General features: G+C 46.2%; 1 protein-coding gene across 1 annotated transcript; it reads right to left on the reverse strand.

The window, feature by feature from the left end:
- Positions 1-3,380: 3,380 nt before the first annotated feature.
- Positions 3,381-49,205, reverse strand: SLC25A38 (solute carrier family 25 member 38). The gene is made up of 6 exons (XM_066596178.1): positions 48,921-49,205; positions 48,754-48,835; positions 45,509-45,688; positions 29,320-29,488; positions 23,053-23,219; positions 3,381-4,349 (listed from the first exon to the last, which is right to left on the reverse strand). The coding sequence occupies exons 1-6, from the start codon at positions 49,082-49,084 to the stop codon at positions 4,227-4,229; spliced, it is 885 nt and encodes a 294-aa protein (XP_066452275.1). The 5' UTR covers positions 49,085-49,205; the 3' UTR covers positions 3,381-4,226.
- Between the last annotated feature and the right edge of the window lie 2,233 nt (positions 49,206-51,438).

A 51,438-nucleotide genomic window follows, 5' to 3' on the forward strand; every position in this document is an offset into this window, starting at 1 on the left:
GTGTTCATTTTCAAGCCGATTTCTTATAGTTTGAGTTTGTTCAATTAAAAAAAGCAGTAATTGTTTCTGCTGACCCTTTATTCCTTATAGTATAGGCTGCTTTTACATGGAACAATCTGCCGGGCAGCAGAATTACATCCTTTCCCCCCAGTCATCTACAGGAACAGCATCATAACTTAGTTTATGGTGCTGTTCCGACATGATAGGTTCCCTTTAAACAATAGTTCAGAAAATAATACTTTGGAGGCTTTTGCCTTAAGCTCACATTCTAGGTCCTCGAAATAGTTTTTAAAAAGGCATAAAACTCAAACCGACAAGTGTCCGGTGTATACAGGCAATTATTATCCAAGAATGCCTGTTTACCATGAATAAAGACGGGCAGACAGATCTCCGTTCCGCCTCCATTCACTAAGCAATCTTTGTGCGCCCAACAGATGTCTTGTGTTAAATGGTCCTTAATCAAGAAATGCACATTTATGCTGCATGTCACCAAGGAGTTAAAGTAAATTCATAATTTATCAGATTTATTTTACATAAAATTAAAAACTAAAAAATACTGTTTACATAAACAATCCTGCATTTATACAGATGAATGATATTGCTCTAACAATTAGTCTATCTATAAATAATTGAAAAAGGAAGCTTTAGGAAAGCCATGTAAAGGGCACAATCACACAAGATCATATGCTGTCAAATCCACTTTGGATCGTTTGTGCCAGGGAAAATGTCTGGCTGGCTCCTCTCAGCGAGATCAAATGTTTGCCGATGTACCAGGAGTGCGTTAAGGAGATTGCTCCAGTGGCTGCATTTGAAGGCCCGTTTAGACACACAGATGATTGCTCAAAAGATGGCTTTTGAGCGATCGTTTTGCATAATCTGCTAATTGGTACAAATGCCTATTCGTACCAATTAGCAGCGTGTGAGCTGCCAGGAGCTATATTTATTCAGAGGACCGCCCGTTGTTCTGCCGGCGGGGCTGACAGCTGAGAACAGCTGAGACAATGCAATCAGCTGTTCTCAGCAGTTCCTTGGCAAAGCACAGCCTGCGGTTTGTCTCATCAGTTCTTCTCCTGAATGACAGTTTTCAAGCCGAACTGATAAGTCGTTTCGCAGAACCCTGAAAGATGGGCACATTTAGACACACCGATTATCGCTCAAAAGATGGCTTTTGAGCGATAATCGTTGTGTCTAAATGGGCCTTAAGTGTGATTTCACACATCATATTCTAGTTGCAGATTTCACACCACAATTACGCAAGTAAGTACAGTTCACTGTTAGGCAATCGAGATTAAACAATACCATTCACTCAGTGGAAAAAATCTGTAGCGGATTTGCAGCATATTGCAGATTTTCAAATTAGCAGCATAGTCTATAAGTTTGCGGTTATGCCGCAGACATTCATTCATTTCAATGTAATGAATGAAATCCACGACTAATTTTGCTGCAAAATAATGGGTGTTTTTCACTGCGAATTCTGATGCAGAATTTTTGTGCATAAATACAGTGCAATTTTTATGCGGTGTAAGAGAGTAACCCTAAAAAGGAATTCTCAATGATGAGACAACCCATTGTAAATGTTAGAGGAAGTATGTCCAATCGACTCCTTTGGGTAGGTTATACAGGACAACTGTTTGAGTAGTCCGGGCAATAGTCACTACAGCGAGTTGTTGGTGCATGAACAACTGTTGATTGGGTGCTTTTACAGAGATTGTTGTTCACATTTGCGATTAATGAATCGCATACCTCTCTCCAAAGTTTATTGGCTATGCATTGAAAGACAAACAATTGCCTGTTTACATCAGACAATAATTATGCCTTTAGTGACAAAGCTTTTTTCATTTTTTTCCTCCCCCCTTTTAAAAAAATGTTAAATCATTTATTTATCCATCGACTAAGGTGCTTGAGGGCTTGTTTTTTGTGGGAAGAGTTGTATTTTTCAAAAAGGGACCATTTATGTACCATATAATGCACTAAGAAATGTCTAAAAAAAAATTATACGTGGAGAGGAGTGGGAAAAAAAATGAAATTCCATCATCTTTCGGTGCGTCTTGTTTCTACGGTGCACAAACTGCAACAAAAACTTTATTCTATGGGTCAATATGATTTCTATGATACCAAACTTTTTGTATTTTTTTTTTTGCTGTTCTACTTTTTTAAAAATAATTTTCTGCCGCCATCATCTGCGCACGCAATAGCTTTTTTATTTTTCCGTCGACATTGTTGCGAGGGCTCATTTTTTGCAGGACGTCTAGTAGTTTGCGTTGGTACCATTTTGGAATGCATACGACTTTTTGATCACTTTTTTTGCATCGCTCGGCATAATTTAAAGGTCGCTGTCAGAATTGGCAATAGTATTTAAAGGGTTAACGGCGCGATGAGTGATGCGGCTCATCGCAGCTGTTGCCGTGAGGTGTCGGCTGTAAGAAACAGCTGGCACCCTGGATGTATGAAGAGAGGTCGCCTTGCGATCTCTCTTCATACATAGACCGCTAATACATGCTGTCAAAAGGCATATTGGCGGTCGTTAAGAGTTAATCATCCAGTGACTATTTTTATGCAAGCTGAAACAAAGTGACTAGTTAATGAATTATCGCTCCTCACCCTGTTGGTGGCTGTATTTACACGGAACAATTTTCGCTCACATTCGCACATTAAGTGAGTATTGCAATGATGGTAGTTCCATGTAAAGCCACCCTTATGTTTAGACAGACAGATCACCACTAGCATGTGCTCATTTATCGCCAAGGCCTTGCTTAGTGCTTCACGTTCTATATAAAAACACTGAGTGGGGAGCATTTAAACGCTGCGATAAGTGAGCAAACCAGCGATGATTTATGCTGGTTAAAAGTGAGCGACCAGTGAACAGTAAACAAATTCAGCACGACTTTGCATTTAGATGTAATGATTATCGAATATTCTGATTCAAACAAATTTTGCGCAATTATTCCCCCAGGTAGATGGCCTTTTAGTGTAGGTGCACTCATAGAAATTTTGTGTGTAAATCTATACCACAATCCGCAATGCAATTCACACAAATTCACTCATTGAAGTGAATGAAATACATGGTGAAAATCCAATATCTGACTAGATGGCACTGCACGTTCCTTCTACTGTCAGTGAATCTGTGTTTTGGGGGCTTTTTTTTGGAGGGCAAGCTTTAGTTTCAGTTGGAACCATTTTTGGTAATATATGAGTGTTTAATCACTTTTTTCAATTTTTTTTTCTTGGAGACAGGATGACCAAAAAGCACAATTTTGATATTGTGATAAAAAAAAAAAAAAATCTGATGGCCTACTACTGTGCAGGTTCAATAAAGCAATATTTTAATTTAGTTGACTTTTATGAACATGCAGATATCATTTATGTTTATTTTCTTTTATTCCAGAAGAATGAGCAGAAAAAAAAAAATGTTTTATTTAATCTTGTAATTTTTTTTAATAATAATTAAAAAATAAACTAACTTATTCTTACTTTTCTTTTTAGTCCCCCTAGGGGATTTGAACTTGCAATCATTGGACTGCTTATGAAGTATTGGAGTATACTGTACTTAGAACTTATACTTTGTACGTTTATTTAAAATCGGCAGTGCTGAATAGGCTAAAATCCATGACCAGCCTTGGGAGACTTGATTAGATCCCAGGCTGTCACGGAAACTGAACAGCACCATGTGATCTTGTCATGCGAGCTCCAATCATGGAATAGAGTCACCTTTCGCTGTCCAAACATTTAAATGCCATGCTCCGTGCTGACCATGGCATCTAAGTGGTTAAACAGCTGGAATCAGAGTTCTCTAATCTTGGCTGGTGCCCTATTTTACAGCTGTGAATAGAGCGAGTTCAGCTCCTGAGCTCTCTCCATCTTCTGACGCCCTACATCTGTCATTGGGAAGAGTTAAAATTTCATCTCCATTGCTCCTACTGTAATACGCTGCAGATTTTGTGGCCACAATTCTGGTGAAAAAAATAGTTCACAGTAGTGTGATAATACTCTAAAGCATAACATTTGTGCCAGAACTCCATTGCTTAGTTTATGTGCAGATATCAAAACAGCAGTTTTTATAGGAGTTCAGAAGCATTTTCATAGGTCACATTTTATTGCAATGACTGCTGCAAACCACCCCCATTTGCCAGCCTATATTCACGTCCTTCATACGGGTGGTCGTGTTGTGATCCAGGATGTTCAGTTAATTGCATTCCCTGTCGGCTACTACCAGTCACAGTGCTTGTTCAAGACTTAAGTCCCATTTTATCCATCATTTGTTCATATACGGTCCATGCCATTGCTGCCATTAGAGTTCTGCGTAAGGCGCGAGGTACGCCTCCATGAAAAAAGCCAATCAATCCATGATTCTAGAATAGAACATTAAAAATAATACATATTATGGTATGAACACAAACAAAACTTTCTTTTTAGGTCAATACATGTGGCAGATTGCTGGAGACTTATGGGTGATAAAATAGTTCTACACACAAACTCCTTATAGCCTATTAGAAGACTGGAAACTAAGGCTTCAGAAATGTTAAAGGGGTTGTCCCGCGCCGAAACGGGTTTTTTTTTTTTTTCACCCCCCCCCCCCCCCCCCCCCGTTCGGCGCGAGACAACCCCGATGCAGGGGTTAAAAAAAGAACACCGGACAGCGCTTACCTGAATCCCCGCGCTCCGGTGACTTCTTACTTACCTGCTGAAGATGGCCGCCGGCATCTTCTCCCTCGGTGGACCGCAGGGCTTCTGTGCGGTCCATTGCCGATTCCAGCCTCCTGATTGGCTGGAATCGGCACGTGACGGGGCGGAGCTACACGGAGCCCCATTGAGAAAAGCAGAAGACCCGGACTGCGCAAGCGCGTCTAATTTGGCCATTAGACGGCGAAAATTAGACGGCAACCATGGAGACGAGGACGCCAGCAACGGAACAGGTAAGTGAATAACTTTTGATAACTTCTGTATGGCTCATAATTAATGCACAATGTACATTACAAAGTGCATTAATATGGCCATACAGAAGTGTATAGACCCACTTGCTTTCGCGGGACAACCCCTTTAAATTATGTCAAATCTGTATAAATGGGACCGGTCTTTGGTGGCCTTCCCGATATATCTGCATGCATGTCAAAAATGACAAGGTTTTCCCATGATTATGCCAGACATCTAGTATCTGAGACAATCCCGATCATTTAACCCCTGTGATGTCAAGTTCAACATCAGTGGACTATAAATGGCTTACAGAGTGAGGTAGCGCCCTCTAGATCTCATCAGCTCCTTGCACATAAGTTGATATAGCAACCACAGGCCTATCACTGCCCTCCAGGTCTGCCATGACGGAAGCCTATTAGGCCATACCAGTGGCAGAGCCTAAAAAGAAACCTATGCAAACAGGGAATACAATGTATTGGCAATACAGATAGGCATACACTGTAATAAAAACTACACATAGCAAAAATATAAATGCAAAAAAGTTGATTAACCCTTCAGCGGCAGGTTTAGGTAGTCTTCAGAACATTTCAATACAGATTTTTAGGAGATTTTCCGGGCATGCCACTAAAGGGGTTAAAAGGCTTGATTATGTAAAAAACAAAAAAAATACACATACTTTGTGCTCAAATAACAACCTTTAAACAAAGCTATATAAATTTGGTATCGCCATAATCATATTGACTCAGAGTAAAGATTACACTTCATTTATACCACATAATGAACGCTATAAAAAAAACAAAAACAAATACCACTCATCCAGCCTGTAAAGAAACTGAAAAAAAAGTATCAAAAATTTGCAACCTGAAAATGTTTCCACATCAACCTGAAGCACATAAAAACAAGCCTTCAAACAGCGTCAGATTTCCAATATTTGGCTCCGTCACCAAGGTGTTAAAAATAATGCCCCATTTTATTTCAATTCAACCCCAGACTGGAGGCTGCAGCCCCATTGTTACTTTAAAAACATGCTTCATCCCTGCAGTCCATGGCCACTTTCTTATGTACTTTACGGCCTTTCAGTATACACATACAGAGGCGAGGTAGAGTCTCCTCAGTATACACACACACACACATACAGAGGCGAGGTAGAGTCTCCTCAGTATACACACACACACACACACACACACACACACACACACACACACACACACACACACACACACATACAGAGGCGAGGTAGAGTCTCCTCAGTATACACACACACACACACACACACACATACAGAGGCGAGGTAGAGTCTCCTCAATATACACACACACACATACAGAGGCGAGGTAGAGTCTCCTCAGTATACACACACACATAGAGGCGAGGTAGAGTCTCCTCAGTACACACACACACACACACACACACACACACACACACACATACAGAGGCGAGGTAGAGTCTCCTCAGTATATACACACACACACACACACACACACACACACACAGAGGCGAGGTAGAGTCTCCTCAGTATACACACACACACACGCATACAGAGGCGAGGTAGAGTCTCCTCAGTATACACACACACACACACAGGCGAGGTAGAGTCTCCTCAGTATACACACACACACACATACAGAGGCGAGGTAGAGTCTCCTCAATATACACACACACACATACAGAGGCGAGGTAGAGTCTCCTCAGTACACACACACACACATACAGAGGCGAGGTAGAGTCTCCTCAGTACACACACACACATACAGAGGCGAGGTAGAGTCTCCTCAGTATACACACACACACACACACACACACACACACACACACACACATACAGAGGCGAGGTAGAGTCTCCTCAGTATACACACACACACACACACACACACACACATACAGAGGCGAGGTAGAGTCTCCTCAGTATACACACACACATACAGAGGCGAGGTAGAGTCTCCTCAATATACACACATACACACATACAGAGGCGAGGTAGAGTCTCCTCAGTACACACACACACACATACAGAGGCGAGGTAGAGTCTCCTCAGTACACACACATACACACATACAGAGGCGAGGTAGAGTCTCCTCAGTACACACACACACATACAGAGGCGAGGTAGAGTCTCCTCAGTATACACACACACACACATACAGAGGCGAGGTAGAGTCTCCTCAGTATACACACACACACACACACACACACATACAGAGGCGAGGTAGAGTCTCCTCAGTATACACACACACACACATACAGAGGCGAGGTAGAGTCTCCTCAGTATACACACACACACACACACACACACACACACACACACATACAGAGGCGAGGTAGAGTCTCCTCAGTATACACACACACACACACACACACACACATACAGAGGCGAGGTAGAGTCTCCTCAGTATACACACACACACACACACACACATACAGAGGCGAGGTAGAGTCTCCTCAGTATACACACACACACACATACACACACACATACAGAGGCGAGGTAGAGTCTCCTCAGTATACACACACACACACATACAGAGGTGAGGTATAGTCTCCTCAGTATACACACACACACATACAGAGGTGAGGTAGAGTCTCCTCAGTATACACACACACACATACAGAGGTGAGGTAGAGTCTCCTCAGTATACACACACACACACATACAGAGGTGAGGTAGAGTCTCCTCAGTATACACAAACACACACACACACACACACACAGGCGAGGTAGAGTCTCCTCAGTATACACACACACATACAGAGGCGAGGTAGAGTCTCCTCAGTATACACACACACACACACACAGGCAAGGTAGAGTCTCCTCAGTATGCACACACACACACAGAGGCGAGGTAGAGTCTCCTCAGTATACACACACACACATACAGAGGCGAGGTCGAGTCTCCTCAGTATGCACACACACACATACAGAGGCGAGGTCGAGTCTCCTCAGTATGCACACACACACATACAGAGGCGAGGTCGAGTCTCCTCAGTATGCACACACACACATACAGAGGCGAGGTCGAGTCTCCTCAGTATGCACACACACACATACAGAGGCGAGGTCGAGTCTCCTCAGTATGCACACACACACACACACACACACACACACACACACACACACACACACACACACATACAGAGGCGAGGTAGATTCTCCTCAGTATACACACACACACACACATACAGAGGCGAGGTAGAGTCTCCTCAGTATACACACACACACACACACACACACACACACACACACACACACACAGAGGCGAGGTAGAGTCTCCTCAGTATATACACACACACACACACACACACACACACACACACACACACACACACACAGGCGAGGTAGAGTCTCCTCAGTATACACACACACACACAGGCGAGGTAGAGTCTCCTCAGTATACACACACACACAGGCGAGGTAGAGTCTCCTCAGTATACACACATACAGAGGCGAGGTAGAGTCTCCTCAGCATACACACACACACAGGCGAGGTAGAGTCTCCTCAGTATACACACACACACAGGCGAGGTAGAATCTCCTCAGTATACACACACACACAGGCGAGGTAGAGTCTCCTCAGTATACACACACACACAGGCGAGGTAGAGTCTCCTCAGTATACACACACACACAGGCGAGGTAGAGTCTCCTCAGTATACACACACACACACAGGCGAGGTAGAGTCTCCTCAGTATACACACACACACAGGCGAGGTAGAGTCTCCTCAGTATACACGTACAGAGGCGAGGTAGAGTCTCCTCAGTATACACACACACACAGGCGAGGTAGAGTCTCCTCAGTACACACACACACACACACACAGGCGAGGTAGAGTCTCCTCAGTATACACACACACACACACACATACAGAGGCGAGGTAGAGTCTCCTCAGTATACACACACACACAGGCGAGGTAGAGTCTCCTCAGTATACACACACACATACATACAGAGGCGAGGTCGAGTCTCCTCAGTATGCACACACACACATACAGAGGCGAGGTCGAGTCTCCTCAGTATGCGCACACACACACACACACACATACAGAGGCGAGGTAGAGTCTCCTCAGTATACACACACACACATACAGAGGCGAGGTAGAGTCTCCTCAGTATACACACACACACACACACAGAGGCGAGGTAGAGTCTCCTCAGTATACACACACACACACAGGCGAGGTAGAGTCTTCTCAGTATACACACACACACACACAGAGGCGAGGTAGAGTCTCCTCAGTATACACACACACACACAGGCGAGGTAGAGTCTCCTCAGTATACACACACACACACAGGCGAGGTAGAGTCTCCTCAGTATATACACACACACACACAGGCGAGGTAGAGTCTCCTCAGTATATACACACACACACACACAGGCGAGGTAGAGTCTCCTCAGTATACACACATACAGAGGCGAGGTAGAGTCTCCTCAGTATACACACACACACACACATACAGAGGCGAGGTAGAGTCTCCTCAGTATACACACACACACAGGCGAGGTAGAGTCTCCTCAGTATACACACACACACACACAGGCGAGGTAGGGTCTCCTCAGTATACACACACACAGGCGAGGTAGAGTCTCCTCAGTATACACACACACAGGCGAGGTAGAGTCTCCTCAGTATACACACACACACAGGCGAGGTAGAGTCTCCTCAGTATACACACACACACAGGCGAGGTAGAGTCTCCTCAGTATACACACACACACAGGCGAGGTAGAGTCTCCTCAGTATACACACACACACAGGCGAGGTAGAGTCTCCTCAGTATACACACACACACACAGGCGAGGTAGAGTCTCCTCAGTATACACATACACACAGGCGAGGTAGAGTCTCCTCAGTATACACACACACACAGGCGAGGTAGAGTCTCCTCAGTATACACACACACACAGGCGAGGTAGAGTCTCCTCAGTATACACACACACATACATACAGAAGCGAGGTAGAGTCTCCTCAGTATACACACACACACATACACACAGAAGCGAGGTAGAGTCTCCTCAGTATACACACACACACACACACACATACAGAGGCGAGGTAGAGTCTCCTCAATATACACACACAGACATACAGAGGCGAGGTAGAGTCTCCTCAGTATACACACACACACACACACACACACACACACACACACACACAGACACAGAGGCGAGGTAGAGTCTCCTCAGCATACACACACACACACACACACACACACACAGGCGAGGTGGAGTATCCTCAGTATGCACACACACAGGCGAGGTAGAGTCTCCTCAGTATGCACACACACACATACAGAGGCGAGGTAGAGTCTCCTCAGTATACACACACACACACACACAGAGGCGAGGTAGAGTCTCCTCAGCATACACACACACACACACACACACACACACACACACAGGCGAGGTGGAGTATCCTCAGTATGCACACACACAGGCGAGGTCGAGTCTCCTCAGTATGCACACACACACATACAGAGGCGAGGTCGAGTCTCCTCAGTATGCACACACACACATACAGAGGCGAGGTCGAGTCTCCTCAGTATGCACACACACACATACAGAGGCGAGGTCGAGTCTCCTCAGTATGCACACACACACATACAGAGGCGAGGTCGAGTCTCCTCAGTATGCACACACACACATACAGAGGCGAGGTCGAGTCTCCTCAGTATGCACACACACACATACAGAGGCGAGGTCGAGTCTCCTCAGTATGCACACGCACACACACACACACACACACACACACATACAGAGGCGAGGTAGATTCTCCTCAGTATACACACACACACATACAGAGGCGAGGTAGAGTCTCCTCAGTATACACACACACACACACACACACACACACAGAGGCGAGGTAGAGTCTCCTCAGTATATACACACACACACACACACACACACACACACACACACACAGGCGAGGTAGAGTCTCCTCAGTATACACACACACACACAGGCGAGGTAGAGTCTCCTCAGTATACACACACACACAGGCGAGGTAGAGTCTCCTCAGTATACACACATACAGAGGCGAGGTAGAGTCTCCTCAGCATACACACACACACAGGCGAGGTAGAGTCTCCTCAGTATACACACACACACAGGCGAGGTAGAGTCTCCTCAGTATACACACACACACACACAGGCGAGGTAGGGTCTCCTCAGTATACACACACACAGGCGAGGTAGAGTCTCCTCAGTATACACACACACAGGCGAGGTAGAGTCTCCTCAGTATACACACACACACAGGCGAGGTAGAGTCTCCTCAGTATACACACACACACAGGCGAGGTAGAGTCTCCTCAGTATACACACACACAGGCGAGGTAGAGTCTCCTCAGTATACACACACACACAGGCGAGGTAGAGTCTCCTCAGTATACACACACACACACAGGCGAGGTAGAGTCTCCTCAGTATACACATACACACAGGCGAGGTAGAGTCTCCTCAGTATACACACACACACAGGCGAGGTAGAGTCTCCTCAGTATACACACACACACAGGCGAGGTAGAGTCTCCTCAGTATACACACACACATACATACAGAAGCGAGGTAGAGTCTCCTCAGTATACACACACACACATACACACAGAAGCGAGGTAGAGTCTCCTCAGTATACACACACACACACACACACATACAGAGGCGAGGTAGAGTCTCCTCAATATACACACACAGACATACAGAGGCGAGGTAGAGTCTCCTCAGTATACACACACACACACACACACACACACACACACAGAGGCGAGGTAGAGTCTCCTCAGCATACACACACACACACACACACACAGGCGAGGTGGAGTATCCTCAGTATGCACACACACAGGCGAGGTAGAGTCTCCTCAGTATGCACACACACACATACAGAGGCGAGGTAGAGTCTCCTCAGTATACACACACACACACACACACACACACAGAGGCGAGGTAGAGTCTCCTCAGCATACACACACACACACACACACACACACACACACACAGGCGAGGTGGAGTATCCTCAGTATGCACACACACAGGCGAGGTCGAGTCTCCTCAGTATGCACACACACACATACAGAGGCGAGGTCGAGTCTCCTCAGTATGCACACACACACATACAGAGGCGAGGTCGAGTCTCCTCAGTATGCACACACACACATACAGAGGCGAGGTCGAGTCTCCTCAGTATGCACACACACACATACAGAGGCGAGGTCGAGTCTCCTCAGTATGCACACACACACATACAGAGGCGAGGTCGAGTCTCCTCAGTATGCACACACACACATACAGAGGCGAGGTCGAGTCTCCTCAGTATGCACACGCACACATACAGAGGCGAGGTCGAGTCTCCTCAGTATGCACACGCACACACACACACACACACACACACACATACAGAGGCGAGGTAGATTCTCCTCAGTATACACACACACACATACAGAGGCGAGGTAGAGTCTCCTCAGTATACACACACACACACACACACACACACACACACACACAGAGGCGAGGTAGAGTCTCCTCAGTATATACACACACACACACACACACACACACAGGCGAGGTAGAGTCTCCTCAGTATACACACACACACACAGGCGAGGTAGAGTCTCCTCAGTATACACACACACACAGGCGAGGTAGAGTCTCCTCAGTATACACACATACAGAGGCGAGGTAGAGTCTCCTCAGCATACACACACACACAGGCGAGGTAGAGTCTCCTCAGTATACACACACACACAGGCGAGGTAGAGTCTCCTCAGTATACACACACACACAGGCGAGGTAGAGTCTCCTCAGTATACACACACACACAGGCGAGGTAGAGTCTCCTCAGTATACACACACACACAGGCGAGGTAGAGTCTCCTCAGTATACACACACACACACAGGCGAGGTAGAGTCTCCTCAGTATACACACACACACAGGCGAGGTAGAGTCTCCTCAGTATACACGTACAGAGGCGAGGTAGAGTCTCCTCAGTATACACACACACACAGGCGAGGTAGAGTCTCCTCAGTACACACACACACACACACAGGCGAGGTAGAGTCTCCTCAGTATACACACACACACACACACACATACAGAGGCGAGGTAGAGTCTCCTCAGTATACACACACACACAGGCGAGGTAGAGTCTCCTCAGTATACACACACACATACATACAGAGGCGAGGTCGAGTCTCCTCAGTATGCACACACACACATACAGAGGCGAGGTCGAGTCTCCTCAGTATGCGCACACACACACACACACATACAGAGGCGAGGTAGAGTCTCCTCAGTATACACACACACACATACAGAGGCGAGGTAGAGTCTCCTCAGTATACACACACACACACACAGAGGCGAGGTAGAGTCTCCTCAGTATACACACACACACACAGGCGAGGTAGAGTCTTCTCAGTATACACACACACACACACAGAGGCGAGGTAGAGTCTCCTCAGTATACACACACACACACAGGCGAGGTAGAGTCTCCTCAGTATACACACACACACACAGGCGAGGTAGAGTCTCCTCAGTATATACACACACACACACAGGCGAGGTAGAGTCTCCTCAGTATATACACACACACACACAGGCGAGGTAGAGTCTCCTCAGTATACACACATACAGAGGCGAGGTAGAGTCTCCTCAGTATACACACACACACACACATACAGAGGCGAGGTAGAGTCTCCTCAGTATACACACACACACAGGCGAGGTAGAGTCTCCTCAGTATACACACACACACACACAGGCGAGGTAGGGTCTCCTCAGTATACACACACACAGGCGAGGTAGAGTCTCCTCAGTATACACACACACAGGCGAGGTAGAGTCTCCTCAGTATACACACACACACAGGCGAGGTAGAGTCTCCTCAGTATACACACACACACAGGCGAGGTAGAGTCTCCTCAGTATACACACACACACAGGCGAGGTAGAGTCTCCTCAGTATACACACACACACACAGGCGAGGTAGAGTCTCCTCAGTATACACATACACACAGGCGAGGTAGAGTCTCCTCAGTATACACACACACACAGGCGAGGTAGAGTCTCCTCAGTATACACACACACACAGGCGAGGTAGAGTCTCCTCAGTATACACGTACAGAGGCGAGGTAGAGTCTCCTCAGTATATACACACACACAGGCGAGGTAGAGTCTCCTCAGTATACACACACACATACATACAGAAGCGAGGTAGAGTCTCCTCAGTATACACACACACACATACACACAGAAGCGAGGTAGAGTCTCCTCAGTATACACACACACACACACACACATACAGAGGCGAGGTAGAGTCTCCTCAATATACACACACAGACATACAGAGGCGAGGTAGAGTCTCCTCAGTATACACACACACACACACACACACACACACAGAGGCGAGGTAGAGTCTCCTCAGCATACACACACACACACAGGCGAGGTGGAGTATCCTCAGTATGCACACACACAGGCGAGGTAGAGTCTCCTCAGTATGCACACACACACATACAGAGGCGAGGTAGAGTCTCCTCAGTATACACACACACACACACACACACACAGAGGCGAGGTAGAGTCTCCTCAGCATACACACACACACACACACACACACACACACACACACACAGGCGAGGTGGAGTATCCTCAGTATGCACACACACAGGCGAGGTAGAGTCTCCTCAGTATGCACACACACACATACAGAGGCGAGGTCGAGTCTCCTCAGTATGCACACACACACATACAGAGGCGACGTCGAGTCTCCTCAGTATGCACACACACACATACAGAGGCGAGGTCGAGTCTCCTCAGTATGCACACACACACATACAGAGGCGAGGTCGAGTCTCCTCAGTATGCACACACACACATACAGAGGCGAGGTCGAGTCTCCTCAGTATGCACACACACACATACAGAGGCGAGGTCGAGTCTCCTCAGTATGCACACACACACATACAGAGGCGAGGTCGAGTCTCCTCAGTATGCACACGCACACACACACACACACACACACACACACACACACACATACAGAGGCGAGGTAGATTCTCCTCAGTATACACACACACACATACAGAGGCGAGGTAGAGTCTCCTCAGTATACACACACACACACACACACACACACACAGGCGAGGTAGAGTCTCCTCAGTATATACACACACACACACACACACACACACACACACACACACACACACAGGCGAGGTAGAGTCTCCTCAGTATACACACACACACACACAGGCGAGGTAGAGTCTCCTCAGTATACACACACACACAGGCGAGGTAGAGTCTCCTCAGTATACACACATACAGAGGCGAGGTAGAGTCTCCTCAGCATACACACACACACAGGCGAGGTAGAGTCTCCTCAGTATACACACACACACAGGCGAGGTAGAGTCTCCTCAGTATACACACACACACAGGCGAGGTAGAGTCTCCTCAGTATACACACACACACAGGCGAGGTAGAGTCTCCTCAGTATACACACACACACACAGGCGAGGTAGAGTCTCCTCAGTATACACACACACACACAGGCGAGGTAGAGTCTCCTCAGTATACACACACACACAGGCGAGGTAGAGTCTCCTCAGTATACACGTACAGAGGCGAGGTAGAGTCTCCTCAGTATACACACACACACACAGGCGAGGTAGAGTCTCCTCAGTACACACACACACACACACACAGGCGAGGTAGAGTCTCCTCAGTATACACACACACACACACACATACAGAGGCGAGGTAGAGTCTCCTCAGTATACACACACACACAGGCGAGGTAGAGTCTCCTCAGTATACACACACACATACATACAGAGGCGAGGTCGAGTCTCCTCAGTATGCACACACACACATACAGAGGCGAGGTCGAGTCTCCTCAGTATGCGCACACATACAGAGGCGAGGTAGAGTCTCCTCAGTATACACACACACACATACAGAGGCGAGGTAGAGTCTCCTCAGTATACACACACACACACACAGAGGCGAGGTAGAGTCTCCTCAGTATACACACACACACACACAGGCGAGGTAGAGTCTTCTCAGTATACACACACACACACACACAGAGGCGAGGTAGAGTCTCCTCAGTATACACACACACACACAGGCGAGGTAGAGTCTCCTCAGTATACACACACACACACAGGCGAGGTAGAGTCTCCTCAGTATATACACACACACACACACAGGCGAGGTAGAGTCTCCTCAGTATATACACACACACACACAGGCGAGGTAGAGTCTCCTCAGTATACACACATACAGAGGCGAGGTAGAGTCTCCTCAGTATACACACACACACACATACAGAGGCGAGGTAGAGTCTCCTCAGTATACACACACACACAGGCGAGGTAGAGTCTCCTCAGTATACACACACACACACACAGGCGAGGTAGGGTCTCCTCAGTATACACACACACAGGCGAGGTAGAGTCTCCTCAGTATACACACACACAGGCGAGGTAGAGTCTCCTCAGTATACACACACACACAGGCGAGGTAGAGTCTCCTCAGTATACACACACACACAGGCGAGGTAGAGTCTCCTCAGTATACACACACACACAGGCGAGGTAGAGTCTCCTCAGTATACACACACACACACAGGCGAGGTAGAGTCTCCTCAGTATACACATACACACAGGCGAGGTAGAGTCTCCTCAGTATACACACACACACAGGCGAGGTAGAGTCTCCTCAGTATACACACACACACAGGCGAGGTAGAGTCTCCTCAGTATACACGTACAGAGGCGAGGTAGAGTCTCCTCAGTATATACACACACACAGGCGAGGTAGAGTCTCCTCAGTATACACACACACATACATACAGAAGCGAGGTAGAGTCTCCTCAGTATACACACACACACATACACACAGAAGCGAGGTAGAGTCTCCTCAGTATACACACACACACACACACACATACAGAGGCGAGGTAGAGTCTCCTCAATATACACACACAGACATACAGAGGCGAGGTAGAGTCTCCTCAGTATACACACACACACACACACACACACACACACACAGAGGCGAGGTAGAGTCTCCTCAGCATACACACACACACACACACACACACACACACACACACACACACAGGCGAGGTGGAGTATCCTCAGTATGCACACACACAGGCGAGGTAGAGTCTCCTCAGTATGCACACACACACATACAGAGGCGAGGTAGAGTCTCCTCAGTATGCACACGCACACACACACACACACACACACAGGCGAGGTAGAGTCTCCTCAGTATACACATACACACACACACACACACACACACAGGCGAGGTAGAGTCTCCTCAGTATACACATACACACACACACACAGGCGAGGTAGAGTCTCCTCAGTATACACACACACAGGCGAGGTAGAGTCTCCTCAGTATACACACACAGGCGAGGTAGAGTCTCCTCAGTATACACACACACACAGGCGAGGTAGAGTCTCCTCAGTATACACACACACATACATACAGAGGCGAAGTAGAGTCTCCTCAGTATACACACACACACACACAGGCGAGGTAGAGTCTCCTCAGTATACACACACACATACATACAGAGGCGAAGTAGAGTCTCCTCAGTATACACACACACACACACAGGCGAGGTAGAGTCTCCTCAGTATACACACACACACACACACACACACACACACACACACACACACACATACATACATACAGAGGCGAGGTAAAGTCTCCTCAGTATGCACACACACACATACAGAGGCGAGGTAGAGTCTCCTCAGTATACACACACACATAGAGGCGAGGTAGAGTCTCCTCAGTATACACACACAGAGGTGAGGTAGAGTCTCCTCAGTATACACACATACAGAGGCGAGGTAGAGTCTCCTCAGTATACACACATACAGAGGCGAGGTAGAGTCTCCTCAGTATACACACATACAGAGGCGAGGTAGAGTCTCCTCAGTATACACACACACACACACACACACAGGCGAGGTAGAGTCTCCTCAGTATACACACACACACACACACACAGGCGAGGTAGAGTCTCCTCAGTACACACACAGGCGAGGTAGAGTCTCCTCAGTATACACACACACACGAGGTAGAGTCTCCTCAGTATACACACACACATACATACAGAGGCGAGGTAGAGTCTCCTCAGTATACACACACACATACATACAGAGGCGAGGTAGAGTCTCCTCAGTATACACACACACATACAGAGGCGAGGTAGAGTCTCCTCAGTATACACACACACACACACACACACACACACACACACACAGGCGAGGTAGAGTCTCCTCAGTATACACACACACACAGGCGAGGTAGAGTCTCCTCAGTATACACACACAGGCGAGGTAGAGTCTCCTCAGTATACACACACACACACACACACACACACACACACACACACACAGGCGAGGTAGAGTCTCCTCAGTATACACACACACACACACACACACACAGGCGAGGTAGAGTCTCCTCAGTATACACACACACACACATACACACACAGGCGAGGTAGAGTCTCCTCAGTAGACTCACACACAGGAGGCGAGGTAGAGTCTCCTCAGTAGACACACACACACACAAACACAGGCGAGGTAGAGTCTCCTCAGCATACACGTACAGAGGCGAGGTAGAGTCTCCTCAGCATACACGTACAGAGGCGAGGTAGAGTCTCCTCAGCATACACGTACAGAGGCGAGGTAGAGTCTCCTCAGCATACACGTACAGAGGCGAGGTAGAGTCTCCTCAGCATACACGTACAGAGGCGAGGTAGAGTCTCCTCAGCATACACGTACAGAGGCGAGGTAGAGTCTCCTCAGCATACACGTACAGAGGCGAGGTAGAGTCTCCTCAGCATACACGTACAGAGGCGAGGTAGAGTCTCCTCAGCATACACGTACAGAGGCGAGGTAGAGTCTCCTCAGCATACACGTACAGAGGCGAGGTAGAGTCTCCTCAGCATACACGTACAGAGGCGAGGTAGAGTCTCCTCAGCATACACGTACAGAGGCGAGGTAGAGTCTCCTCAGCATACACGTACAGAGGCGAGGTAGAGTCTCCTCAGCATACACGTACAGAGGCGAGGTAGAGTCTCCTCAGCATACACGTACAGAGGCGAGGTAGAGTCTCCTCAGCATACACGTACAGAGGCGAGGTAGAGTCTCCTCAGCATACACGTACAGAGGCGAGGTAGAGTCTCCTCAGCATACACGTACAGAGGCGAGGTAGAGTCTCCTCAGCATACACGTACAGAGGCGAGGTAGAGTCTCCTCAGCATACACGTACAGAGGCGAGGTAGAGTCTCCTCAGCATACACGTACAGAGGCGAGGTAGAGTCTCCTCAGCATACACGTACAGAGGCGAGGTAGAGTCTCCTCAGCATACACGTACAGAGGCGAGGTAGAGTCTCCTCAGCATACACGTACAGAGGCGAGGTAGAGTCTCCTCAGCATACACGTACAGAGGCGAGGTAGAGTCTCCTCAGCATACACGTACAGAGGCGAGGTAGAGTCTCCTCAGCATACACGTACAGAGGCGAGGTAGAGTCTCCTCAGCATACACGTACAGAGGCGAGGTAGAGTCTCCTCAGCATACACGTACAGAGGCGAGGTAGAGTCTCCTCAGCATACACGTACAGAGGCGAGGTAGAGTCTCCTCAGCATACACGTACAGAGGCGAGGTAGAGTCTCCTCAGCATACACGTACAGAGGCGAGGTAGAGTCTCCTCAGCATACACGTACAGAGGCGAGGTAGAGTCTCCTCAGCATACACGTACAGAGGCGAGGTAGAGTCTCCTCAGCATACACGTACAGAGGCGAGGTAGAGTCTCCTCAGCATACACGTACAGAGGCGAGGTAGAGTCTCCTCAGCATACACGTACAGAGGCGAGGTAGAGTCTCCTCAGCATACACGTACAGAGGCGAGGTAGAGTCTCCTCAGCATACACGTACAGAGGCGAGGTAGAGTCTCCTCAGCATACACGTACAGAGGCGAGGTAGAGTCTCCTCAGCATACACGTACAGAGGCGAGGTAGAGTCTCCTCAGCATACACGTACAGAGGCGAGGTAGAGTCTCCTCAGCATACACGTACAGAGGCGAGGTAGAGTCTCCTCAGCATACACGTACAGAGGCGAGGTAGAGTCTCCTCAGCATACACGTACAGAGGCGAGGTAGAGTCTCCTCAGCATACACGTACAGAGGCGAGGTAGAGTCTCCTCAGCATACACGTACAGAGGCGAGGTAGAGTCTCCTCAGCATACACGTACAGAGGCGAGGTAGAGTCTCCTCAGCATACACGTACAGAGGCGAGGTAGAGTCTCCTCAGTATATACGTACAGAGGTGAGGTAGAGTCTCCTCAGTATATACGTACAGAGGTGAGGTAGAGTCTCCTCAGTATATACGTACAGAGGTGAGGTAGAGTCTCCTCAGTATATACATACAGAGGTGAGGTAGAGTCTCCTCAGTATATACATACAGAGGTGAGGTAGAGTCTCCTCAGTATATACATACAGAGGTGAGGTAGAGTCTCCTCAGTATATACATACAGAGGTGAGGTAGATTCTCCTCAATATACATACAGAGGTGAGGTAGATTCTCCTCAATGTACATACAGAGGTGAGGTAGATTCTCCTCAATGTACATACAGAGGTGAGGTAGATTCTCCTCAATGTACATACAGAGGTGAGGTAGATTCTCCTCAATGTACATACAGAGGTGAGGTAGATTCTCCTCAATATACATACAGAGGTGAGGTAGATTCTCCTCAATATACAAGTTATTTTCCGAGGCTTTATGGTTTCTGAGAAAAGAACTACCTGATGTATCACAGAATCAGTTATTCACGCTTCGAATTGAATATTGAAGCTGCAACCCCTTTACTTTCCCTATTTAGGACCTTAACAAGAGTTGTGCCAAATTTCAAATTTGAATAACACCGCGAAGTTAGAGAATTAGATTAGGTGCATTACATAGGGGTCACTTACCTTTGCAATTAGTATTTATTAATCAAGTTGTGACCCCTTTACTTCTCCTATTTATGACCTAAAGAACGCTCGTGACAAATTTCATATTTGTACGGCGCTGGGACGTTGCGCAAGATAGGAGTCATTCACTTTTGCACTTAGAATTAAATAATCCCTGATTGGCCCCACCCTGTCCATTCATTAGCTACATTCTATAAACCTGGCCCTGTTTCTCTCTCCTTGAAAGATTGTGCTTAAAGCCTGTGCTCTAGCTCCAATACCTGTCTGCCCCTATCACTGCAAAAGGATAGACTTGTGTACTGACCACTGACTTCACCCCAACTATGCTCCTATTGTACTGCAACCGATGCTACCTGTGTACCGACCACTGGATACACCAACTACGCTATCAGCCCGTACTGGTCGCAACAAGAGGCTCCAAGCCAGAACCAGATCATTACAAGGGGCCTGGATGCCTTTCTTGAGCATTACAATAAAATATTACATGTTATAATCACTGATTTCTTCAGAAGGGTTTTTGATCCAGGGATTTATTCCAATTGCCAGATTGATGTCACGTTTCACGACTTAAGACTGGTGATCTCTCCCCATTCACTTCAATGGGACTCAGCCCCTAGCAGCAGGCCGGGCCACTGCACAATGTATAGAGCTCTCTGTGTTAAGCAATAAAGCAGTTCTGTACAATAAACACTGGCCAGTGGAGGTCTATTGTGGCAAACTCTCACTAATCAGCTATTAATGGCTCATTCATTGCCAAGCAGGCACATTTTAAAAAGGGGTAATTTCAAGTGAGCCAACCCCTTCAAACCTCCGCTATCTAGTAAACTATTCTATACAGCAGAAAAGGCATGCAACTTATACCAGCTGGGACTATACCAAAAAGACAATTGGCATCAAGTGAATGGAGCCCTATTGACACATTGAATATGTATGACCAGAATTTTCTTGTCGTATATGGCCAACCTAGGACTAACATGATGTGAAGAAATGACAGACCACTACTTTTTATCACAGCAATTTTCTAATTATTTATCTTTTCCGTTTTGAAACCTCATCCCCTTAATGTCCTACAGCAGCACAACCATGGGGCTAATTCTGCCCCTTTGTACCATCAGGAGAGATGGAATTTTTAATCAATCAAACGCTGATTGACTAGAACCCCTGATCCTTTTAGGAGTAGGTCCATTCCCTCCCCACCCGGTGTTCACTTCTTGGGTTCTGTAAAGTCTGATCTTGCTTGAATCAGATTTGCTGTTCAGCTTGAAGCTCACATTATAAAATATTTTAAAATTTATCAACCATTATAGTTTAAAATTTCAATTCGCAGAGACTGTTCTTGAGTGGTCCATTTCGAGTTCTGCCATGCACGAGGGCCCTCCCTATTGGATGCCTTCTTGCAAAATCTCCATGGTTGTGGTAGGACATAAAGGAAGCATTGATTTCTAACTTTAATCCGTTTTCTCTTAGGACGGGACAAGCTGTCAGGCAAACGATGCTCGACATTGATCCTAGTGATGCTTGCTTCTGTGCTGTTACACAGGATCGAGTATCTCTGGCATCACTCTCAGCGCTGCCAGCAGGGAGGCGGAGTGGGCTGGGGAGCGTTTGCCACCCGTCTCCATTCACAGTTAGCAGATAGTTGTTCAAAAGTGAGTGACGACCATTTACATTGAACGATACGTCGTTCAGTTTCTGCATGCATAAAACTGTCTAGTAGCTGCATGGGTTTACATAAGCAGATTGTACAAATTCCCACAGCAGCGAGAGAATATTAACGATTCTGAACGATAATCGTCCTGTGTAAAAGGGCCATTGCTTCTAACAGCAGCACAAGATTCCCGCCCTAGTTATATACCGCTACTTTATAATAACCACAGGGTGGGAGAGGCTAGAAAGCCTTCTAATAGGGTCAAGGGCGCTAGTTAATTAGTGTCTAATTTGATTTATTAAAAATGTACTGCTGTTAAGACTAAGGTAAACAGCTTAAACATGAGAAATCCATGCTTATGTTGCTGGATTGATTATCAAACTTTACTGAGCATTGGATACAACTTAAAGGCATTTCATTGGATTACTATAATTTGTAAAAAAAAAAAAAAAAAAAAAAAAAAATTAAAAAAAAGGTTCAATACCTGATAAATAAAGCGGACAGTCTGACCAGTCCAACGGTACTTTTTAGGAGTAAGTTGCATATGAGTTTTGATGACATCAGCAGGCTGAGTAGTTACAGATGCCAAAATACCAGCTACAACACCACAAGAGAAGTTCAGAAGAGGAGTGAATGTTGGGTCAATATTATCTGTAAGGAAACAAATTCATAAAATTCAGGTTCACATTCTAAAAAGAAAAAATACTAACAATTATTCTGTTAAAAATAGTAGACAACATGCACATAGTGGTCACATGTACTTTCACAACAAGATTTACATAAAAACTGGACTACTCAGTAGTTAACAAGGAAGATAACTTGTAGCTGAATTATATTCAAAACTAAAAAAAAACAAAAAGACAAAAACTTGACAGTAATACTTGAAAAAAAACTTCTGACATCTTATTATGGAATAGGGAATTTAGATTGTGAGTCTCATTGCTTAAAGGGGTTGTCTCGCGAAAGCAAGTGGGGTTCAGCACTTCTGTATGGCCATGTTAATGCACTTTGTAATATACATCGTGCATTAAATATGAGCCATACAGAAATTATTCACTTACCTGCTCCGTTGCTGGTGTCCCCGTCTCCATGGCTCCGTCTAATTTCCGGGTCTTCTTGCTTTTTTAGACGCGCTTGCGCAGAAGGGTCTTCTCCTTCTGGTCGGTCCGGGCACGAGCGGCGTTCTGGCTCCGCCCCTTCTACGCGTCATCGTGTAGCTCCGCCCCGTCACGTGTGCCGATTCCAGCCAATCAGTAGGCTGGAATCGGCAATGGACCGCACAGAGCCCACGGTGCATCATGGGAGAAGACCCGCGGTGCATCGTGGGTGAAGATCCCGGCGGCCATCTTGGAGAAGGAAGAAGTAGGAAGAAGTCGCAGAGCGGGGATTCGGGTAAGTAATATTTTTTTTTTTATTTTAACACATCCCTTGGGTTTGTCCTGCGCCGAACGGGGGGCCTATGCAAAAAAAAAACAACCCGTTTCGGCGCGAGACAACCCCTTTAAAAGGAGACCAAGGCCGGTGTCACACGGACGGAAGCGAATTTACGTGCACATTTGCACAATGGGAGTTTCGTATTTCTGTGCGCATGTGTTTTATTGTACTTTTTGCGCAAACAAACAAAAAAAAATACACTTGTGTGGACGAACCACCTATTGAAATCAGTGTGCGAACAAAATAGGCTTATGTTTAAAAACCCTTTTAAAATGTATTGCACGTTGCGCAAATACATCCTTGTGAGTCCAGCATAACAGTGCAGAAAACCATCCTTTTTTTGCACCGCTTGTGTGTCAAAGAATGGTGACTAAAGTAAGCAGATATCGTCCCAGACCTTCAGTGTGGCTTCACCATGGTATTCAGTATCTCGGCCAAATAATTAACCCCAGAAGTCTTGAATCCTTGCAGATTTTTGAGGAAAATGACCTCCCTAATATGCCCTTTCGGCACATTCAGCTGCTCCACGCATATTACGAACAGTATAAGACTCATCCCCTGGAGTGGCCCAACTTCTATCTTCCTACTATATTAATGAAAGGTAGCCCAAATGGTAGGATCTATATCATGTATAGCAATCTTGTAGCCCATCGTCAAGATACAGTTCCAGCTCCTAGTCAGGGTAAATGGGAATCGATCCTGGGAGGCATTACCAACAGAGAGCGTGAAGATATCCTGATGGTACCAAAGAAGGTTTCACGGAGATATTCTGAGCGAGCCACACAGCTCTATATTCTTCATCATGCCTATATGACCTTTCTATCCGGGCAGAATTTAGACACTCTCTCTCTAGCAGTGGTTATTTGCCCTAAATGTGCTGGTGAACCAGGATCCACGAGATCGCGGGTTGCCGTGCAGGTGTCATGGCAGCCGGGGGCTTTCTGAAAGGCCCCAGGACTGTCATCGCAGAATGCCTATCAAGCCATGCCTATGGTGTGGCTTGATAAAATACCAGTCAGATCGTGGCATAATGTAATGCTATGGCATTACATCATACTGCAATAGCGAGCAAAGCCCACATGTTCTTGTCCCCTCTGTGGACTAATAAACGAATCTAAATAATAAAAACACACACATATGGTATTGCTTCATCTATAAAAGCCGATCAAAATAGAAAGTCAGGGAGAAAAAAAAGAAGAAAAAAAAAGGACGCCAGAATTGAACTTTTTTTCTGTGTTCATCCATCCTGGTCTCTTTAAATGCTTCCCATTCTTCCTTCTTTCAGGATTGTTAACAATTGCGCTTTGATAATCTAATTTCACAATATTTCCCAACCTTCTTGGACAGGTTAGGTCTGTTCTTAAGAAAATCCATGCATTGGATTCTTAAAATTGTTTTTTCTGAAATCCAACCTTGAAGTCTGAGTCCTCTCAGATCTTACTCACTTTGTTATCCTTCGTATTCAAGCTTTAACACTACCTCCCAACGTCCCAGCCACCCTCATCTCCTCAACCATTTTTTCCCGGTTTGTAAGAATTAGGTCCACTATAGCAGATCCCCTTGTTTTCTCTTCAACCTTTTGGAAGATAAAGCTGTCAGCAAGAGAGGATAAGAATTTGTTGGACCCATTACTTTTTCCTGAGAGATTCCCAACAAATGTCTGGATAATTAAAATCTCCCATGATCAATCTACATCATACTTTTTCGAGAACTTAGCCATCTGATGTAGAAAGAGTTCATCCATATCTTCTACTTGTCTAGACGGCCTATAGTAAATGCCTACAATAGTGTCCTTGCATTTTTATCCAAACAGTTTCTACAGAACTACCATGCTCTGAAGTTTGAATCTCTGTGGAGATGATGCTTTTCTAGCATACAACGCAACACCTCCTCCCATTTTATTAAGTCGGTTTCTTATAAATACATCATATCCTTAAAGCCTTGTATTCCAATCATGTGTATCATCCCACCAAGTTTTCATGATGTCCATGACATATTTCTCCTTCTATGTTAGGAGCTCCAATTCTCCTTGTTTGTTTCCCATGGTCTGTGCATTTGTATAGGAACATTTTAGCTTGTGATCGGTGTCTCTTGCTCCTCTACTTTCCTTCTGAATTTTTTAGTGTTTGTTCTTTCTTTCAACTTCTAATAGCGAGGCTCTGAATTGTATTCACTAGCTGTATATGTTTGCCTTTCACTTCCCTCCCCATATTATTCTAGTTCAAAGCTCTCCTGATGAGTGTAGCAAGGTTCATGCCAAATATATACTCACCCGTCTTTGTTAGGTGCAACCCATCTCTAGCAAGGAGTCCATTTAGCTAATTCACTTCATGGTCTAGAAATCCAAATCTTTGCTTATGGCACCTTCAACAAAGCCAGTTGTTCACCTCTAAAACCCTGCTCCATCTCCTTACTCTATGGCTATCCACTGGGAGAATGGATGAGAAGACCACCTGTGCTTCCCTTCCCTTCCCTTTCCGGTCTGCTGCTGTTGATAGAAGTGTAGTCTTTCACTACCCTCTCCATGTTTTTCGGTTTTGCATCGCTTCTTTCAGTTGTTTGATATCCATTCCAGTATCAAGCCATTATGTTCTTTGGTGGCCAGATCTTTTGCCACTGATCTGTCCAAGCATTATAGATTTTTCTAGTGACTGTTTGCATTCCAGGGCCAAAAAATACACGAGCCTGAGCCCAGTCATCTTGCCCTAGAGTGATATATCGGGTCAGTACTAAAGGATTCAGTACTTCTGTTACTCTTGCTGTCCAGGGTATATGCAGCGGCTTTTACCAGCACAACTGCAATGCATCAATCCGATCAGCTTTTTTATATATGGCTATGGAGAGAACGTTGGGCTTATTCCAAAGCCACTCTCCTAGCTACAAATCCCTTTTTTTTCTTACACAAAGAACTTCATCTACTTTATCAAATCCATTTAAATATGCATAAGTCTCTTAACGAGGTTTACTAATTAGTAATATTAGGTGGTATGAAAGTTTTAGAGAGGACCTACTCCTGATGTGGGATGGCACCATTTTAGATTTTTTAAAAATCATCAATTGTGATAGTAAACATGTCATTTACAATATATTTTCCACTAAGCTAATCTAAAAAAAGCCTACAGGCTTTTTCTTGCACCACACCCTTTTGACTCCTTTGTGTGACCTTTGGTGGATGTTTTTGGTGGCATTGGATTTGTGACATCCTCACCACCGCCATAAAGTCCTAAAATTTTAATTTGATACATTGAGTCAGGCAAGGTCAAAGCTGCTATGTTAAGTCTAGCGGCAACGCCACTAGGAAGAGTGAAGTGGTAGACCATATAGTGGTCTACAGCTTAGTGACTGCATCCACAGTGCAGAAGATGCAATATGTAGAGTATATCATAAATACAAGATATTACCACAGGATACAACGAATATACTGGGAGCTCCACAGTAACATATACTATACTTAGTGTAATATACCAACCAGTAATATACACTAATTGACTGTTGCCATGTCCCCAAAACATGGGAGCCAAGCAGTGGATGGCAAACAGTTCAAGCTGAATCCTTGGCTTGACAGTTCTTAAAACCATTTTTCCAAACATTTTATGTTAACGCAACGAACATCAGGTCAATTTAGTTGTAATAAAATCTATACAGGCTGCACTTTTCACAAGTTAAAAACATGTATAATGAAGCATATTAATGAGAAAAAAAATGCTTCAGAAGTTGCAAGACATTTTTTGAAACCTCATACAGCTCTTTGGAGTCATTCAGATTCTGCAGTATTGAAGGTGTAAAAAAACAAAAAACAAAAAAAAAACCTTTAAGTGGAGGAGACTGGAAAAAATTGGTCCTCTGCAGAGAGGCATTTTGGATATTGAAGTTAGGAACTCACTTACCAGTGGGTTTAAATTTCAAAACTGGTTTACTGTATATTTATCAAGAACAAGGAAGAGGAAAGCGAAAAAGAAAAAAAACGTATTTGACATTTTTTCTTTCCTCTTTTGGTTATGGGTGTTTTAAATCATATGTGCATATTTCCACAAACTTGATTACATGTGTTTATGATTGGTCCGTAATTGTTTTAAAGGGAAAGTACCATGTCAGTCTGTTAGCAGTGATCAAGAAAGCAGTGTTGCGTTGACATGGTGTAACATGGTACCTATCATTTGTAATTTTATGGATTTTTGTGTAAAGAAGAATAAAAAGTGTTTTTAAGGATCCGGCTTTTCTCCTTTGTTATATTTCTAGTAGTAAGCTGTGCTTGGTTTTATGGAATCGTGATGGGAGGTATTTTATAGATTGTTTGATAATGCGTATAATGAATAGCCATAATTAATGGCGGATAGTCAGAAACTAGTTGGTTAACTCACCAGCGTAAGCTTGTACACAGACTATTTGGTGTTAAATCTTTAATAAAAAGTATGCCTCTATACACAAGACCATTGATGCTGAAGTCCCTTTTTGGCAAAATTTAGTCAGTTCCAAAATGCACTAGATCTACTAGTGACTTTGCTGGATGATAAATCTGGCACATTTTTAGATTGACTAGCCCAACGTAGCCATGTTCCCTTTTGCACAAAGACAAGACAATCCCCTTTTTCAGACGTGGCAGAAAAAAAAAAAAAATAAAAGGGTCCAAAAAAGTTTCTACCGCATCATAATTGTGGTAGCAAGCATGTAGGACCATTTTCTGGCACATTGCTTGAACAAAGTGTTGCATCTGGAATACTGTGCCAAGTCCTGGGTACCCAAATTTCAAATAAGACAGACAGACTGAAGCAAATTCAGAGAAGAGTTACCAGGATGGTAAATGGTCTGCAAATCATGTCCTATGAGGAACAGTTAAAGGATCTGGGAATGTTTAGCTTGCAAAAAAGAAGGCTGAGAGGAGACATAATAGCTGTCTACAAATATCTGAAGGGCTGTCACAGTGTAGAGGGATCAGCCCTATTCTCACAAAGACAGACTAGAAGCAATGGGATTAAACTGAAAGGGAGGAGACAAAGATTAGATATTAGACAGTGAGGGTGATCAATGAGTGGAACAGGTTGCCAATGTGAGGTGGGTGAGGTGGTGAGTTTCCTTCAATGAAAGTCTTCAGAGACTAGACAGACAACTGTCTGGGATGATTTAGTGATCCTGCATTGAGCAGGGGGTTGGTCCCTTCCAACTCTACCATTCTATGATCTCTTGAATTGCAATTCAGTTAGAGATGCAGAGATCCATGTGACTGGTATCTGAATGTCTTAGTCCAAATGTATCTATAAAACATTCTATTCTTAGTTTTCCCTGGGAAAAAAAATATTACAAAAAAAAACCTACTTACAAGGCTGGGCAAACCTCTTGGCTTGTGTATAAAACATCAGGTAAATCCCGGAAAAAGGAGCATCTCTTAGCAAGGTGGCAGCAAAGCCGCTGAAAAGACCACGAGTTCCTTCAGTTCTGTATATGTTCCCCAGAGCTTGAAACACACCACTATAGCGATATTTACCACTCTGCAAAAAAATAGAGAGGATTTAAGCTAAAGCATAAATTATGTAATCGGATACTTCAAGTACAAGAATTATAAACCGTTAATATTTTTTTTAATTTGGCATAGAAACCAAAAGCATATTTTGGCTCCTAAATTCACATTAGTGTTTTTTTGTTTTTTTCTTCCATTGAATTATTGAATTTCACAAACAGATTTACAAATATGCATTACTAAGAAAAACAATTTTTTCAGGCTTATTACAGAGGTGAAAGTAGAGACGATCCAATTTTTCAATGTGAAACCATATTTAGTCATTTAAGATACAAATTATAGAGTTCTTTGGGAAAAGCAGGATATGGGGGGGGGGCAGAGAGGGAAGGGGGGTGGGAAGGAGAGGAAACAAAGGGATTTATGGGAAGGAAGGGATAGGAAAACAAAGAAAATAACAATTTTAGACATCAAGCTGAAAGTTGTCAAACCATTGTTTCCATACTGTCGTGTATTTTAGATAAGAATTATTTCTGAGTGCAAGAGTTTTCTCGAAAGCTCCATGCTCCGTTATAAGTTGGATTAACTCGTTTATGTGGGGGATTTCCGTAGTTCGCCATTTCCTAGTTAGTAAGATTTTTGCTCCCATCAGTATATGGCCTAATAACTGTCTTTTTTCAGGTTTGTTTTCCCCGAGGTCTAAAAGCAGTAGAGCTGTGGCAGGGAGTTTCGGGACTTCAATTTTCGAGAATTTGTTAATTAATGAATACACATTAGACCAGTATGGGGTAATTAGAGGGCATGACCAGAGTATGTGGAGTAGGGATCCCTCTTGCCCGCATCCCCTCCAACAGTCGGCCTTAGAGGTTATCCGTCTTTTCTTTAGTTGGTCCGGTGTGAGATACCACCTTGTGAGAGTTTTTAGGTGAGTTTCTATTAAAGGGGTTGTCTTGCGGCAGCAAGTGGGGTCATACACTTCTGTATGGCCATATTAATGCACTTTGTAATATACATCGTGCATTATGAGCCATACAGAAGTTATTCACTTACCTGCTCCATTGCTAGCGTCCCGTCTAAATTCGCTGTCTTCTGGCGTTTATAGACGCGCTTGCGCAGTCCGGTCTTCTGCCTGGTGAATGGGGCCGCTCGTGCCGGAGAGCTGGTCCCGCGCTGTCATCGTAGCTCCGCCCCATCACGTGTGCCGATTCCAGCCAATCAGTAGGCTGGAATCGGCAATGGACCGCACAGAGCCCATGGTGCACCATGGGAGAAGACCCACGGTGCATCGTGGGTGAAGATCCCGGCGGCCATCTTGGAGAAGGAAGAAAGAAGTCGTCGCAGAGCGGGGATTCGGGTAAGTAATATATATATATTTATTTTTATTTTTTTCTTTAACCCATCCCTTGGGTTTGTCTCGCGCCGAACAGGGGGCCTATTGAAAAAAAAAAACAAACAACGTTTCGGTGCGAGACAACCCCTTTAAAGTTGGCACTTTTTGTCACTTGCTTAGCTCTTTTAAAGGATTCTAGCCAGCAGTCAAGAGGGAACTTTGTTTTTAGGTCTCTTTCCCAATTTAAAAGGTGGCACCTCTTTCCCGAACGTAGGTTACCGGTCATCTGGTCATAGAAATGTCTGGTTGCACTTTTGTTGCCATTTTGTAGTTTTGTTATGTTTGTAGCTATTATATGTGGGATCGGTATATTTTGAGGATGGATGGTTTTTAGTATGGATCTTAGTTGGAAATATCTGTACATCTCTGTCGTTGGTAAGTTGAATTGATCAACTAGTAGTGAGAAGGGTTTCAGCGAATTTAGCTCATAGAGGTCCGCTATTTGTTTTATCCCCACCTCTGACCAAGTGATTAGTCGCAGTCCCAGAATGAAATGTTCTAGGGTATCTAGCGGAACTGTGTTTTGGTTATGAGTCTTTGTGTATTCTGTGCTTTGAGTGAGTTTGGTCCACGCCTCCACAGTCGCTGTGATTGTTGGTGAGAGGCATGGGACCAGTAGTTTCGACCTCAATTGTGGAAGTTGAGTTGCCATGATAGTTGCATAGATTAGCGATTTTAGGGCTTTATAGTTGGTTAGTTCTCGTTCCAAGTTGACCCATCCTGTCGTTGTCGAGTGAGTTAGCCATTCCCTTGACTGGTTAATTAGAATCGCTGTGTAGTAGGATTCTAAGTTGGGAAGGTCAACTCCCCCTTGGGTTTTATGTAAGGACAGGATAGAACGTGCCACTCTTGGTGGTTTACCATTCCACACATATTCTGACATCTGACTTTGAAATTTTTGTAATATTTTTTGGGGAATCGGTATAGGAAGTGTTCTAAAGTAATAAAGGATTTTTGGAAGAATCATCATTTTATACAATGTGATCTTTCCGAGCCATGTAGTTTGATGCTTTTTAAAATCATTTAAATCTACCTGTATAGATTTAAGTAGAGGGAAGTAATTGGCTGATATGGTGGTGGATAGGGGGAAGCAGATTTGGATTCCAAGATAGGGAATATTTTGGGACTGCCACTGGAAAGGGAATTCTAGTTTTATATCTCTTTTTAAGTCATTTGGTATATGGACTCCCAATATTTGTGACTTGGAAACATTTAATTTGTAGTATGAAATTCTTGAGAATAGGGATAGAGTCGAGTATACATATCTCAAGGAAGATGTAGGGTTAGTTATCATGATTAATGTGTCATCTGCAAATAAGCTGATTTTGTGTTGTCTAGTTTTTGTGGGTATGCCTTGCATGTTAGCGTTCATTCTTATGGATTCAGCCAGAGGTTCCATAGCTTAAATGAATATTAGGGGAGAAAGTGGGCAGCCCTGACGGGTCCCATTGGTGATGGAAAAGGTTTCAGAAAGTGTACCGTCTACTAGGATTCTAGCTGAGGGGCAGGAGTATAGTGCCTTTATAGCGTTGGTGATATTGCCTGTGAGGCCGAATTTTTCCAGGACAGCAAAGGTATATTCCCAGTGAAGGCGGTCGAAAGCCTTCTCTGCATCTAAGGCAAGGAGTATGGCCGGGGTGTGGGAGGCTTCTAGCATGGAGAGGAGGTCGATCACTCTTCTTGTAGCATCGGGCGCTTGTCGTCCTTTTATAAAGCCCACCTGATCCGAGTGCACTATGTACAGTAGAACCGTCTGTAGTCTCTGGGCAATGATTTTTGAGTATAGTTTGGTATCGCAATTGAGCAAAGATATAGGACGAAAGTTTGTTAAGGACGAGGAATCTTTACTGGGTTTGGCTATTGTGACGATTGTAGCTTCGAGCATTTCTCTTGGAAAGTTGCTTTGTTGTATTGTCGAATTAAACATTTGGGACATGTGTGGAGCTAGGATTTCTTTGAAGGATTTATAGTACTCGTTGGAGAAGCCGTCTGGGCCCGGGGATTTTTGGAATTTTAGTGTTCTTATAGTGTCAATAATTTCTTGGGTTGCTATGGGTTTGCTTAAGTTTTTGTGTTGCGTTTCTGAGATTTTCGGGAGGTTTAGTGTTTGAAGAAAAGATTAAATTTCTTTTTGGTTTGGCTGGGGGGTGGAGGGGTCTTCTTTAAGGTTATATAGTTTTTCGTAGAATTTACGAAAGCATTCCGCAATCTGTTTAGGGTGTGTGACTTTTAACTCTTTGTTTTCTGGGTCCATTATGTACGGGATTTTTGTTTTGATTCTAGTTTTTTTGACTAGATTTGCCATTAGTTTGGAAGGTTTGTTCATTGAGGAGTAGTAAGCTATTTTTGAGTTTTTGATAATTTTGTCAAAGTCATCAATGAGAAGGGAGCGTAGCTTTTGTCTTAATTCAAAGAGTTGTTTGTGTAGTTCCTCTGACTGGACCTTTTGCAGGCGGGTTACGGTTGTTGTAATTTGATTTAAAATTTCATTGAGTTGTCTTTCCTTATCTCTTTTGTGTTTTGCGCTGATTTTAATGAGGATTCCCCTAATAAACGCTTTGTGCGCGTTCCACACTGTTGTTGGAGATACGTCCTGAGTATCATTGATTTCAAAATATTCCGTGAGCGCATCTTTTATTGTTTTTGTATGTTTAGGGATCCCCATTAAAAAGGTGTTATTCTTCCATGTGCGTGTCTCACTCCCTCCCCCCATCTAAAAGTGGCTGTGATAGGAGCATGATCTGACCATGTGGCCTTTTCAACAGAGGCGCTTGAGATTAAAGGGAGGGACCACCTGTCCACCAGTATCAGGTCTATTCTCGAGAATGATCTGGGGGGGGGGGGGGGGGGGGGGGGGAGTAAAAAGTATACTCCCTTGCTGATGCATTTAAGCATCGAAAGCTGTCATAGAGAGCTTCTTTTTGCATCCAAGGGTTTAGGTTTGGGTATTTTCTACGAGTTTGACTCTTTGTGTCTATGGAATCGTCCGGGACGAGATTGAAATCTCCACAAATCATCACTTTTCCATTTCCATGCCTCCGCAATTTTTTGATAGTTTTATTTAAAAAACTTATCTGAGCTTCATTTGGTGCGTAAATGTTCAGTAAGGAGAAAGGGACAGAGTTTAAAGTCCCCGTTACCAAAATGAATCTCCCTCTGGGGTCTTGCAATATTGAGTTGGTTTGTACATTAATCGTGTCTCTAAAAGCAATCATCACTCCTGCCTTTTTGTTTGGGGCACAGGCTAGGAGAATCTTGGGGAATTTAGTATGGTGAATTTTTGGACATGCGGAAGCATCGAAATGTGTCTCTTGCACACAAAGAATATCAGCTTTTTGGGTCAACGCTTCTCTCCATAATGATGAACGTTTAAATGGTGAATTTAACCCATTAGCGTTTATGGAGAGAAGTTTAACCGACATTTTTAGGAGTAGAGTATGTCATGGAGCAGTATGGAAAATAGCGATGTCTAAACATAACAAAGGGGAACATTGCATAACAGATTATCAAGAGGTAGAGTGTCATCAAAACAGTTGACGAATGATGTATAACTTCAAGTCCAAATAGAGTGTGGACTTGTAAAGTGGGGGGTAAAGTTCACCTGATTGGGTGAGAGCCAGAGACAGGCTGTGTCGAGGTAGTTCTCGTAGGTCGAGATATAAGCAGATTTTCAACGGCCGGGTTCAAAGGTCGTGAGGGTTTTTTCCGGTCTTGGTCTTCTAGTTGGACCCCTAGGGTTTTCGTCTGGGGGTGGAATGGATATGCCCCAGGATTTCACTTTTTCTGTGGCATCTTCTGGGTTTGAGAAAATGTGGGTTGCTCCATCTTTATGGATTAGGAGTTTCGGAGGGAAACCCCATTTATAAGGAATTTTAGCTTGGCGAAGAGCGTTGGTGATTAGGGAGAATTTTCTTCTTGCTTGTAAAGTCATCTGAGAGAGGTCTGTGTAGAGGCGAATCGCATTGTAGGGGGCCGGCAGCTGGTTCAGTTTGCGCGTGGCTTGCATCATAGCCTCTTTAATGTGGAAGAAGTGGAACCTAGCAATGACGTCTCTAGGCATAGAGTCGGGGACAAATTTTGGTTTTGGCAATCTGTGCGCCCTGTCTATGGTTAAATCCATGGATGTAACATCTGGGAGGATTGTTTTAATCATTTGCTGGATATAGTTGGTAATTTCAGATGTCTGGATCGCCTCTGGGATACCTCTGAACTTGACGTTATTACGTCGGTTTCGGTCTTCTATATCTGCAAGCTTTATTTTGAGAGCATCAACCTCTTCTGTCAGAGAGTAGTGTTCATCAATTAAATTGTTGTGGGATTGAGTAATTTCGCTCATTTTATTTTCAGTATGGGATATTCTTTCCTCCATCTCCTCCATAGAGGATTTTAGAGTTGAACTTAGTGAGTCAAAGTTCACTTGTAAGGAATCTTTTAGGGCCAGTAACATTTCTTTCATAAATGCCTCTGTGGCTGGTTTATCTGATGAGGGCATAGATGTAATAAAATCTCCCATCTGAGGGCTTTGTGGGTCTTCTATCTGCTCTTCCGCTATTTTAGCACGTTGTTTTAAAGGGCTGGCGGTCGGGGAGGAATGTGATTTCTTGTTTTGGGCTGTGTTTGCAGCCATTTTGTTGTATTGTGACTTACTCTTCTGGGGAGCTTTCCCTTCAATGGCCGCCATGGTGTTAATGGCGCGGGGCAGGGGATTGCTAAGCGGGGCTGGAGTGTCACTCACCGCTGTGTCTCCCCTCCGATCTGCTGCGGTCCTCGTCTGGAGGCTCCCACTGGTTCTAGGAGGTTGCAAGCTGATTTCCTCTGTTGGGAATGCAGGCTGTGTCAGAGGCTCGGGGTCCGCTGTGTATGGGCTGCCACGCGGGGAGAAGAAGTCCTCTAGCTGTCTATGCAGGGGCTGACAGGACTTGCGACGGCTCATCTGCTCTCAGCTGATTTCAGTGCTGGAATGTCGCTCACCGCTTCGTCTCCCTCCGTTATGGGCACCGGCTGCAGGAGTTCGCTGGTTTTTTACAGGTCCGCAGACTGCCTCTCTCCGCCAGGGAAGCTGGTTGTGACGGAGGTGCAGGGGCCGCTGTGGAAAGACCGCCACGTGGAGAGAGTGGGTCCTCCGGGTATCCATGCAGGGAATGAGAGTGCCGGCAGCGGCTCCTCCGCTCTCAGCTATTGTCGGCTGTGCAAGGTTTCGATAGACCGGGTGAGTAACGACCTTTTTGCTGAAGTTTAGCTGCTTTAAAAGCCTCTGTGCTCGGAGCACCTTGATAATGCGGCCATCTTGGTGCTTGGTCAGGCCACGCCCCCGCACCTTGCTTAGTGTTATGGAATGGCCGAGCATGGCAGCCTTACGCAATGAGCTGAATGTGTATTAAGGGAAGAGCACTTGAATGGGAGTTATGTTAATAGTGTACGGCAGCTGTGCTTAGCTGTTTCCATAACACCTGGCCAAGCGTATCATCTTAGATGAGAATACCCCTTTAACCCTTAAGTTATCCCTGATAGCCGACCTCCCACTGCAACAGCGGGAGTGCATCGGGACAGCGACCCCCCGCTGTTAACCCCTTACACGCTGCGATCTATGTAGATCTCAGCATGTAAAGGGTTCACAGAGGGAGCACGCTCCCTCTGTGACGTCATCGGACTCTTGCAATATAATCGAGAATCAAACATTGAGGCAAAATAAAAATATAATATTATATATATGAATTTATCCTACCGTTAATTCCATTTCTTTAAGTCATCATGACAGCATACGTTGGGAGGGCATATATTTATTTTCAGCCCCGCTTCAGCACTATTCACCAATCAGGTTGCTGGAATTCTGAAACCGACAACCCAAACAACCAATCAGGTTGCTGGAATTGTGAATCAGAACCGATCAGGTTGTTGGGATTTGCTGAATAGTGCTGAAGTGGGGCTGAAATTAAATATTAGCGTTGGGAGGTTGTCCTCTGGACTCCTTTTGGGACCGGTAGCGGAAGAATGCCTTTTCCCCCCCCCCCCCCCCCCTCCCCAGTGACTACGTCCTTCACAGGAAGGTGTTTCTTATTGTGCTAAAACACTGTTAAAAACAGAAAACAAAGCCGTTAATCTCACGTGGGAAGGTTTGAAGAACATACAGGCAGGAAGGGAAAGTCTGTATGCAGTCACAATGACATTAAGAAAGGGAATTAATGGTAGGATAAATTCCCATTTTCCCCTCGTCATCATGACAGCATACGTTGGAGGAATACTAAATCATAAGCAGGGCTTAGGGTGGGACTACAGCCTGTAACACTTTCCTTCCAAAGGCCGTATCTTGACCGGCCTCCAGATCTAGTCTATAATGTTTAGCAAAGGTGTAGTTGTTAGGCCACATGTCGACTCTATAAATTTGACTGGTGGAGGCATGAGCTTTTTCAGCCCCAGAGCAAGTTATGGCCCTGGTGGTGGTGGTGGTGAATCTCCGGAACTCTAGCGTAGAAGGGCCTGTGAGACTTACGAATGTCCACTTTGATCTATCAAAGCTGTTTTCTCAGTGATCTTATCTACTGGTAAAACAATGCTTTCTTCAACACGCATTTAGATAGTGTTTAGTTGCTAGAGTGAAGAAATCTATACAACTGTGTGCGTGTTTGGTTTTTTGTAGTCCGGTCTTGTCAGCCCTTGATTTTAAAGAGGATCAATAAATACTGATTTTAGGGTGTCTATAACCCTGAAGGGCTTCTAGTTAAGGATTTATAGACAATCTCTGCTTCAGTGATAAGTTTAATCTGATGTAATTACTACTAACAGGGCTACTTTATACGTGAGAGTAGAAGTAGGCAAATCCGCTATAGGTTCAAAGGTAGGCTCACAAAGCGATTACAGAACTAGGGTTACATCCCAAGGAGGGGTAGTAATCCTGATAAAGGGGAGAAGTCTGCTAGCTCCCTTAAGGAATTTTCTGACCCACCTGTGTCCTGCCAAGGAAAGTCAAAGAAAGCCCCCAAGTCCGCAAACTGCAATTTGAGTATTTGGGTTTAAACCCTTATCTAATCCTGCCTGTAAAAAGTTAAGGATTTTGGGGGTCTCTGGCTGAGGCAATTCCTATGTATCGTGACCTATGCACTTGGAAAATATTCCCTGAACTTTTGAGTAGACTTTCCTAGTCGAGGGTTTAAGGCTTTCGCAGAGGGTGGATATGACTTTATTAGATAGGCCTAGATCTAAGAATTTTAACCTTCCAGCATCCCGGTTGTTAGCCTGAACTTTTGAATCTCCGGAAGTCTGGCGTAGAAAGGCCTGTCTCATCAGTAGGAGAATGGAATCCTTGACCAAAAGGAAGTTTAGTAGAGGGAACCAGGGCCTCTTGAGCCAAAAGGCAGCCATCATCATCACGGTAGCTCAACCATTTGTAGCCCCAGAGAGGAGGAGAAAAGGCTTAAAGTTAGGTCCCAGTCACATACGTGTGAGAGGGTGTTCATGCCTACGGCCTCAATAGGGAACATTCCCTGGAAGCAAATAAGTCTATTTGTGGGGGATCCCCATTCCACGGTGAGCATTTGAACCTTTGAGGATGCAGTAACCAATCTCTGATCCACTTCCCTACTGCTGTAGGTAGTTCATCGCCTTTACGTTAAAAGCAGAGAATGATCAAGGTCAGTTGTTCCGCCCAGAGAAGTATCTCTGCTGCTTCCTGGTGATACAGCAGTTGCGTTATCTGAAAAGATGTTGACACGTTTCCCTTATCTGTAAGTTGAATTAAACCACACAGATTAGCACACTTAATTGCATGGGCTCATCCAGGTTCCGAACTCACGACCTCTCACATCCAAAGTGAGAATCACACCCCTAGACCAACGAGCCAATACCTGGTGTGTAGGGATTTTCAAACTGCACTCAATTCTTTGAACTTTGAGTTACTTTGTGAGAACTCCAGTTCTTAAGGATGAAGGATTGCAGTCCTCTATTGAATTGGGCCAACACAAAATTACCAACGCAGGAGGTCATTAGGCCCAAGACACTCATGGCCTCTCTAATGGATACACATGGAACCCTGTAAAGGGCTACACAGGCTCCCAACACATGTTGCCTTTTGAAGGGGGGCAGGGAGGAGCACTGGAGGTGGGAATCCAGCATGACCCCCAGAACCTTTTTTGCACTCGGGTTCTGGGCTGAATTCCTGTGTGTTACTAAGCCAGCCCAAGGGTCAATTCAAAATGTGAATGCAGACTTGCTGGGGATTCTGCGATAAGAAGGAAATCACCTAGATAAGGAATAGTGATTATACCTATCTGCAATGCAAACCTCAGATATTTCCAAGAGTAAAGATCGATAGTGATGTGGCAATAGGCATCCTTTAAAACTATAGTGGACATTACAAGGTCTACTTTTTTTCCCCATGTTGCCTCCCTCGAAAAAAAGTAATAAAAGTGAGCAAAAAAAGATGTACCCCAAAATGGTACGCAAAAAAACTACAGTTTGGTACGCAAAAAAACAGCCCTCACAGAACTCCATCCATGGAAAAATTAAAATCACCTAATTGTAGAGTTAGTAGGAACCTCCAAGGTCATCTGGTCCAACCCCCTGCTCAATGCAGGATCCACTAAATAATCCTAGACAGATGTCTGTCCAGCCTTTGTGTTAGGTCTGGCAGATGTGGGCGTCGTTCTCTGAACAATGATTCCTTTTTTTCCAGCACTGCCATGGTTTAATTGGTTCTGCCTCTTCCACCCAGCTGCAAGTTGTTGGTCATCTATTCACCACTATATAGAGGCCTCAGACCTGATAGCCCCTGCTGCAGTATTGATGTATGAGCCTTCATATATGTACGTCACAGCTGCTCCTGTTTGTTCCGGTGTTTGCAGTTCATGCTTGGTCTACAGGCTGCTCAAGTACTTCCAGCTTGGTCCTGAACTTGCTCACTCTTTGGTTCTGCAGACAACGTGGTGTTATTCAACTTCCTGGTGATCAGTCCTTGTCAGGACGAATTCTCTGCTGTTGATAGGCAGGGACTTTCCATCTTGTGCTTCCAGCATAGGGCTAGATCCCCTAGTCATCTTGCATTCCAAGTCACACCTTTCAGTGGTGAGCATCTGGGTTTCCAGTGTCAGCTGTCTGCCCTGTCTTTCTGTTTCATCTACTGGTTGGGTGACAGTGAATCTACATCAAATCCCTAACACTCTGTTTGAAGATTTCCATTGCAGGAGAACTTACCACCTCTCGCGACCACTTGTTCCACTCCTTGATCACCCTCACAGTCTAATATCTAATCTGTATCTCCTCCCTTCCAGTTTCATCCCACTGCTTCTAGTCTTTCCTTGTACAAATGAGAATAGGGCTGATCCCTCTGCGCTGTGACCGTCCTTCAGATTCTTGTAGACAACTATTAAGTCTCCTCAGCCTTCTTTTTTGCAAGCTAAACATTCCCAGATCCTTTGACTGTTCCTCATAGGTCATGTTTTGCATATGCCCAGGACTTGAAAAAGTATTCCAGAATATAAATGTATCACAGAAAGGAAAATATAAAATCAAACAAACAATCACTGAAAACGGCCAGATACTTACTGATACAAGAGGGCAGATAGCTGCATACCCTCAACATGCAGGTGGCTAAACTGCTAAATGAAGCAGCCAATTACACCTGTGCTGGACACCAATGAAACAGCCACTCACACAGCCTCTTAATATAGAGGAGGGTGGCTGCTTGGTGTATACTCCTGCAGAAAGTAGATACAAAGTGCCAGACCTTCTGATACATGTAGTCCACCATGCAGACAAGCAACCTAATAATGGCGCCATAATAGTTCGGCGGGCTGCTCTGCATCTCAAAAAGTGAACCACAGTGGCACTGCAACCCTGGGCTCCACTGGCGTTTAAAAGCTGCACTGCATGTGAATAATACGTAATAAAAGATTGTCACGGCTCCTCGCGTCTTGTGAGACCCTACACTAATATAAATGTACATTAATATAAAACGTACAAAGGGGGTGGAGGGACACCACTCAGACCTCTGTATGTTCAAAAGCTCTTCCTTAGGGGGTGGGCCAAAAATATTTGTAAAGCGATCAGGGTACTGCCACCTGCAGAATCCTGTGACCAAGAGCGGCGTCAGAAAATGCAAAGTTATGGATCCTGTAAAATAATGTTAACGCATGCAAAGACCAGGTCGTGGCCTTAAAAACCTGGATAACAGAAGTGTTATGGGACACCGCCCAGGATGCACCCATCATATGCAGGAAGTGAGCTGTGACCCAAAGGGGTGGAGTCCAGCTGGGGATAATGGACTTGAAGGCCCTCAGACCTTAACAACGGCTATAAGATATGAGGAACAAAGATTCTGAACGGCAGAAGGATTCCGTGCAAGATAGATAGATTCTCAGTGCATAGACTGTGTCTAGCTTGTGCAGACGCTCCGTAGTGTGAGAAGGTTCCGGACAGAAGCAGAACAGAACATTAGCCTCATTGAGGTGGAAAAGCGAACACCCACCCCCCAGCCTAAGAGACTGGCATCCAAGGTTATCACCTTTCAGTGAAGGGGTAGAGAGAGGTTCGATGAATTCAGCCAAGGAGGGAACAACAGACCGGCTGAGGTAGGTTTAAGGGGTGATCCAGGAACTCACGGAATCTGTTCCAGTCGGCTAGGATGGATAATTGTAGTGAGCGAGTGTGGAATTTTATGTACGGGACAGCCTCGAACATGGCTACCATGAGACCCGGAACCTGCATGCCCTGGCAAATGGTCACCGGTGTGTGTGGCCGCAGAAAGCAGACATGTTGCTGCAGAAGGGCAAGCTTGTCTCTCAGGAGTTGTCCTTTAGCCAGAATAGTGTTGAACAGGCAGAGAAAGGCAAACCAAGATGATGGGGCCAAGTTGGGCCTCCATGTTGGCCCTAGGGAATGGAGCCTTTATGAGTATGTTTTCCAGATAATGGATCGACACCACTATCCTCCCAGGAACGAAGAATCGCCATATGGCTGCCAAAAGTTCCGGTGAAAGGTAGGCCAGTTAGAGACATCTTGGAGGTGTTGTCTGCAGACCAACGTTTTAGCCACAAGGTGTGGCAAATCGCCATGGAAAGTACGGAGGAACAAGCTAGGAGCCTGGCAGCATTAAGGGAGGCCTAATCTAGGAAATTGCCTGCCTAAGAGCTGGAGACCAAGCTCAGCTAAGTTCTCCTAGAATGCCTCAGCGTAGTTGTTTAGCCCATTTGGATGTGACCCTACTGACCCAGAATGAAGCAAAGACAGAGTGGAAGTCCGACCCGGATGCCTTTAAAAGATGATTTTGTGAAGGATTCCAGCTGTTTATCATGCTGGTCCTTAAAAGATGATGCATCTACCAAGAGTAAGGTAATGTGTTTGGATAGGCAAGACATCGGAGAACCCACTAATGGTGAGGAAAACCACTTCTAAATTGATTCCTTGGGATAATGGATACATTATTTTTTAGTACTTAGGCTTGAGGAAACATTTATCCGGAGCAATCATGACCTCCTCAAATTCTGCATGTGTAAGGAATGTTTTATGCGAATGTCAGACATTGAAAGGAGAATTAGTCTGTGAGAGGAGAGGAAACTTGGTCCTTCACATGGAGTGTGCCTTTAACCGCCTCTATGAGAGGGTCTACAATGATGGAGACTTCGGAAGACTGTTCATCTAAGGAAGTCAGAGCCCAATATCTCACCCTTGGAGTGGAAGTAGTCCCTAGATGGGATTACAGAGTGGGATGCTGTGTGGAGGCGAGGCCAAGAAAGGAAGCAACAGTGTATGTCCATGCAACCTTGGGGACAGTTGTTGTTTCTTGGTCTTGCCATGCGTACATTCTTGTAGGAACAATTCTTCTGCATCTAACCCTTCAGTCAGGTTCTAGCTGGATGCCCTGCCCTACCCAGTATCTCCACAATGGACCTGGAGGCTTTCGTAAGGTCCAAAAACTTCATAGGGAGGGGGCACGGCCATTCTGGTTCAGGGCCCTGCAGAGACATGGTGGTAGATGTTTTTGGGACAAGTTCACTGGCTGGTCTGGCAGGCAGGCAGTATGCGCAAAGAGGCTCTTGCTGGCCGCATGAGAATTTGGTGCGACAACGGAAGTAAGTGAAATATGTCATAATCGCTGTGCTTTGTTTACTGGGTACCCAGTATCCATTTTTCATGTCACAGTGTCGTATAATTATGTTACCTTTACTGTATAGGACAGTGGTGGCGAACCTATGGCACGCGTTCCAGAGGCGGCACGCAGAGCCCTCCCTACTGGTATGCGCCGCCATCGGCCGTTCACCACTTGTGAATGTCGACAGGGGCCGCAGCTTCCCTGCCAGCATTCACTCAGCTGCTAGCAGCGACGATCCCGGCGCACACTGTGACGTCAGTGTGCAGCCGGGATCCTCATCCCCACGTCTCCTTGGAGGGCACTGGTGTATTGCGTCACCACCGGAAGTAAGGGGTGGCGACATAATACACCTGTCACCTGACTGATTCACGCCCCCAGCTTTTGATTGGCCTAAGGCCGGCTTTACACAGCCGTGACGGGCTCCGCCGCGAAATTCCGTGGCGGGGCCCGTCACGGCGCCCCCCAGGAGACCCCATACTTACCTGCGGATCCGGCGTCCTCGCTCCCACACGACGCTTCCTCGGCCACCGCCGCGTCATGTGACACACCGGCCACGGCACGTGACACGCCCACCGCGTTACATGACGCGGCCGGCGTGTCACGTGACGCGGCGGCGGTAGGCAGGGAAGCGTTTTCTGTGCTACAGTGGAAGATAGCGTGAACGGACGGCTTCCATTGACTGCAATGGAAGCCATCCGCGCGTACACGCGCGGCAAATAGAGCATGCCGCAGGTGAGGACGGGAGATTTCACGGTGCAGAATTCGGCGGTGGAATTCTGCACCGTGAGCCCTGAGCTATTAGGTTCAATAGAACCTAATAGCTGCGGGCAACGCAACGTTTGTGGGAAGGAGGCCTAAGGCTGGGAGCGCCGGCCGGGGAGGCTTAGAACGGCGGCACAGGTAGCGCAGAGCCTGCTCAGCGGCCCCGGCATACAGGACAGCGGCGAGGCTGGAAGCGCCAGGACAGAGGACAGCGTCGACCCTGGGAGCTGCACGACAACTGTTAGTGAGTGAGGGGGGAGAGGCCGCTGAGGGGTGTCACTACTGCTGGGGGCCGCTGTGGGCTGTCACTACTGCTGGGGGCCGCTGTGGGCTGTCACTACTGCTGGGGGCCGCTGTGGGCTGTCACTACTGCTGGGGGCCGCTGTGGGCTGTCACTACTGCTGGGGGCCGCTGTGGGCTGTCACTACTGCTGGCTGGGGGCCGCTGTGGGCTGTCACTACTGCTGGCTGGGGGCCGCTGTGGGCTGTCACTACTGCTGGCTGGGGGCCGCTGTGGGCTGTCACTACTGCTGGCTGGGGGCCGCTGTGGGCTGTCACTACTGCTGGCTGGGGGCCGCTGTGGGCTGTCACTACTGCTGGCTGGGGGCCGCTGTGGGCTGTCACTACTGCTGGCTGGGGGCCGCTGTGGGCTGTCACTACTGCTGGCTGGGGGCCGCTGTGGGCTGTCACTACTGCTGGCTGGGGGCCGCTGTGGGCTGTCACTACTGCTGGCTGGGGGCCGCTGTGGGCTGTCACTACTGCTGGGGGCCGCTGTGGGCTGTCACTACTGCTGGGGGCCGCTGTGGGCTGTCACTACTGCTGGGGGCCGCTGTGGGCTGTCACTACTGCTGGGGGCCGCTGTGGGCTGTCACTACTGCTGGGGGCCGCTGTGGGCTGTCACTACTGCTGGGGGCCGCTGTGGGCTGTCACTACGGCTGGGGGCCGCTGTGGGCTGTCACTACGGCTGGGGGCCGCTGTGGGCTGTCACTACTGCTGGGGGCCGCTGTGGGCTGTCACTACTGCTGGGGGCCGCTGTGGGCTGTCGCTGTCACTACTGCTGGGGGCCGCTGTGGGATGGAGGGCCGCTTCAAAATAGACCAGGTGCAGATTTTGACTGCTTCTTGGATGTGGAAATACTGCAGAATTTTGCACCCAAATATCCGCTGAGGACATTCTGCTGTATTTCCGCATCCAAAAAGCAGTCAAAATCTGCACCCGGTCTATTTTGAAGCAGCCCGGTCGTTTTTAGATCAATGGGGGTAAAATCATAAGTCGTGTTGGCACTTTGCAGAAAATAAGTGAATTTTGGATTGCAGTTTGGGCACTCGGTCTCCAAAAGGTTCGCCATCACTGGTATAGGACATTACGAGTATGACATCAAATTTTATCACGATTTACGACTTTTGCACAAAACTTTTCTTTTTTTTGTCACCACATAGCAGGACTAGTGCATTTTTATTTGTCTTCTTTGTAGGATGGTACCCTCGAAATATAAGCTTGTAGTTTTTACTGGCACCAATCTGATGTGTTTTAATGGCAGTTACAGTACTGAATAAATGTAATATTTTATAGTATGGGTTATGGATACCAATTATGAGTGTTAATTGTTTTTTTCCCCCCAATATTTAAAACTTTACGTGAGGAGAAAAACAGAGATTTATGCTGGCATGTCGGATGCCAACACCCATGTAGCTGTGGACTATAAAATACACACTTTAAGACACCATAATTTTGTGTTGCTAAAAAATAAATAAATAATATTACATAGTCTGAAAAATACAGTACTTTTTTTTTTAAGTTAACATATTATTTAATACTTACCTCATATCGAGTCTTTACTACTGTGAATGGTAACATACAAACTCCTGCCACAGTCCTGGATCCTGCTCCCAAAAGAACCGACTCCAGAGGGCCGAGTTCCTGCTCCGATAAAACATGTTGCTTCAAGAAATATAGTGTGCTGAAGTAGAGACCAACCCCAGGAATGCAGCGAATGAAGGACTGTAGATTAAATCATTAAAATGTACATTATACTAAAGTTCATGAACAGTTTTATCATATACAACAAGATGTACTAAGGCCAAAATAAACATCAAGTTTGCTTAACCCCTTACCACTGCAGGGCGTACATTTACGTCCTGCAGATTTGGCCTATGTACGGGGGGGGGGGGGGGGGGGAGATCGCAGGGCAATTCAGCTCCATACAATGCGGGTGCCGGCTGTTTCTTACAGCCAACACCTGCCCGCAACAGGTCCGATAAGCCGCGCATCGGAGCCGTTAACCCTTTAAATGCTCCAACCAATGTTCGAGGGTCCCATACGGCCCTTCCTGCAATGAGATTGCAGGTTGTCATGCGGTTGTCATGGCAGCTGGAGGCCTACTGAAATGGCTGTAATTGGTGCATCCAGCGCCGGCTATGATTGGGTGAGATGGCTTTGATGCTTGTGTGAACAGCCCCATTGAAATGAATTGGAGCGTTGTACAATGTTTAGCGCTGCGCTGAAAAAGCAGCGCTAAACGCTGTACAAAGACATCTGCATTTAGACTGAAAGATGATCGCTCAAACGGCAGTTTGAGTGACAGTTTTGAGCGATCATCTTTGCATAACTCTTAAGCAGCCAATTAGCTACTTGAGTTAAATGCAGACAGAGCAGGACACTGCTGATAACTCAGAACAAAGCAGCTGTTTTGTATATGCAAACAGCTGCTTTGTTCTTGCTGTTATCAGCGGTGTTCCGCTGAGCTGATAGCTCTGAGAAACAGCAGGAGTGCTGACAGCATCTTTGTTCTCTGAGCTTTCAGCTAGTATCCTGCTGGGAAGTCCCAGTGGGATACCAGCTGAAAGAATGCTGACAAGCGTCGCCTGCTGAGAAAATCAGCAGGTGGCGCTGATAAAAGTCATCTGTGATTTCTAGCTTGCTAGAAATCAACGATGAACAGAATCACGATGGCAGAGTGTTTAGACACAACGATTATCACTCATTAATCATTAAACCTCTTATCGCTATAGGATGTAGCGTTAGGCCCTGCAGCATCAGGGTATGTATAAAGAGGGATCTTGCGATCTCCCTCCATACAATGCAGGCACCGGCTGTTTCTTACAGCTGACATTTGCCGTCAACGGCTCTGATAACCACGGGGCTCTGATAACCACGGCTCATTGGAGCCGTTAACCCTTTAAAAAGTAAAAACAACATTAATAATGTTTTACTAATTATTAGAAAAATCTATAATGCTTGGACAGATCAGTGGCAGGAGAAGACCCGGCCGCCAAACACCATGGCTGATACTGTCAGAGCTGATAGTGGCATGGATATCACAAAACTGAAAGCAGTGCAAAACCGAAAAACATGGAGGGAGGGATCTGAGGGTCGTCAATGACTACCATCAAATGATTTTAAAATAAGTGAAAAAAAAAAAGCCTTTTGCCATATTTATAAAATAATCTAAATAATAAAAAATATATTTGGTATCGCTGTGTCCGTAAAAGTCCGATCTATCAACAGAATACATTACCCGGCACGAAGAATGTCATCAGAAAAAAAAAAAAGAACGACAGAAATGCGCTTTTTTTGGTCACCCTACCTCCAAGACAAAAATGGAATAAAAAGCGATCAAAAAGTTGTATGTATTTTAAAAAATGGTACCGATGCAAACTACAGGACGTCCTGCAAAAAATAAATAAATACATAAATAAATAAATAAATGGGCCCTCACACAACTATGTTGACAGTGAAATTTTAAAAAAGTTATTGCGGTCAGAAGATGGACACAAAATACATTTTTTTTAAATTAAGTAGTACAGCAAAAAAACAAACAAGAGACAAAACGATAAGTTTGGTATGGCAGTAATCCTGCTGACCCATAGGATAAGGTTAAAGCCTGTGGCTGAGCTTCCTAGGCTTTATAATACACCGCTATACTTAAAGGGGTTGTCTCGCGGCAGCAAGTGGGGTTATACACTTCTGTATGGCCATATTAATGCACTTTGTAATATATATCGTGCATTAAATATGAGCCATAGGCCGCCTGCAGACGAGCGGGTCGGATCCGGCAGCGAGAATTCTCGCCGCGGGACCCGACCTGAGAGCCTGCAGTGACGAGCGCGTACTCACCTGCACCTGGCGGCCCTGGCTCTTTCATGTTCCGGCTGCAGCGCAGCCGGCGTATGCGCAGACCGGAGCCGGCGGCCGGGTGAGTGCGTGCCCCGCACATAAATAGGACATGCTGCGGTTTGTTTGCCGCGCGAGATTTCGCGCGGCCAAACCGCGGCCGTCTGCATAGGAGTGCGTATTGTAATGCACTCCTATGCAAACTTTCAGTGGCGGAAATCCCGCGGGAAATACCGCCGCGGGATTTCCGCCCGTGTGCAGGCGGCCATACAGAAGTTATTCACTTACCTGCTCCGTTGCTAGCGTCCCCGTCGCCATGGATCCGTCTAATTCTGATGTCTTCTTGCTTTTTTAGACGCGCTTGCGCTGTGCGGTCTTCTCCCCTTCTGCTCGGTCCAGGCACGAGCGGCGTTCTGGCTCCGCCCCCTTCTAAGCATCATCGCTTAGCTCCGCCCCGTCACGTGTGCCGATTCCAGCCAATCAGGAGGCTGGAATCGGCAATGGAACGCACAGAGCCCATGGTGCACCATGGGAGAAGACCCGCGGTGCACCATGGGAGAAAACCGCAGTGCATCCCTGGGAAAGGACCGGCGGCCATCTTGGGAGAAGATTTTTTAAAGTCCTTATTTCGTCGGATCGGTAAGTAGCAAGCGGTTTAAAAACCGCTTTACTTTGCTATTTTATGCCAGGGGGGTGACAGGGGGAATGGGGTAAGGTAAAATTTTGAGGTTTGCCGCGAGACAACCCCTTTAAGTATAGCGGTGTATTATAAGAGATTCTATTCATGGACCGGGACTCCCACCGGGTCAGAACGTCTGCCAGCATTTTCCACAGTATGGCGCACCTCACTGGATGCTCGTGGTCCGCGGGGCTACCGGAGCGCACAGGCTAAACTCAAGAGCTGGGAGGGCAAACACTGCAGAGACCACGAGCCCCCAGCGACCACCACTTACCGGCAGCACGCCCCTCCACAGACCCCAGAAGTTCTCGTCGCGCACAACGGTGACGAGGAGCTGTGACATCCCGAGCCGGCTCCTGCAGGAGACAGAGGAGGAGGTCAGGAAGCCATTTCCCCATAGACCCCCGGGCATAACCCCCCCTGCAGCAGGACCCCGCTCACCCCGTCTGCTGCGCCTGTAGCCGCGTCTTCACGAGGTCCAGTGGCTGAAAAAGAAGAGTGGAGCACGTGCCGCTCAGCGAGCCGCACACGAAGGCTTTCACCACCGGATGCATGTGCGACAGCGCCGCCATACGGGGACTGGACGCTAGCGGATCGGCTGCCATCGTCACACATGCCGGCTCATCCCCGCGGGGCTCACACACTGCGGCCGCACAGCCGAGGAAAACTAAAGCGAAAGTACATCGCCGCAGAACCTGTCAGAGCAGCGCGATCCCTGAGCGCTGGTGACGTAGCATCACGTGTTGTAGGAAGGCCACGTGACGTCTGCAGGCATACGAGAGGGGGGCGGGTAACTAGAGTGAAGTGGCTCTGAGGATGTTTGACCGCAGGATGTCACATGACTCTAGAGACCGCCGGCGGAGACACAGAGGGGGCTGATGGGGCCGGGGAGTTAGCTGAGCGGCACATGGGGGACTGTTGTCAGCTGTCAAACGATGCTATGTAGGGAGAGTGCGTGGCTGGTGTGTTGGTCCATGTGCTGAATGATGTACTGCATGGCTTGTGTGGGGGGCTGTGCAATTTACTGTATAGTTTAGGGGTCTGGTAATGTTTGTGAGGGGAGCATCTCCTCTATGTAGCAGGATTTGTATAAAAGGGGGAGCGTTGGGGTGCAGAAAGCAGCCTGTCTCAGAACTGGGGGTAATGAGGTGTACCGGGGGGGGGGGGGGGGGGGGGAGGAGGAGCAGGGCAGGTGCACCCCGTGTGTGAGAGAGCAGGGAAAAAAGCAGGGCAGGTGCAGTGTGTGTGTGTGTGTGTGTGTGTAAGCGTGTGTGTGTGTAAGCGTGTGTGTAAGCGTGAAAGCAGGGCGGGTGCACCCTGGGTGTGAGAGAAGAGGGAAAAGGCAGGGTGGATGCACTCCACATGTGAGAGAGGAGGGGGGAAGGCAGGGCAAATGCGCTCCGCGTGTGAGAAAGAAGGGGGGGAGGCAGGATGCGTGCGCCCCGCGTGTGAGAGCTGGGGGGATGTCAATGCGGGTGCACTCTGTGTGTGAGAGAGCAGGGAGGAAAGGCAGGGCGGGTTTGACCTGCGTGTGAGGAAGCATGGGGGAAGGCAGGGCGGATACGTCCCGCATGTGAGAGAGGAGGGGGGTAAGGCAGGGTGGATGCACTCCACGTGTGAGAGAGGAGGGGGTAAGGCAGGGTGGATGCACTCCACGTGTGAGAGAGGAGGGGGTAAGGCAGGGCGGGTCCGTTGCGTCTAAAAAGTATAAACTTTATTAACTCCATTAAAAAAGCACAAACAACGTTTCAACCTTAGGGTGCATTCACACGAGCGTAGGCGTATTTACGTTCGCACGTCCGCAGCGTATAATCGCCGGAAAGAACGTTTTTCGGCGATCATGACCAGAGCTAGAAAGCGTATTATCGTTTGTTCCTACTTTGCAAACTATCTTTTCGTCCATCGAATATGTGTTGGCGCGTATTTCGGTCGCTTATGTTCCGTTTTTTTTTCGGGTTGCCGTTTTTACGCGCCGTAAAATCGCCCGTGCGAACGAATACATTCGAAACCAACGCCTCAGATGGTCACGTATATACGATTGGGCGCAAAAACGCGCCGTTTATGCGCTTGTGTGAACGCACCCTTAATCTGATGTTTGTCAAGCATGAATGCATGTGCAATACTCCACATTTAAATACAGAAGCCCATATCCCACAACCAATCATAGTATTACCCTCACCTGTCCCATTAGCACCATGTGTTTCCTGGTTGGCATGTCGGCATCATCCTGCATTAGCACAGCAACTGGGTGATTGAAACACAAATGGAGGCCCCCTGTCAGAATTTACCTCTATAGATACATGCCTGTATCCACCGGACACAGGCAATAATGTTATATCCTAATGGCAGATTTACCTTATTGCCCAACAAAACCACAGTATCTCAACATCATCTCTGCTCCCTGTATATTGCATACTGTCCTTCATGTTGTTACTGTTAGTCAAACAGCTCATGTCTACATGAGATCTACTCCCCCTTTTTTATAACTGTGCAAAAATAAATTGACCTTATATATATGTATAAGATAAAATACCCCTATAATATAGATCAATATACTAAATAAATACCGAAGCCATGTTCATACACAAAGAGAGCAACCCATAATGCATAAGAAAGATTTTATTTTGTCTCCATCAAAATACAAACACAGAAAAAAATATGTTATTAAGAATATACAGATGATATGATCATACGGTATTATTCTAGCATGGAGCCGAAAAATAGTTGCAATCTGTATCCCCATACATATAGAGTAGGTTAATACAACACCAATAAACCACTGATCGACATGGTGACACCCACCGAGAAACACATTACTGTGCCTAGGGAAAGGTGAAAAAAAACAAAACAAACGAGATAATAATTAGAAAATAAACTCAAATATTGTCAAATACATAAAACTACAAACACGTATATAAAAGATTAAAACCAAACTGATACTAACCCCTCCCCAAATCTA

Source organism: Eleutherodactylus coqui, chromosome 3 (genome assembly GCF_035609145.1).
Source record: "Eleutherodactylus coqui strain aEleCoq1 chromosome 3, aEleCoq1.hap1, whole genome shotgun sequence".
Classification (NCBI taxonomy): Eukaryota; Metazoa; Chordata; class Amphibia; order Anura; family Eleutherodactylidae; genus Eleutherodactylus; species Eleutherodactylus coqui.

Bases quoted from the DNA above. Each gene is read 5' to 3' on its own strand.
- SLC25A38 (XM_066596178.1), bottom strand. From the start codon at position 49,084: ATGGCAGCCGATCCGCTAGCGTCCAGTCCCCGTATGGCGGCGCTGTCG. The intron at 29,489-45,508 runs GTAAGTATTAAA...ATTTTTTTGCAG, and splicing joins TAGTAAAGACTCGATATGAG to AGTGGTAAATATCGCTATAG. The intron at 23,220-29,319 runs GTAAGTAGGTTT...GTTTCCTTACAG, and splicing joins CAAGAGGTTTGCCCAGCCTT to ATAATATTGACCCAACATTC.